We start from the raw sequence: 72,089 nt of genomic DNA on the forward strand, positions 1-72,089 counted from the left end.
GAACTCATTCTATTCCTGGTTACAAATATAAAAAAAGTATAAAATGTCCAGTTTTCAGGTTGGAATATCACAAATTTTAAGCTTGCGGTTCGCGCTCTCATTATTTAGTTCGTGAGATATAATATACTCTATTCATGAGTCACTAAATGCAGTCCTTAAAAGATTACTTTCTGAAGCCTGTTGCATAAAACTTTTTACCTTAGAAAACTGGTAAAAACTGAAAACTAAGGTTAGTCTGATTTCCGCCATTGACTTTAGCACAGGGCAAAAACTCCTGTAAAAACAATTTATGCAACGGGCCCCAGGTCAGTATACAGCTCGCCATCAGAGTCGGTCGCATTAATTCTTTAGAAAGATACACATCTTTCTCACGATTACAAAAAATGCTCCGAATGCTCAATTCACGTCTTGAAATGTCTACTAGTTTGAGCTTGCGATTCGCGCTTTCAACATCTCACAAGGATCATTATTAGTATTATTTTTATTACCAGCAGAAGCTGTTATTAAAAATGACATCCCCTCCAATACAAATCCTATTATCTAGAGGTTACTCGCACGCGACCAACACACTTGATCCCTGCATCTTTAAACCATTTGCTTAGGCAGCAATTGCTCAGATAAAATCGAAATCGGCCTATGCTTGATCAGGGCGCCTATATTTTTAATGATATACATGCTTTTGGCCACAACACACGCATGTATCATCGATCGTTATTACTATCATTGCATAATATCGTGTAATCTTGTAACGACAACATCGTTTTTGTTACCAAAATGAATTATTCTCATTTTCGGAAATACGAACCTTATTTAATTTTCGGATTAACGAACCTTATTTCGTTTTCGGATTGACGAACCTTATTTCGTTTTCGGATTAACGAATCTTATTTCGTTTTCGGATTAACGAACCTTATTTCGTTTTCGGATTAACGAACCTTCGGAATTACGAACCTTATTTCGTTTTCGGATTGACGAACCTTCGGAATTACGAACCTCATTTCTTTTTCGGATTAACGAACCTTCGGAATTACGAACCTTATTTCGTTTTCGGATTGACGAACCTTCGGAATTACGAACCTTCGGATTGACGAACCTTCGGAATAACCGAACGTTCGGAATTACGAATGTATGCGGATTTATTCAACAGTGAAAAGACAGTCTATTGTGTTAGAGATAAACCAGTGGTCAATTAAGGATAATAAGTCGCTCGCATTCTATTCAATAAAGCGGCAACATGAAGACACGACTAACCCAACAAAACGTTGATTTGAATAAAAAGAGCAAAATCCAACAAGCCTAACATTGAAATGTTCATCGAAATCGGATGAGAAATAAGAAATTCTGACAAATTCACTTAATTTCTCAAAACAGTGGTATACACATCCTGGTCGGTGTATAAATGCAGATACTGATGACGTAATACACTTACTATTTCTTGTTTATAGGCCTATATATGAAATAAAAAATATTCTATTTTCTATTCTATATTCTATTCATTTTTTTTTCATTAAAACTAGTTTGTTTCTCAAAGTGGGAAGGGGGGGGGGGGAGCACAGGCCGGCCGGATTATGAAAGTGAAATGAATATAATCGAAATTAGCTGTAACAGCTATTCAATACTGGAGAGAGAAATTTGTGATTTCCACTTTTAATACATACTTAATTCGTTTAGCATGTTTGGGGCGCTACTCACCGATCAATGAGTAGTTAAGAACAAGTTGTTCACAAGTAAAAATGAATGAAAGTGTATTTAAGAGCGTTGTTTTTTTTTGCAAATGAAAGGGGTCGTAAGACAGGCAAAGTATCCGAAATTAAGTTCAAATTGGAACCCATTTGTTTCTTATTTGGAACCCTCAAGAAAAAGCTCAGAAATTTAGTTTTTTTAGGACTCGAGAACCTTTTAAGAACATTAAAGGGTTTTGAATTGGCTGCTTAGGGCAATTTAGAACCCCTATAGGGAGCGTTTAAACATTTCAAATACTGACAAGCATACCCCCCCCCTCCTTAAGAGAGTTATTCTACGACTTCCCTCCATTAAAAAAACAGCAATAAAACATCATAAGATTTAAAGTCTGATTCAAGCCTCCAAAATAGCTATGTCCACGAGTATAGACGGAGATAATTGCTTGGCAACTGCTGGCGAAGCGTGAGGGGGAGGGGGACTCAAGGGTAATTGCGTAGACTGCAATGTACTTACGTCACCCCCCCCCCACGTTCATATGGCCCACTGAAACTTTTGGAACATGTTGCTTGTATTAAAAAGCGATGAGGTCGTCATCACAGCCTAAGTCCTCTTACAAACGAGCATTGGTGTTTTGCGTTTTTAAGTTTTTGTAAAGGACTCGGAGTGTCCATTATTGGCAGTACTGCCGCTTTGAAGTATTGATTTTTTTAGAAGTTCCAGGATTTTCGACAGGACACAACCATGATAACAGCGTCTCAAACAACCCCCAAAACAATGAAAATTCTTACTAAAGTCTTACAAATTGCATAAGAGGGTGCCGTGAGCTGCACTAAAGACCATCTTTCGACTACAAAAACTATTGTTAGATGGTAACGTTGGACGAAAAAAAAATCAGGGCAAAAATCCCGAGAATTCTTGGGCCTTTCCATATCTGAAAATCATTTTGTTTCTCTCGAACGTCTTTAGTTTTTATGAACCTTTGTGACCATGACATTTACACTGAAAAGATAACTTTGTCACAAGGCCAGATTAATTCGTCAATCGGGGTAAAACAATTTGTTTTGCGATATAACTGTGAAATGACGAACTCATGGTAGTAACATAACAAATTGATCGAGCACTATTACTAAGTTTCAACTGGTGTTGATAAAAGTGGGGCATAGAGATGTATATATTGACACTAGAGTAATCGCTCGCATTGACGCGCGCGTAATGCGGCTGTGATTCCATGTATTGCGCAGCCGCCATCTTAAAGAGGGCAAGAGCGCGGATTTATAACACACGGCTCTATGGGAGAATATCACATATTTCACTTTTTTACATACATATTTTCAATTTAATGCTGTATGCAACGTTAAAATCACAAGGCAAAACATTTTTATGTTAAAATATATGATAACCATGCATATTTTATAAAGGAGATGGACTGAACATCCAGAAAACGGGGGAAATAGGTTGCTGTACGTGCATTACCTATGTAGATCAGGGCTTGGTCTGAAGTTTCCCCTCCTTTCAGTTAATTTTGAGGAAATCAAAGTGGAAATCATATGGTGAATCACTGATAATCCCATTAAATATAATATTGGAGACTATGCGACGTTATAGCTATATTTAACACCACGGGTGTTAAATCTAGCAGCCCAATCAATAAAGGACCTCACCATCTGGTGTTGGAGTTACACTGCCACTGGTGTTAAGATTACCAACATTAAGGATGTTAAAATATATCAACACAAGTCTTGGTGTTCGATTTGAACACGAGTCGGAGAATGTTATGAAGTTGACAACATTTGATATTTCTATCCAACACCTGTCACGGTGTTGTTTCAACACTTCTGAGTATTTGGTGTTTATTTTACACTCTAAGTGTTGTTTCAATATAGTATATTGCTTGAACACTGAGTGTCAAATGAGCACCAAATCAAGAGAACATATGAACACTCTAAAGTGTTAAGTTGACCTTACCTGACACCCTTGTCACGGTATATGCTATGTGATGGCTAATATTATTGAATCAGTCGACCTCGTCGTTTTCCCCCGTTTTCTGGATGTTCAGTCCATCTCCTTTATAAAATATGCATGGTTATCATATATTTTAACATAAAAATGTTTTGCCTTGTGATTTTAACGTTGCATACAACATTAAATTGAAAATATAATGTAAAAAAGTGAAATATGTGATATTCTCCCATAGAGCCGTGTGTTATAAATCCGCGCTCTTGCCCTCTTTAAGATGGCGGCAGCCCCGAACATGAAATCACAGCAATTTGATGAAGTCCGCCCTCTAGTGTCAATAATATACATCTCTATGTGACAAAAACAAACTTGCGCATGACTGATTTATTTGCGTGACGACTCTTTTCAACCGTAATTGACAAATCCTCTTCGCGGTCAATGTAGAAATGACGATTTTAAGTCGGCCATAACGAATTATATTACAAATTATTTGCTGAAAAACAAATCAATTGGCCCGGTCAATTTGTTGACGCAAAATGCATGACAAATTTAGCTCCTGAAGACAGTTCGGGACATCCCGCAATTAATCAGCGTCTTCGAATCACTCGCCGGTCGCGGTGATTTTGCTGCGAAGCAAGTCTTGGGTAGATCGTAAAAGGTAAACTTTTATACTAAAAAAACAAATTAAATGATTAATTAATTAAGTTGATTGTAGTATATTACTGTGGAGATAACTATTGTATGAAATTCTATAATAGTGAAGTCTTTTTCACCGAAATATTAGTAAATTGAGTATGCATACCTGCATGCTCACGGCTACCTCAGCGAAGTTCGTGCAGGTCCACTCCACTTCACTACCGGTACACTACACGCCCGTCTCCACCTACCCGAAAGTACCGGTACGTACGTGGAGTGTTCCGGTAGTGAAGTGGAGTGAAGCCTGCACGAAATTCGCCTGCACGGCGGGACGGGCATCCCATGCACAATGACAATACAATGTAGGCCTAAACTCCAACAATGTCGAATGCGTGTATAACGTACTGTACAGTACTGTGAGTGTCATGTGTGTCTTGCCTGGTCTTGACCGAGTGTCCTGTACTCATGTACGTGTAGACTGTGTAGGCTAGTTTCACCAGTCTAGTATGAGGTAGGCCTAGGCCTAAATCTAGGGCTAACTTACGTGTTTTATGTTAAACTTAAACAATCGTTAAGTTTCGAAAAAAGTAGGCCTATTTTAGGACTAGGCCTAAGTATATGTAATATCATAGGCCTACTTGTTATCAGTCAATATTTGTACTCAAATTCAATAAGTACCGTAAGCGCACTAGTATTCAACCCATTTGGAGAGTTTCCTCAAATATGTAGAAATATAGAATTTACCTGAATTTCAGACCCGTCTTATTTCGAAGAGCAAATGCTGATTATTCTTTTTTCTGTTAATTTTTTCTTCAACCAGTCGACTGTGTGCGCGGGCAATCGAATTATACGGCGATGGTTTTTGGCACTAGTATTCAACCTAGCGATTTGAGATGTATCTCAATCTGTCCCATCCGACTATGGACAAAACCATTTGAGATGAGACCAAACAGGGAATTAATCAAAGCCAGATACTTACATAGATCTAGATCTAATTTAGCAATCTAAGCCCTTTTGAGATTTGCTGTCTATCCTCAATAGGTTGAATACTAGTGCCTTTCAAAAGGCCATCGCCGCATAATTCGATCCTACGCGCATACAGTTGACAGATTGATAAAGAAAATACCGACAGCAGATTACCATGAAAAGCAACAAAGGTATGAAATTAAGATAAATTCCCAATTTCTAAATATTTTCGGGAATATGTCAAAATCTTTGAATTCTGCCGGGTTGAATACTAGTGCTCGTACGGTAGCAATAAGGAGAGACCTGTCTGGACTGTTGCTACACTCATGTCTCATGTCAGTCAATAGTGTTTGCCCAGGCCTAATTTACTTAGCTGACTGCCATATTATTGCCAAGCCTTTTGACTGGGTGATTCACTATCATCATTTTCATGGCCTTGGCATACATGTATCTACACTCTAAATTTCAGGGACTTAAAATTTAAGTCTCAGTCGGGATTGAAATGAAATTAAATCTAAAAGATTAAATTTAAGTCCTGAAAGATTGCTAAACGTAGTTCTTTATCCGAGATTCCAATATTTTTATTTAAGTCCCGAAAGACTAAAAAAGTTTCGAAGATAAATAGAAAAGTGGCCAATAGGAAGATGGATATTTTGTCACGTGACTTGCAAGCGGGAACTGCAGCGGGAAAAAAATTATCTCTCGCCGATCGAAATCATCGCAGTAATCCATGGATTGAAAATGGCCAATCTGGATTTATTTTTGGAAAAAGTACAGGGCACGAAGGCCGAAGATACTAAACGAATATTGGAGGGTAAGTTCATTTGGTGTTAAGTATGCTAACTTTATTAGAATAACTAATTATATGGCAGCAAAACGGGTGTTTTATCAAGTTGGGAATAGTCAACCTCAGAAAAATCGCACGCGCAATTTTGCCATTCACGTGAATGGCAAAATTGCGTGTGCGATTTTTCTGAGTCGCAATTTCGCCATAGTCATAGACAATTGACTTGTAGAAAACATCAAATAATACATTCTTAAAACATTTTTCACAGATATTTGTTTCCAGAATTGTGACGCATGATTATCAAGCTCTCATTTAAGCCAAGTCTTGTTACCAATTGGACAATTTTGTTTTTTTTGTGAGCGTTCCTAACGTGCCTAACGGCCGTCGTTACATACTGCAGCCCATACACACGAAGTGCGGGCTCGACAGTCGTTAAGTTTTTTGTAGGGCCTACCGCCCGGTGCAGCGGTGGCGGTTTACCTGGCTGTATGCAGTGGTGACGGTTACCTGTAGAAACCGCCATCGGCACCGCTGCACCGGGCGGTAGGCCCTACAAAAACATCATCTTTTGCTCTGGATTTTCTCAAAATCTGTGCAGTAAATACCAAAAATATTTGCTAATAAAAGTAATATGTGTGCTTTGTTATATTGTCTGTTAAATTAGAATCTACTTTCAATCGATTAGGCCTAGAAATCTAACGTTAGGCCTAACGTTGGCGAAGGGGCCTAATGAAATCACAAAGTTCCTAAAAATTTCTGTCTTGTCCGGACAAACAACCCGTCCGGACACAACAACCGGGTATAGATTCTAGGCCCTAACGTTAGGTCTAACGTTAAGTTAAAGCCTGTAACTTAGACCAAGGGTCTAGATCTATAGCCTATCTACCCGGTTGTTGTGTTTCCGGACGGGTTGTTTGTCGATCCGGACGACATTTTATGAAGTTTGTGATCAATATTCTAGACTAATCGATTGAAAGTAATACAGACAATAGAATCTAGATCTAGGACAAAGCACAAATATTAGCAAATATTTTTGGTATTTACTGCACAGATTTTGAGAAAATCCAGAGCAAAAGATGAAGTTTTTATCTGCTTAACAGTGAGTTAGACCTAACGTTAGAGTCTAGGGTCTATATCATACGTAGGCTGTATTGCCTAGATCTAGATCTAAGTCTGCGCAACTGAAATTTTATCTCAATTTCAATAAAAAGTAAAATATTTTTTTTACGATTCATCAATGTTAGATTTATTCCATTCTTTATATTCTAATGATCAATGAAGCAAAATATCTCAAGAAATCATTTAGAAAGAAAGTCTACAAGAACAGTGTTATTTTACAATTTTTAGACAGGCTTGTCGTTTCGTAAAATAACACTGTTCTTGACTAGGGTCTAGACCTATCCTAGATTAGGTCTGTTGGAATAGGATGTGGTTGGTAATGGATAATGACATCAGTACAGATCACAAATAGAGGCTAGATGGACATTATTGTTTATGTCTAGACTAGAGCACATTTAATAATGCGTCTTGCTGTGACTTCAGTTGAGATGTTATAACAAGTGAGGTATTACTGTATCCTCGCACAGTACATTCTTATTCCCATGAGTGGCCTGTTTCAAATCTATCATCAACAGGTCACTACAGTTCATGGCACTAGACTGTTTGTAAACATTACATTAACATGACCTAAATATGTAGTCTTTGCTCAAGTCTTCTCATCGCAAAGACTATGACATAGACTCTATTAATTAATTAAACATTAGATATACCACCAATCACCACAAGGTCTAAATGATTTCTTGAGATAGAGGTCTAACTTGGTCTAGGCCTAGTGGTTTTTTATTATTATTTTTTAGACAGGCTTGTCATTTTGTGTAAGATAGATCTAGAGATTCTAGATCTAGACCTAGCGAAATTGGATAGACTCGAGACTCTAACAGTCAAAGCTCATGTCTGCACATGTACACTAGAACTAGATCTAGGCTTACTGTGACAGCCCTAAACCGTGACCAGTCCCAGTCGCAAAGCGACTTTGCAACGGGAACTGACAAGCCAGTAGATTCCTCTAGACATTATTTGGTGAAGGTTTGAAAATATCTAAAGTTAGATTCGTGGTTAAAAATACCTTATTTGAATTCATACATTGAATCAAATCTTTTAAGTTTTCCTAGAATTTGTGACATCTGCAAATGTTTCACATGAAATAATCAACTAATAATGAAGAAAAATACAGGCACTATGGGAAGAGACAAGGCCAACGGAAAATTCATTTTGGGAAGTCAAAAAGCTCTTATATAATTCAGTTTTATAAGAATTACATTTTAACATTAGTAACATATTAACCAGTATAATCACCTGATAGCTCATCATCGCTGGTTGTTTCACTGTAAATGGGGGTGGTGGAAGTACAGCCCCATCGCCCTCGGCAACGGGGCTGTGTATAGTTACGGCAGCCCGTAATTGATAATGATTAAAACCCATATTAAAATGTATCAAGGTTCAAAGTTGTGTTTTATACAGAACATTTAAACTGAACACAATCTTTTACTTTACCTTGCATTCTGGTGGTAGGCCTATTCAGTGGTTCTGTGGACCCAGGCATGACATCACCATGACGAATTATGTATCAACTTGAGGAATAAATGAACCTGATACTGGTATAAAATCCAATAAAAAATATAAGATACCCAAAAAGTTATCAGCGTCTGAACTGTAGTTGCGGAATTTAAATGTTATCAATAATAGTGCATTGAATTTTTAATTTCTAGTTTTCTCCATGTATTCTGATTATCTGTGTATTGAAGCATGACACAGTCATTACAAATATGATATCAATAAAAAGGGGAATTAATTATCTTTCCATTGGTATGAATATCAGAAATAACTAAAGCGTACCTAAAAAGTTATCATGGTCCAAAGTCGATTTGCTGAACTTTTTGGTAGGGGTTTATATTCCGTCATGTGTTTAATATCCATGTTCTATGATGTAATAAAATAAAAAATAGTCTATTCCCAATTATTTATTTTCAATACAAATTACTTTTCAGTTTTCCTATGAAATTGGCGGCATCACAGGTCTAGGAACAGTCCAGCCTGAGGCTAGATGACTATTATAGGTACAGGGCACTCCAGCAGTACATGTGTACATCAAAGTCAAAACAGTATTATTGACCTCATAGAAAACTAGTGCATACACTCATCCATGTATCACAGAAATTTGGCACCGGCGGTAACACACAAATGCAAACAAGAAATATTGCCTATGCCAAGGCTCATTCCCGTAAGGAGGCACAGAATCGTGTCAGAATCGCGGCACTTTGATTCTCATTAGGATCATTATACTAGAGTGTGGACCCATATTCATAGAGGATTCCGGTTTTCAGGCTATTGCAGGATTCTAGGTCTTATCGCCTTTCCTTTTCTGGCATTTACTATTTTTATTAGCATCTCTCTTCTATATTAGCATTTCTTCTTTTCTTCGAATTACACTGCATTTCAGTTTTCAGGAAGTCATGGATTTGAAATGCTTTAAATGTGAACGACTCATTCATGCTGATACAGTCAGAGAGTACGCTCGCCATTTACGTATGACCCATGCAATCTTTGGGAATGGAGAGACACTTGTTTGTGGTCAAAATGGTTGTATGCGAACGTTCACTCTCATGAACTCCCTGTTGCGCCATATTCGTTTGCAACATGCCGACATGTATATGCCAGCCCGTGTGCCAGTTGCCAATAATCCCCCTGTACATGTAGGCGCACGTGGTGGCTTAGCTCATGATAATGACGGGGATGATGAAGGAGAGAATGAGCAAGCAAATGATGATGAGGACATAGAAGATGCTGAACAAGTTTATGAACAGGAAGATTTCAATGTAGGTTCATTGAAGAAGCTTGCCATGAATTTGGTCATAAGATTAAAGGCTTCGACATCTATCACATATTCTACCATTCAAAGTGTCATTAGTTGTACAAAAAACATGTTTCAAGAAACACTTTCATCTCTCCGGCAAAAGATGATAACTGTAATGCAACACCATGGAATTGATACAGATTCACAAGATGTGCAGCAGCTTAGTCTCCAATTTCAAGAGCTTGAAAACCCTTATGTAGGCATTGAAACGCCAAGTCAGCAAATGCAATACATGAATGACAACTTAATGTTGGTTCCTCCAGTTGAGCTGGCATTGGGAACAAGAATTGATCACAGGTTGGACAGAAAAACTGGCCAAACAAAGCAAATAGTGGTCACAGAGACATTCCAGTATGTCCCTATACTAGAAGTTCTAAAACTTGTACTGAAACCAGATGTAATAGCCCTCATTGACTCTGAAATTAAATCACCAAAGGGCATTCTCAGAGGATATATGGATGGCACACAATATCATCAGAATGAAGTATTGCAAAATCACCCACATGCTCTTAGAATTGTACTCTACTATGATGATGTGGAAGTCGTTAATCCCCTGGGAAGCAAAAAGGGCCTCCACAAATTAGGCTTGTTTTATTACAGTATTCAAAATTTTCCACCATGTTATAGCTCTACTATGAACAGTACCTTTTTGCTAGCAGTATGTTATAGCTCAGACTTGAAGAAATATGGTTTCAATGCTATTTTGCGACCATTCCTTGAGGAATTGAAAATGCTTGAAAGTGAAAATGGTGTAGAGATCATCATCAATGATAACATGATAAAAGTTCATGGTACATTGATCTCATTTGTTGGTGACTCATTAGCAGTACATGATATTTTGGGTTTTCTAAGCCCATCTGCAAGAAAGCTATGTAGGTTGTGCCTTGTAACTCGAGAAGAAATCCAGACTAACTTTTCAGATGAGGATTTTCAGCTTCGTGAAATGGAAGAACATGATGAATTATCTCAGATTGCTGCTGATAGAGGACGTGGTGATTCAGACAGTGGCATAAGAGGTGTATGCCCATTGAATGTGTTGAGTTCTTTCCACTGTGTGAATAATTTCAACTTTGATGTTATGCACGATCTTCTTGAGGGAGTGTGTCAGTATGAGATTAAACTCATACTTAACCAGCTTCTCTTTGTGGATCAATTCATGACATTGTCTGAATTTAATCAGCGCATATCATCTTTTCATTACTCGTTCAATGACAAGAAGAACAAGCCAACTTGCTTGTCAATGGAACGAATAAGGAATATACAAGACCACAAACTAGGTGAAAAGGCTTCCCAAATGTGGTGTTTGACACGGATGTTGCCTCTGTTGATAGGGGATCGTATCCCTCAAGATAACCTCCACTACGAAATACTACTTTTGTTGTTACAATGCTTGGAAATAATTTATTCACCCGTAGTTTCTATACCTCAGACTGTAATTCTGAAACACATGATTATTGATCATCATAGTCATTTCAAGCTTGTGTTTCCCGAAAGCCGTATGATAAATAAGCACCATCACATGGTGCACTATCCAATGTGCATGAGAATGTGTGGACCTCTGGTTCTTTCGCAATGTCTTCGGTTTGAAATTAAGCATAATTTTGGCAAGAGATTAGCAGCAATTAATTGTAATTTTAGAAACATTTGCAAAAGTGTTGCTGTAAAACACCAGGTGATGCAATGTGCAGGTTGGATGGGAAAAGGTCTAAGAGAAGATTTGGAGTGCATTAGTGGTAGTGTTGTTACAGTTTCTTCATTAGAAGGAAGCCAATCTATCATTGAAAGCCTTCACCTTCATGAGGACTCTGAAATCTTTGCAGCCAGTAAAGTGACAGTATATGGCATTGAGTATATTCCAAATATGTACTTGGTAACAGGCATTGATGATGATGATGAACCACAGTTCAGTCGAATAGTAGTCATTTTGGTCCCAGGGACAACAGCAGGAGAGATCAATTTTGTTGTTAGAAGGTGTTACAATAGTGGGTTTTTCCGCCATTACCATGCCTTCTGTGTCCAAGAAATGGAGATGTGTGCATACAGTTTGGTGAGGCTTGATGACCTTATTGACCATGTGCCTTTGACTGCATTATCATCCTATGAGAACAACTCAAGAGTTTACCTGTGCCCTCGACATAGTCTAATACATCATAGGTATATTTATATAAATTCAATAATGTACAACCAGTTACATTACTTATGTTTTGGGGATGGGGTTGTCGCCCAAACGTGCACAAAGGAGGAGATATCATTTATGAAAAATAATCAAACTATATACATACAACAAAATCAATGAAACAGTAATCAGGCCTTATTTTCATTTTCTGAAAATAGGGTTTTGGACATTTTCAAATTGGTGTGTCAGTATTTTTCGTTGTGTCTCTATCAAATAATATCTTATTTCAAAGGTTAAGGCCCGAATTCACAAAGGTGGATTCTGCAAAATCCACGGATTAATCCACGGATTTTGTTGAGTCCACAGTCCACGGATTCGCTTTTGTGATTCACAAAGGTGGACTCGACCGAATCCACGGATTCAACCAAGTCTATTACGTCACGATTTCGAGTCAACTGTTTGGGGTGGTCTGAAACAGTGGACTCCACAGAATCCGTGGATTCTAGGCGTAATTGGCCAATCACAGCGCAGCATTTGGGTATAGACATCACCGCTGGACGATAATTTTGCAGCAAAATTTAAGGTGGAAGACTGGACGTGAAAGTGGTGGAAAAAATACATGCTGGACCGAGCTCCGAGAAAATTGTGAGTAATTTGACATATTTGTTTGATGAGCAATATTTTTTGTCACTTTTTATGTATTGATTTGTGAATTAATGTCCGAATTTATGTCATAAATGCATGTATATTAGGTACGGTCATGAGAGTCGAGATAGTGAAAAAATTCTCGCGGAAATGGTTTTGTGTAGCCCCACAAGTGCATTTCTGTGTTGTTCTTTCGCGAGCTCTGTGACACGGCTAGACGTACTCGTTGACGTTAGACGATTAGACCCTTGACTTGTTCCCCTTTTCACTCGGTTCTTCCGAAATTTATGATTGTCCCTGTCGCTGGATTTTCTTAGATCTACATGGTCTATCTTTACTCTAGCCTGCACGCCTGAAGGCTCCTGGAGAGTAAAAATCAGTTCTACGGTGCACTCGGTCTCAGATTCATCATTCAGAATCAAATTCAGAACTGACAGAAGTTCAGTTGGTACCACTCACACATTGTACGAGGTTAGTATGTACTAACCTCGTACAATAGACCGTGTTTGACCCTGGATTTCGAAGTAGTCGGCAAACATCGCTTCATTGCTGAAGTAATATTTGCCGAAGCTCCTTCTCGCTACGCACCGGGGCTCTTGCCGGTAAGTAGCAAGAGTTTGTTGAATGTAAAAGAATAATAAAATAATAATCCGATAAAAAAAGCACATTTTGCTTACCTCGGCCTCGAAAGTGACTTCGCTTGTCTCTTCCACGGAAATACAAGGAAGCCCGTTGGTGGCGCTAATAATTTCACAACCTTGATTCAGCTCCTCGGTAATTTTATAACTGTATCTAAATTCTTTGAATGCGCAATCCTCATGATTAATTTACTAATTATGGGCACCAATTAATGAAATGCCTTCAAAAAACATAATTAATGATTATTATTGGTGATGATAACACTCATTTGCATTAATTTAAAAAGATGACTGATAAAAAAAAAATGAAAATAATATACGTGCCTGGAAAGAAACCAGCAGTACAAGCTTTGATTTGATTTGATTTGATTTGATTCATTTATTTATTGACGGTAAAAGCCCTGTTCAGCTACTAGGCTGGTTTACAAAGGGGCCGTGCAAAATAACAAATACATAAAACATGCATGACAATAGAGATACATATTATACAGAACCCAATGAAAATAGGAATTACCGATGACACAATGATAAAGGAAAAATGAAAAGTAAGATCAAATTATGTATATGTAAAATGAAAACATACAATTATAAATTTCGTTAAGCTACAAAATTGCAACGTATTTAAGATTATCTAAGGAAATATGAATAAATAAAAAGCATAGAACTATAATTTATGTCATCAAGAAAATAAATATATAAGGCTTACTTAAATATGCCTAATACCATGATAACATGTAAGTTATAAAAACAAATTACTGCAGTAAAGTGAGATGCACAAACTTATTAAATTATTAAAATAGAGGAGGTATAATACGGATTAAAATGTATGAAAAACTCAAAAATAATATAATAAGACAAAATTGCAAGTAATATAAAAAAAGAATGAAATAATTCTTATAAAAAATAACAAAAACAGACGGTTTGACTGATGAACGTATATATGAGATGAATAATATAATACGAATAAATAGAAAGTAATGTAAAACAGAATAAAATAAATCTTTATGAAATAACAAAAACAAACGATTTGACTGGTGAAAATATATATGAGAGGAATAATATAATATTATAAGGATATTAAATATTTTTAATGAATAGTAAAAAGTTAGTGCACATATTCCATCCCGTTCTACAATACACAGAGTTGCTGTTTTCATCTTAATTACAATCAATAGAATGTTCAATGTTATCTGAAAGGCCATTCAAATGATTTTACTGCAACAAAATGCCACCATATCATTTTTATTTAAAAAGTTTCATAAACTTTCTTTGACATGATTCAGTTCGAAACATATTCTATATTACTAATTAGCTAATTTAGACTTGAAAATACCAATACTTGAAGACTTCTGAGTATCCTCAGTAAGTGAATTCCATATCTGAGCACCTCTATACAAAAACCTACGTTTACCAGATTCAGTTTTGGGGCGAGGCACATCAACACACATGTTACTTTGTCTCGTGTTGTAAATAGTTGTTCGAAATTTAAACTTTTCACTTATGTACGGAGGCACTTGTTTTGTCATAACTTTATACATAATTATTGCAGTATCATTTTCTAACTTTTTAACAATAGGTTCCCAGTTAAGTAGGTCAAGGTTCTCCTTTCCTGATGAAAACCAAGGAGCGTTGTTTATTAAGCGGGCACCTCGGTTTTGAATTCTTTGTAAGATGTTTAACAGCGTTTTTCCACAATTTGCCCATATTACGTTACAGTAGTTTAGGTGAGAAAATACCAATGCATTGTAAACCATTTTTAGTGACTCTTTGTCTACTATATTTCTTATACTTCGTAACATATGTAATCCTGAATTAGTTTTTTTCTGCAATAGTTCAATATGACCTCGCCATGTGAGATTTTCGTCAATTATAACTCCGAGATGTTTACATGATTGCACTCGTTTCAAAGAATTTCCACTTATATTGATATCAATATTCTCATCTCCAATTTTTTGTAATCTTTGTCTTGTACCGAGTACAATATATTCGGTTTTGTTTACATTTAAACTTAATTTATTAAGGACGAGCCATTGCCTTACATATTCCAGATCTTTATTAATTTGATTTATCATGACAGAAACATTACTACCAGACAGATACAAGACGGTATCGTCAGCATACATGCTCACCTTACAATATCTGAGTCCTTCGGGTAGGCTGTTAATATAAAGTACAAACATTAGGGGGCCTAGTATTGACCCTTGAGGGATACCGCATTTTAAAGCTGAAAACTCAGATACTTTGCCATTTATACACGTTGCTTGTGATCTATTTTCCAGATAACTGGCAAACCATCGTAGAGGGCGATCTTGAATGCCATAGTTTTTCAGTTTTTGAAGGAGGAGATCGTGATCTACTGTGTCGAAAGCTTTTCTAAAATCCAGCATTACAGCAATCACGATATGTCCATCTTCGATGCTTTTAAGCCAGTCATCAGTTACATTTAAAAGTGCCGTGGTTGTAGAGTGAAGAGGCCTAAATCCTGATTGATACTTGTGAATTATTCCATTACTATTTAGATATTCATAAAGTTGATTAAATACTATTTTTTCTAAAACCTTTGATAGAATTGGAAGGATTGAGATTGGCCTATAATTACATGCTTCCTTCGTTCCACCTTTATGCAATGCCACCACCCGAGCAACTTTCCAATTCTCTGGAACGATCCCAGAAGTTGTGGACAAGTTTATTATATGCGTAAGTGGTTCTTTTATGTATGGCATTGCTAGTTTTATCAATCTAATCGGTAGAAAGTCGTTTCCCATAGCCTTGTCGTATATCGACAACTTACCTATCTGCTTTGAAATAGTATTAGTTGCGACAGGAGTAAAATCAAAGGAGCAACTGAACACGGGTTTGTCTATGTACAAGCATGAGTGAATATCAAAATCCCGTATAATCTGATTCGCTAAGTTTGGTCCTATACTGACGAAATATTCGTTTAGTTCATGAGCGATTAGTTGAGCATCATTGATTTCTCCCGAGTCTGTCATTAAAGATGTAATCTTATTACCCTTCTTTTTACGAGGGATTAAAAGATTAAGATTTTTCCACGTTTGGCCTACATTGCCACATGAAGTTTTTATTTTTTCTTGAAACTTTTGTCTTTTTTTAGATCTTATTCTTGTATTTACATAATTTTTCATTTTCTTGAAAGTTTCCCAGTCTTCTTTCTTTTTCGTTTTTATGGCACGTTTTTTAAGATAATCTCGCTCATGGATTAAATTCAATATTTCGACATCAATCCAGGGTGACTTGTTATTTCGTACTCTATTTGTTCTGACAGGCGCATGCACATTGCACACAAAAGAAAACAAACATTCAAATGCAAGTAGTGACAGGTTTACATCTTGTGGGTAATAAACTGTATTCCAGTCAATCTCACTCAATGCATAGCAGAAATCATTTTCATCAAAATTCTTATAACTTCTGTAGGTTCTGTAAACGTGTTTGGCTATCGAATGTCTGGTTTTCCCCCAGACGATATAAACTAATGAATGGTCACTTGTACCAATATGCATAACATCACTTTCAACAATTTTTGATTCATTACTCGTGAAAATTAGGTCGATCATCGTAGATGTATCAGAAGTGATTCTTGTAGGTTTTTCAACGACCTGTGTTAAAGGAAAATAGTCACATATTACTCTTAATCTATTCGTGTAACAATTATTAGAGTCTGTTGCAAGGTAATCGCAGTTGAAATCTCCTAAGAATATTATATCTTTATTTTCGTCATCAGCTTTCATTAAGATCACTTCAATAGAGTCAAATAACCTAATATTAGAACCAGGCGGTCTGTACCAGGCAATTACTATTATTGGTGATGAATTACGTTGCATAATTTCAACGGCAACAAGTTCAACTTCATCCATCATCAAGTCTTGCCTCAATTTATGGTTCAATCTATTCTCATTCACATAAATAAGTACTCCTCCTCCGCGAGTATTACGATCTTTCCTGTAGACAACATAGTTATCTATGGCAATTCTGGCATCATTAATATATTCGCAAAGACGAGTTTCATTTAATGCTAACACATCGAAGCGGTGTTCCTGGGTCGTAACTTTCACTTCATCAAAATTCGGGAGAAGTGATCTTATATTATGATGCGCTATTCTCAGACCATTTTTATTGTTAATTGCTATATTGTTATTTGGATATCGTTTGTTTGTTAATACATGCTCTTCTTCATCGCCATGTTGTACAGGTTGGTGAGCAAATTGATCATCATGATTTCCATTAATTATTGACAATAGGTCGTCATCCGTAGGAGGATTTTGTTGTACAGGGTGTTGAACAAATTGATCATCATTATTTCCATTATTTGATAATAGGTCATCAGTAAAAACATGTTGTTGTACAGGTTGGTGAACAAATTGATCATCATGAATTTCTTTATTTGATATCAGGTCGTCATCAGTAGAAAGATGGTAATCGTTGGTATGAGCCTCTGGATTTATGAATTGATCACTTCGCTCAACATGCCCTTTGTCTTTTAAGAAATGGTGGTGTTCAGGGCCAAGTTCATCAGTGTCTGAACCGGCACTCTCTTCCTGGCCAAGTTGTTAGTATTGGTAGACGGATGGGCAGGCTTTAGCTTTATGCCCCCAGAGGAAACATTGTCGACATTGAATCATAGTGTTATGTCTACAGTTGGCTCTGTTATGATTCATCTCACCACAATTGTAGCAGCCTGAGTAATCTACATATTGTGTATTTTTTGACGAACGTCAATAAGACGTATACGGTATACCAAAGTCTACAATGAAAAGATTGGACACTTCACGGACTTTGCGTAATGCCTTGCGTCGATATGCGTGTAAAATAGTGTAGGTGCCTATTCTTTCCCTTGTCGTGTCTTTGATATGAATATAAATCGCGCGCCCTCTTCAGGAGAAAATTGATATCAACGCTGACTGATTTCTATCTCCGTAAAACCTTCACTAAAGATCAAGAAAATTTACATATTTTTAGAAAGAAACTTCAAGGAGAAGTCACGGAAGGATCTAAATGATTCGGTAAGTGTCATAGCAGGATGTGGAATATGTATTTAAACATAATCTTTTATGTGGGCAAAAGCCCACTGTATTTTCGAAGTGTAGTGGTGTGTCGCGTGCGTATGACTGATAATCCTTCACTCGCGAGACGATATGAACCCATGGGTGAGTAGGTACTATCCAGGCCAGGGTCATGAGTAAGCCTACGGGCCAGCTATGACTAATTTTTACTCTCCAGGAACCTCCAGGCTAGTCTTTTCAGCAATTTTGAAGATTTCATTTGAGATGATGAATCGTTTCAAAGAAAATAAATTTGGGAGAGCAGTCATGTATGTTATTAATTTTAGCAAAGAAAAAAAATGGGCATTTTCAGAGATAAAATAGGGGATGTCCTTACAGAGATGAGACAATTTTCAGAATACAGATTTTAGAGAATTTTCTCAAACTGTTATCTCAATGACTGATGACTGAATCTCATTCTAGTCTCATGCTCATTTTTCTTATGACTATTTTCTTTGACATTGAAACTTAACCCTATGTCAATTTCATTTTCTATGCAGAACAAAAAATGGCAGAAAATCACCGTGCTCATTTAATGCATCTTGATCATGTCAACAGCCTCAGAGAGGTAAGCTTTGTTTCAATTGAACAATAAACCGATGCAGTGCGTATTGCAAAATATTTCCCTTTTTTATAACTGACAAAATTATGACTTGTTTCTATATGGTGGAGATACTGGTTGAAGCACTAGTGATGAAACCAACATGGCAAATTTTTGTTCCTACTTGCACAAGCAGTGACAATTTTCAAGATTTAAAAATGGATGGAGTCAAAATGAATGAAAGGAGTACAGCAATTAAAGCAGCAGATTATTTGAAACATTTGACTTGATGTATGCAATGCATATTAATGTAAAAACAAAATTAGGAAAAGAAAAACTTAATAGACTGGGCTATTTCCATACTGTACCTAAGAAGACTAGGGGGGGGGGGGGCTGAATGGTTAGCAAACCTTACCTATTGTTCAGGGAATCTTGAATTATCTTTTTTTTTCATGTTTGTCTACTCTAATTCTTTTTCCATGTATACACAGATAGCCAACCGGCCCAGACCCTGATGGGATTACAGAAATGAATGAATCCTTTTGAGTTGTACATGGATGAAGCCTTTCGAATGCGGTATCGCTTCTCAAAAGAGACTGCACTCCATCTCATCAACATGTGTGAGGGTGATCTGAGCTGAGGAGGAATACAGAATGTAGTGAACCTCTACCTGTTGTCATAGGTGTCATCGATGGGACTCATGTCTACATTAGGAGTCCTGGTGGGGAACAAGCCCTGTACTTCCTTAATCGGAAGAACAGGTATTCCGTCAGTGTGCAGATTGCATTTTTAATATAAATGTAGACTCTGTTATGCCAGTCTGAACTTTTGGGGAAGGGTCGATAATGTGACTTGTACTCCTATCATCATTCCAATGTCACTAAAGTATAATAGCGGTCATTGACTATTTTTAAGCATTGAAATTTAGATTGTTTTATTTAGCACCCTCTCTTTGTAATGTACTGTACAGTACTTATTTGTCCTTTAACCCTTTATAACCCGGGGGGGGGGCCTAAAAGGCCCCTCCTCGACATATTTCGCGATAATTTCTAAATGCAAAAAAATAATACGCTGAAATTTCATGACTTTTTTCTTTCACATCTCCAGCACATTTTGAGACCGTTTGTGAAAATCGGGGGTACACTTGCGGAGATATAGCTCATATTCGTAACCAATGTCACCGAAAATGGCAATTTCCATTGACTTTTGTGTGTACAATGTATGGGTTTTACAATAAGCGTTGTCAGATGAATGTTTTTTTTTTCTGTTTTTCCTCACATAAGTTTCTTTTGGGCTATCACCAACTATTCTAGATTAAAAAAAACAATAAAAAGTAGAGATTTCAAAACAAAGCAATACATAATAAATTAAAAACAAAGAAATACATAAGAATTTGGAAACACGGAAGGAAACAAGAATATTATCGAGAAAAATTAGCATATGTGCATAATTAATTACTATTATAATCTAATAATTATACAATTTCAATACAGTTGAGTGAGCTGTCTTTTAGATTACATGACTGGCTACTAACATGCTTGATTCCATTGCATTTTCTCAAAAAATGGGGGAAAACTACAAAAAAATGAAAATTCCTTGAAAAAATTTGAATATTTGCATAATTAATTAGATAAATAAAAAAATGATAATAAATATCACAAATTTGACAACGCATTCTTGTAAAATACATAATGAGACACCCACCCACCAAATTTTGTTGCAATTGGTCGATAAACGGCCGAGATCTGAGGGCCCCTCCCCCCCCCCCGGGCTATGCAATTTCAAAATAGCCCGGGCTATATAGGGTTAAATATGCTCTTGAGCATTTATCTTGATATTAGACGCTACAGACTAAGAATTTAAGTGAGTCTTTCGATAATTGCGTTTGATATATCAACATATATACAAAATCTTATAATTCCATTGTATTTCTTTAAGTAAGAGAAGTGTGAAAATCATTCAGACAAAGACCAGATCCTTCTAACTAGGTTTACTTTAAAAATAAATACTAACTTTCTTACTGTCATGCTCTTCGTGTATTTTTCAATTGATAATACCGAAGTCATATATCAATATTCAATAAATACTTAATCATCATACAGAGTGATGAATATAAGTACATTAATAACATAAATATAATATAGTATTACCCCTATCTGACGTCTGAGCTGGACATTTAAAATGTATGGCCCTAGTTTTCATGAATATTGATAATGAGTCAGGTACTGTATTATCTGTATACTATATTTGCTTTTCTTGGTCTTTATAGTACAATGTCATCCATTGCAACATAATTCCAAATTTATTAATAGATATGCCTATATACAGTTTTTATGGTATCAATATTCAAATGAATTCTCCCAACCACATCAACAAATCAAGAACTTCTGTTATTTCTTTATCTATGAGTATTTAATATAATCTGCAGTACTGATGATACAATATGAACCCCTCAAAAAAATTTTTGTAAATCTGTGTTTGGCAATTAATTTCTCCCAACTCCCAATTTCACGTAATGCATATTTGATATCATTGTTTTTTCAATGAAATTTGTTGGGGACTCTTCTGATAATAAACAGCATAAAATGAATACATTTAAACCAGCAAAGCTAAAAATAATCATACATTTATGATTTTTGGTTGAAAACATAATTTGCATTGATTTTGTACACGAAATCACGCTTTTGAGCAATTTTTGGTCTGACAATGTTACGTAATTTCGGGACCGCGTACCCGGGTGACGCAAAACTGGTCTCATAAGTTGCGCAAGACTTGAAGGTAAAAGTCAGCGAGCACGTTAAAAAAATATCGCGCTGCGAAAATATTGCGTAAATCATTGAGGGGCGGGGGGGGGGGGGGGGCTCCGAGGCCTGTATAGCGGGGTTGATGGTATTCCATGATAGTATGATGTATATAAATTTAAAAAAAAATTACATGCATATCACTTGACTTGCAGAAAAATTAATTTTAACAGTCATAATCTATGTAATCATAGTTAAATAATCATGTAAAGTGTGGTTATTCATGTGTGGAAAATGTGACAAAATAATATATTAAATTGTTGTCTGTTATCAAATTGAATTGATTGTGCTTTGAATTATTCCAGATGTTATTCCCATTCATAAGAGTGATCATGGTGATGATATGTTTTGTGTGTGTGTCAAAATCAAATATAATGCTGTGATATTTTAGATTAGGTGATGATGTTTAAGTATAAAGGATTGGAATGTGTGAAAACGTTATTCATGATTAGTTTCCTGATTGCATCATGATCATGGCGTGATTCAAAGTGAATTGGCAATCAGTGATTACCTTGTTCTTAAAGATGGATCCAGTGGTGCTTTAGTGATGTGGAATTGGTTGCTGTAAAAAGGATTGTGATTAGTTTCTCAGTTACATATCTTATCCTGTCTATCTGAGATTAACTCGATTAAATAATGGATTTCTGCTTTTTGCCACTTCAGGGCCATGGTTGATCAGGTGCAGCTAGCTGATGATGTGCTTTTTTTTGTGTGTAAAGATATACAACGATCAATGCCAGCAAACATAATTCTTGGGGAAGGGGGGGGGGGGGTACCAGCAAACATTTATTTTAGAATAATATTTGTTTGTATATTGTGTATATGCTGCAGATGTTGGTTTTCATGACACTGAGCAATCGCAGTGCAGTCTCAAAAAGGGGAAGTCCCTAAATTTGATTGAAAATCCACGGTTGAATCCGTGAATTCGGTTGAGTCCACGGTTGAATCCATGGACTCAACCGTGGGTCTGGTAGAATCCGTGGATTTTTGAGTCCACTGTTTGTGAATCACAAACTGCAGAATCCGTGGATTTTCCAGAATCCATGGACTCAAAAATCCCCGGATTCTAAAATCCGTGGATTTTGCAGAGTCCACCTTTGTGAATTCGGGCCTAAGTGTCCAAAGAAAGTAGAGACATGAAAGGAAAGGGTAAAGTCGCACTGGTAGAAATGTGGCGGATTTAGGAAAACTTGCTTTTGGTCCTCTCTTCTGTGCAATATCTCTAAATATATGCTTTGTTATGCATCTTTCTTCCCCCCCCCCCTCCTTCATAGAGAATGATGTTGACCTAGAAGTTCTACTTACAATGTCAGGAGATCTTGACAAACTTGGCATATCATTTGGTTTGAGGCGGAAATTGTCCGTGGCAATTGGAAAGTCACAACAGCAGCCAGAGAGTACCTCAGACGAAATCATTGTACATGCACATGTAAGATTCTTTTTTTTTTCAGTCCAGTTATACTTTAAATAAATGTATGTCAGAATATAAAATTGCTGTAAATGAAGGATGTTTTGATAAGCACCTCAGGAGTCACCTTTAATTCTGCCATGTATTGGCATTGCAGTTGTGAAAGATTGAAGAGCTTGAAGATGGGTGCATTTTATTGTTTTATTGCATTATACTAGGTGTGTCGTTAAAGTAATTGATGTTTTGATTGTTAATTAAAAGAGTAAACTGCTATATCACGTTCGTATATCGGATAATTGAGATTCCATTGAAATATTAAGTGTCAAGACATTCCTTTAGCTACACAATGCTTTTAATTATTTTATCTCTTTAAGCCATTGTCTGGAAATTCAGCTGCAATTCACAAAGATATTGTTTATGGAATTGATTATAATGTACTTTGATATTTTTGGTCTTGAATTGTCAACAAGTAAAAAACTAAAAAAAATCAGACATCAGTTGATTCAGTCCATTTTTAAAGTTTATTTTAAGGAATGCTATTAATGAATTTTAATCTTTCTTTTTCTAACACACAAAAAAAGGATAATTCAGCGAAGGATAATTCAGCGAAGAATGATTCATCAGTATCTGATGGCCCAGTGCCCAAGAAGTTGAAAACTGTGATGGTAAGTTGTAATACCTAACATTTGGTATTACAATTTGAAATAAAAATGAAATTAATTTCAACTCTGTATCAGATGGGAAAATGTCCTTTGATTAGATTAATTGCCACCCATTTCAGGTCACTCATTCAAACTTAAAAATATAAACTTATTGGGTAAATAGATGGAGAAAGCAAAGGAGGTCATTCTTTATAAGTCAACCTTCCATAATGGCCGTACTAGTCAAAGCTATAGTCTGTGTCAAATAAAATGGTACTTTTTAAAGTATGAAAATGAATAACGTTCTAAAAGTGTTTGATACCTCCATAAATTTGCATTTGCCTTCGTGCATGCAGAGGTGGTTGCTCAAATTTAGGTGCCAATTGTGTACTTATCCATGAATTAATTCTTGGTTTATACTTTTACAGAATCTCAAAGAAGTGCTAACAAATTCATCCGAAGGTCTAGATCTTTTGAAGCATCTTGAGAGTGGTTCTGTACTCAATACTAAGCAGACGAAGACGTTAGTAAAGATAGCGGTGGGACATCTTATTGACCTACATGGATTGTAAGTAGTGAATAATATATTGCAGATCTGTGTAAATTACCATTGCTCCACATGAAATTTCAGCATGCTGCGTTAAAAAAAAATCTACCGTGGATGCTGCCATTTTGAATCACAAATTGAGCAAATTTATGCCACTCCTAGGCTGGCCACACACTTTTGTAGTATCTGGATATGCAAAAAAAATGTGCTCTATGAAATGGTGACCATAAGGTATCCTTTTTGGTGATATTAAATTGAAATGCTCTGGCACATTTCTAAACATGTCACCAATTTTAGCATGTCACATTTACATAGTAAAACCTCTCATGGATCATCCTGAAATAAACATGATAGCGGATTTTTTTTTTTTTGGGGGGGGGGGGGGAGGAAAGTGATGTTGAAAAAGCAAGTGAAGCATAAAATAATGAAGAAAAATAGTAAGGTTTATACCATCATCTCAAAATGGCTTTTGAATTTCAAGTTATTGACTTGTTTTGTTGCATTGCATATGGTACCAGTCTGCTTGATGGTCAAGACTATAAATGACAATCTTGAAAATGAGATAGAGGATTGATGTTTGTAAAAGTTTTTATGCAAATTTTCAAAATTCCAAGCCATAAAATAAATGCATGTCAAACTCCTCTTTCTATGTAAAAGAAAAAGTCTGTAGCTACTGTATACTGGCATGATTTTCCCTTTTTCTATTTCAAACATTCCTGAAGGTGGCCAACAGCTAAACAGAAGACGTTATTAGCTAAGGAAATAGTGCAGACATGGCCTGTAACCAAAGATACCACACCGGGAATTGAAGGGCATGTAAGTAAACATTAAAGATAAACTCTGTTAAAAAAAATTCACATAATTGAATAACATATAAATTTAATTGCATAATTAGAAAATCAGCAACAGTTTGAAAGTGCATATCAGACCCAAAATTGCTCAAAAACATGATTTTGTGTACAAAGTCGATGCAAATTGTGTTTTCAATTGTGGTATTATATCCTTAAGTTGGAATTAATTTTTTCTTGTCTTTCTTTTTTTTTCTTTCTTAAATGAAGGAACATTTCTTCTTGCCTGATGGCTCTGGCTTTATCCAGTTTAGGTTAAAAAATGTAAGGGCATCGCAAAGTGAGAGAATTAAGCTACCGAGAAAAATGGAACCTGAGAAAGAAACTAATGAAGCTGTAGCAGATAAAGCAGATGAAGTAGCCACTGGCCAACAGCTGCAGAATATTCAGGAAAAGGTAATGAATGTGATGTTTCATGAGAAATTGTATCAGAGATACTTTTGGATAATGTTTATCAAGAGATTAGTATTAAATTGAAGTTATATTTGAGAATCGTCATGTATGCATGCTGTTTGGAACCTGATGGAATAATGGGAATATATTTAAACAGCATACCCTCTCTCCTTTATCTCTTTTCTTATTCTATCACATTGATCTCATTTATAATGGTTATCCATGATGCTTTGCAACTTGGATTCTGCCTTGATTTTGACGCCTATAACTGAAAATGTCTGATCAGCTCAAAGTTTTGAGTATGAAGATTTCACATATAACTAGGCAACATGTCAAAGAAAAATCACTCATTTATTACAAATCATGTTCATATTTACTTTGAATGTATTTAAATGACATAAAAATATGTGTACTAAAAAGGTGCGATATTGGCCCCCAAAAAATATGCAAAGAAGTGCTCGCTTGCTTTCCTCAATAACTCGGTTTAAATCCTCTCTTTGCTCATTTAACACTAATCTACTGAATTACAAAGAACATTTTGTGAGCTCAGTAACATTTTCACTTCCAATATCTTATTCCTGTTTCAGATTGACTGGATGAAGTTTTCTCCTCCCCACCGTTCCAACATGGCCATGCATACGCAATACTTTCAAGATACACACAAGTACCGGCGACAGCTGGTGATGGATTGTAATAATCCTGTCTCCATAACAGACATGGTGACTACATTTCCCAGATACCAGGACATTCCACATTTGGTAAGCTATTCTTGTTATGAGGAATAATCATGTTAATACTCCCATGGCATTGTTACTTATTAATTTCATTTGTGTTCTATAGGTGGTCAGGAACAAAATTTTGTTTTAGTTGCATTTAAATACAATTCTTTCTGGAATGGGCCCCAGATTTATATCACATTCCATATGCACATGTGGGAGGACAGGTCAGGTTGTGACAGTTAACCAATAGCGGGTATTTAGATACTGTAGTTTACAACTACTGAGTTTGGTCATGAAGTGTTAGTGATCAGGGGCAGCAACCAGACCTTAGGGAATAAATAGCTAGATATTCTTGCTGCTGCATTCCATCTAGGTGCATACACTAGCTGTGGTGCATGTTGGTTGGGCAGCACCACCATGCATACTAGCTTTCCCTACACTAGAATTTACTATCATGATCAGTAGCAATGGCAGTTTCATACTACAAAATTCTTTTGTATTTCAAAGCCAGCATACCACATGCGTGTAGTACACATAAGATTGGAGCAGCTAGCTAGATAGCCTCTCTGGCTTAGCTCTACCGAGCCAGCCAGCCAGACCTAGTTTTGGTAGTATTCCTGTATTTATATATTTTTTTAATGTGTATGGATTAAATCTATGTCTGCATAATATTGTAGTTCTCAAGTCCATCAAACTTAAAGCTATTTTATCTTATTTATTTGTTTTAATATTTTGTTTGCTATTTGCCTAATTTTCTTAGATTGGCATCGATTTTGCGTTACTACATGAAGATGCAGCCGACAAACTGCTGTCAAAGTGGTCAACCTTGAGGGAGAAGATCATATTGCAGGGCCATCAGGAATCTGAAAGCATCAAGGAAGTAGTGAAACGCTACGAAGATACAAACAGTAGGTTAATGATTTTACCGCATCCTGTGAACCTGATTCAACTTATAGGGTCCTAAGATGTCTTAGGACCCTGAAAGGTCATGGAAATATTTTCCCAGATTACTGTGTTTAGAAATAAATAGTTATTCAGGTTGAGTAATGTTACATAATTTCAGCAAATTTATCCTTCATATATTTATTGATGTCATGAAAACATTGTTGTATCTAATGTTCTTAAATCAGTGGACTTTTAGTGTTTGGTGACTGGTTGGGCTGGAACTTCCTTGAGTTTAAACCCTAAAAAGGCAGGCAGGGAGAGAGGGAAGGGTGCTTTCATATTTAGTCATTAATGTATTAGAATGCAAATTGCAGAGGAGCCGGCAACACTTGTTGTTCTACTTCTCCATCTGAAGGGTAACACATGATCCAGAAATTACCTTGTTCTAAAATGTAAAGATTTCATTTATGAATTTTCATTCATCTTTCAGGAGATCTTTGTGCACTACTAACTGTGCTCTACACACTGCATCGGCCGGTGCCAAAGTCGAAGGGCGTAAACTGTAGCAGATCTGCAGCAGTACACTACCTTGTACAGCAAGTGCCAGTGAGTAATTTGATTCTGAAATATTGCACTTTTTTGGGGGGGTTCTTTTATAATTCATCAGGGGGTGAACAGCAAATATCAATCCTAACTATAAAGTGAAAATTGTTCTTTGGCCCAATATCCCTACTAAGAGCAATATCCCTTTTTGTATCTGATTGACTAAAGTACTTGGGATTGATATTAGCAGTAAAATCCCTATTAATTAGGCTTAGAGTGATTTGGATTGCTTGCAACTCCTATTGCAAACGACCAATGCTCTTCATTCCCTTCAGACCCACCCTGTGCGCCTTGAGTATGTGCCTCCATGTGTGTCTCCTGCCTGTTTTATTGTAGGCCTAAGCAGTGAAAGTGTGGTCAAACGTGAATAAATGCTTGAAAAGGGCCAAATTTTAAAACAAACTTAAGGTTGAATAAAGTTAACTGATACCTACACAATTTGATGCAATACCTGCACTACTACAAATGGTCTTGAAATTTTTTCAAGCTTGTCCAACGTCTTAATAAACGTATGCTCTCTTTAGTTTCAAGGGGGAAGTTGACGAAAAGTTGAGTCATGACCAGACAAGCTATTGATTATTAGATTGGGTGTCCATGGTGGTGACTGAAATTTGAGGAATTTGCATGCTTTGATTGGATGGATTAGATGCGCTCATGAATATTGATATGCGCTTAGCCTTATAAAAATTATTGCAGCCCAACAACATTTTAGCGAACCAGTGAATCAGGATTAATATTTGCTGGGAATAATACTTGTCCTGAGAATCATTATTAAAATTGTTCCCAGTTAGTGAATCACCCCAGTGGGGTATTTACAACTAATGGCTTATACATGTAGGGTGATTATAACGTAAACGTTACAGCCTCTTCATAGTTTTAGGCAAACTACATGAGCTCAAAGGATATTGGAGTTGTGATGAGGTAAATTGATCTTTTAGGGGGTCTATGGTAACCGTTTGTGCTATGCATTTTTATTATTGACTTTTTGTGGTCTGATATGCCACCAACACTTAAAAAAAACCCTGATGAAGAAAACATCCTCTTTAAATAGGGTGATGTTGTTAAATTGAGCAGGATGAAGGATAATGTTATTTATTTGAAACATGTTTTCAAATTCTAATTACAGGAAGGAACAAGCATCAAAGAAGCCATCAATCATATCAAGCAGACATACAGGCAGCCCCTCATAGTGGCCATCGGGAAGGAGACAGGACAGCAGCAATACTTCCTGTGCCTCGACAGTCTGCCTTTCAGTGCTGGACAGACGATCGTAGAAGCGTTCGACAAGCTATTCAAGAGTTTCTTCGTCTTTAATGTACATTATCCGGACATCCTCTCACATTTCTATGATTTCTTTGCGGCTTTTGTCTACGAAATTTGGCCCACCCATAAGGTGAAGCCTATGGTGCGTTCCTTCGCATGTTCTATCAAATCTACATAACTTATACTTTGTCAACCATTTCTCTTTCCCATGCTCCCAACTTAATTCCTGATAGAAGGAGTGGGCTATAAATGGGTGATTTTTTGTTTTACCCTGGTAACAGTTTTTTTCTGTTCCATATATCCTACCTCAACATAAAATGACAAAATTTTTGACCACAAAAAAGTGTGCAGGGCAAAAATCCAAGATGGCCGCCGTTTTCCTGAAAAATCACATTTTCAGCCATAATTTTGCCATTTTGGGATCTTTTTAGCTGGTTTTGGTGTCTAATCCTATATATTGGAGGGAGAGCAATCTGTTTATGCTACAAGAAGTAGTATCAACCCTTCACCTGTATAAATAACCCTCTATATCCCTGCTTTGGGGGCTAAATTAGCCCCGCCCCTCTTGACATTTTTCTTGATAATCTGTCAATGCAAAAATATTTCGGACAAAAATATTCTGGACTTTTTCAATTGACATTTCACACCCATTTTAAGACCCTATTTGCGAAAATTGGGGGTAACGGTTGCAGAAAAAAAAACACTTTTCATAACCAATCTTTAAAAAAAAAGCGATTCCAATGCTTTTGTGTGTAAAATGTATTGGTGCAAGTGCATGTACATTGATCTAATTTACTAATTTTCCTCCGTTCCATCCTGAGATCTCATCTATTTATGAACTGACTGTGACCAAACTTGGTGTGTCCAAATCTCATCATGTATTTTACAAGAATACATAGTCAAATTTATGATATCTCTTGTTATTCTGCAATAAAAAAACATTCTTCTGACAACATTTATGGTAAAACCATGTACATTGTACACATATAAGCATTGGAAACCGGCCTATTTTTTGTGATATTGGTCACAAAAACGTGCTATATCTCTTCAACCCTACCCCTGATTTTGGTGAATAGGGTCTTAAAATGTGTGTGAGATGAAAAATAAAAAAGTTATGAAATTTCAGCCCAAAATATTTTTGCACTGAAAAGTTATAGCGAAAAAAGTTAAGAGGGGCGGGGCTAATTTAGCCCCCAGAGCAGGGATATTGAGGGCTATTTATACAGGTGAAGGGTTGATACTACTTCTTGTTGCATAAACAGATAGCCTGCCCTCTAATACATAGGAGTAGACACCAAAACCAGCTAAAAAGACCCTAAAATGGCAAAATTATGGCTAAAAATGTGATTTTTCAGGAAAACGGCAGCCATCTTGGAATTTTGCCCTGCACAGTTTTTTGTTGGACGCAAGGTCAAAAATTTTGTCATTTCATGTTGAGGTAGGATATATGGAACAGAAAAAAACTGTTACCAGGGAAAAATAACAAAAAACACATTTTGTACCTACTTATAGCCCACTTCTTCTGATAGTTTTGATCCTTTGATTATGTGGAAAGTAATGGAAAATACGTAGTTCCTGGTATTTCCAGGTTTTTCAGCGTCATGTTATTTGAACTTTGACCTTATCTTGTAGTTATAACATTACCTACAATTTGATACCAAATTTGACACAATTTGAAGAAAATTATGTTTATGTTAATGTAGCCTGACCTTTGACCTCCATTTCAGGTCACAAAAGGTCAATTAAAAAATTGGCAACATATATTTTCTGATTCGTGTGATCAAGTAGAACATATTTTTAGATGTTGCCAAACTTTAAAGACCGTTGACGGAGTAAATACAACCTTAGATCGATTGATAGCTAAGTAGGCGTATAACATAAATACCCCCAAAATAAATTATATTTTCATAACAGTACCGGTATTCATAAAAAGATGATTGAACCTCAACCAGGCCATCCCTCCCAAATACTTGAAAAGTTACCCCTATTTTGATGGCGCGGTTGATGAAGTCAAAGAAGTTTAAGGGAATGTGCTACTGCCAGGCATGATTGGGTTTCGCCTTTAGAAAACACGTTTGTATTGCTATGTCAGAACAATAGAATTCTAGCACACATGGGGTCTATTGTTCTGACATAGCAATACAAACATGTTTTCTAAAGGCGAAACCCAATCATGCCTGGCAGTAGCATTCCCTTAAACTTCTTTGACATCATCAGCCGCGCCACTATAATAGGGGTACTTTTTCTAGTATTTGGGAGGGATGGCCTTTTTAATGAAATACTTTCTAGATGGAAGATAAAAATGCTTAAATTGGGAATTGTTGTACTATGAAGAAATATTAGCTTTCATTTTATATGTCATTTTGGTTTTCATTTCTTGGTCCGGTCTGGCACTACAACATGACTTGCAAACGAACCTACATTTGGATGAATGAGAGTTAAAGGAAAATTAATGTAAGAGAACTTTACAGACTGTTAGAAAAACAAATTGCTCCTGGAAATCTTCAAGGGCATTAAAATTTTGCCTAGGGTTGTTTAAATTGTTACCATGGACCCTTGGAGCTAGTATATGATAGTGGAACTTGGTCCCAAAAAAGGGTAAAAGTATACTCGTAATTTGAACAGGATATGAAAACTATCTTTTCTTGCCACAGATGAGTGCAAGGTCTGTGGGCCTCTTGTTATTCTATTGTACAGTGTATAGATTGATTCTAAAATTGTGTTAATGTAGTTTCAAAGTTGTGGTTCATTAAAATTAACTTTGATGTAATGCAAAATGCAGTGTTCTAATATTTAGTCCAGACAGGTTGAGAGCTCAACATATTGTGTGAAATATATTTTCCTCTGACATATTTTAAGCTCAGAGGTAAATAAGACATATTTTGAAAGAAATATTATCTTAAAATTTGCGTACAAAACAAATGAAGAGTTGTCCATAAAATCAGCCATTTTGAAGCCGATGTTGCCAATTTGAGGATCCCCGTAGAAGGTACAACGAGACTTTTCAAACTTCCATAAATCTCTTATTTTATAACCGATTTTGATGAAACTTTTTTAAAACTGTTCCTCTCATTGTGCTATTTCATTAAAAAAAGTGATTATTTCCATGGGTATTGGTCCCCTTTAATATGAACAGCAGTACCAGTTTTGCCTTTGTATACTTGGCAATATTTCTGCCATTTAATATTAAATCTGAAATGCATCTTGTCGTGTTTGAATAGGGGTAATATTTGACAAAGTTTGAAATGTGAAACTATCATTGAACTTTCCATGAAAAACATTATTGCTTTAATTTGCATTGTTATGTAGACATAGTACCTTTTTTTAGGACTGTATATAACTAGTCTCTTTACCATGATGTGTGATATATATAAGGGCACATCCACACGGACATTCCTTTTTTTGTGTGTCCATAATGGAGATAAATTACCTGATATTCAAGTAGGCAGTACTGTACAGATTAAGCGAAGGGATATTCTTGCTTCTTAGATATCAGGCTGCTTATCTCTTTTAACTTTAATAACAGGAAAGAATGTTGGGCGTGGAATTTCCCATATACTGAAACGTTCCCATAATTCCATCAGGTTCTAAACAGCATGTGCACAATCAAAATTGCTTGCGCCGCCATAGGAAGATTTAACCGTAACTTGGCGGGATTTTGGGAGATCATATGGTGGGGGGGGGGGGGGGTGAAGCCTGCAAGGCCCCTTCACTTCCAAACGTGCCAAAATACCCTGGCCTAGTTATAGGGTTGAACCAGTAAAATTCTGAAAATGTCATAAAAATAAGATGAAATATAACATATTTATTGAATTTTTAAATTTTTCATCATTTTAGGGAAACAGTTATAAAATATGCATATCGAATATGCACTGATGACGTCATTTCCCTACTTTTTCTTCTGTGTATTATATGAAATTACAATTATCAGGATTCAATAATCATTTAATGTGTAAGATCATCATTGTTTTAACATGTTTTCTTGCGAGGAAGATAATTTTATGAATGAACTAATGAATTGTGTATTTTGGATTTTATTTAAATGAATTTTTAATGACATTATTAAATTAAACTTACCAGAATTTAATTTTTGAGTGTTTTGTGTTCAATTACATTGCTTCAGTATACCTAAAATACAGACACTTTAATTTAAATCTATTAGGATTAAAAAAATATAAGTCCCATACAGGATTGCTTTTAAATCTCTATCAGACTAAATTTTAATCCAATAAGACTTATAATTTAAATCTATTCAACTTATTTTTAAGTCCTTTACAGATTAAACATTTTTAATCCCTGCAAAGACTTATTTTAAGTCCACATCGATTGGTCCCTACCTACACTCCATGAAAGACTTAAAAATAAATCCTTTAGATTTAAATTTAAGTCCCTGAAATTTAGAGTGTACAAATCCGACTTGGCACATTCCTATGCCCCACCAACGCCATTACGGGGGGGGGGAGGGCAATTTAAACATAAACTAGCATACTTTGCTTAGATTTCGACTTGAGACATTCACTGTCGCGAGCCACATGAACCCTACCAAAGATGGTAGGGTTTACACTCTAAAAAATGAAGTGCTAATTCAGCTCTTAAAGAGCGTGTATAGTGACTGCACTTCGAAGTGCTGATTTTCCTCGTTCAAATTTGAACTAGACAAAACAGCACTCCGAAGTGCAGTCACTATACACGCTCTTTAAGAGCTGAATTAGCACTTTATTTTTTAGAGTGTATGATTAAAATTTCTTCAAATTAATGCCTGAAACAAGATCTTTACAGGAGTGTGTTTGTGGTTATGATAAACTAGCTGATTTACAGGCTGAAGCTGTATCTTTTTTGTCAGTAAAATTATAAATCCAATCAGCCTGTCACTATAAACACCAATAAGTTAACATGTTCAACAACACCAGCATTAATCTAGTGAACAGGGGTCATGATGTTTTTCATATTTTCAGTTTCTTGCAGAGTTTCGCAGGATTCATGGTGAGGACCTAATCACACTGTTCAACCAAGGACTACAAGAACCCCTTTCTGGACTTCACAAAGATAGATGCAAATGAGCCAAGAAAGATGTGACAGTTCCTGGAAGCTAAGAAGGTATTCTGTTATTCGGACATTTTAAATTTGTTTGTAACATCACACATTAAAAACCCATAATGTTATACAATGGAAAAATAATTTTTAACATTATTCCCTTATTACAATGGACAATTATCTCTTCATTCCAGGGTGCCACACATGACAAAAGGAAACTGTAAATACACTTTAAGAATTGAAGTTCGAACCCCTTCAGGCAACCAACTTTATGCTGACAAAGGCATGCAACCATTTTACACTCGCACTTGGCCTAGTCACTTGATGTAAAATGGATGTGTATTAATGTCCAACAATTCATGAGTTTGTCTCTAATGCCTGCCTAACAGTGTTTAACTCCTGTCCATTTGTGGTCATTTTTGAAGCCGACATTCTGAGATAATTCTTCATTGAATTTGGGTTTTCTCTTTTCTTTCTTCCAATAATTTGAGCGCGAAGAGACAGCTGTTAGTTATGAAGCATGTTGGTATTTAAATTTTAAATCTTTGACAGGGCCAGAAATTTGGTGCGAATTGATTCGCTGATAGGTTCTTGTAGACAACTTTATGTGTGAATCAAACTTGATTCTTGCAAAATGGTATCATGAGAATCAAGGCTGAAGGCAGGAAGCTATTCATTAGTTTTGAGCAAAATTACAGCTCAGAACTTCAGTCCCTTCAATCCATACATGATCTAAAGATTGCGGTGGTAACGTGGTGGTATAATCAATGTTGGATTCCAACTTGCAGAATACAAACTTCTGTTTTTAAGTAAAAACATGGTGCATTTTTTAAATTATTGACATTTCTTAATCTGATTCCAGAAATTGCCATACAGATCCTACCAACCTTCTTCAAGGAAGACCTAGGTGGTATATTCATCTCATGTGACAAGGTATGGTACCGTATAACCAGTTACAAATAATTTTACAACATTGGCATGGACTAGATTAAAAGTTTCATACAGCCAAAACCTAAGAATCATATTTTAGCATTCTTTTGCACTCTGCTATACAACTTTAGACTGCTGAGCCAACTGGTTGATTGTGTTTATTACAAAGTACACTGGTATTATGTGATCAGGTACTTAAGATTTACATGCATGCTATGTATGATAACACAACATTCCAGTCAGCCCACTAGCATGCAGTTACAAATTACAGCACCAAACAAAGCTGAATATATTCTGAGTGGTGGATTTTTTTTTAAGTACACTGGTATTATGTGATCAGGTACTTAAGATTTACATGCATGCTATGTGTGATAACACAACATTCCAGTCAGCCCACTAGCATGCAGTTACAAATTACAGCACCAAACAAAGCTGAATATATTCTGAGTGGTGGATTTTTTTTAGTTTTGCATTTTATCAGAGTGATTTATTTGCCAAAAATATTGTTACATCTTATTAATGTTTTTTGAATAATTATTGAAAGAGAAATGTTTCAATCCAAGTAGGGTGAAAAATATTGTTTGTTGCTTGCTAAGAAATCTTATCGTTTTTTACTCCGCCTGCCCATCCATTGTCCCATAATGGTGGGCCAAGTTTCTTAAAAAAAACAAACATATTTCTTGTTGAGAAGCTAAACCACATGCATTGAATAAGAAACCTTTGTTATTGTTTTGCATTGACAAGTTGATACAAAGCCTATGTACATACGTGTATCCTGCAATCAAGAGGAATCATATGAGCTTGATCTGGAGGATCAAAGAGTCTATCAAGTCCAAGATAAAGTGCATGCATTGGCTTGTTAAAGGAAACCAAAACCCATGAAGAGAAGTAATCTTATTGGAAAGAGTAAAATAAGAGGAACAATTAAGAAAAACGTTTCATCAAAATTGGTTATGAAATAAGCGAGTTATGGACGATTAAAAAGTCTTGTTGTACTTACTATGTGGATCCTCAAATTGGCAAACGTGCTTCAAAATGGCTGATCTTGTAGACAACTCTCCATTTGTTTTGTACACATATTTTCAGATTTTCCCCTTTATCTTACATATTTCATATTATCTCCTGACCTTGACATATATGGTGTGGATTATATTTTCCCATGACATATGTTGTACTCAGAAGGAGGCAAGATGCAATTTGAAACATAATGAGGAAAATCTGAAAAATTGTGTACAAAACAAATATAGCTAAAAGTATAGCTAAAATGTTTTGCTCTCTGAATGTGAAATGGTAAGTGGCAAGTGGGCTCTCACTTTCTTGAGTAAATCATGGAAAAAAGTGCGAACCCTCTTTCAAGGAAGGAAGAAGAAAAACAGTAAATACAGTTCCAAAAAGACTGAAACACTAAAGAGGAATTTTCATTCTTTAATGGCTTTGGATCAGGGAAATTTCTTTTTTTTTAAGTTGTCCAACATTTTATTGTTCTTCTGGAATGATTTTCAACTCTGAATGGACAGTATTTTGATTCGTCAGGTTTGTAATAAATCATTAAATTTGATGCAATTGTTTGACAAAAATCAAATGGTTTTGTCAAACAAAAACAACAAATTTGATGCAATTGTTGCATGGTACTGATAGCTGCATTTGATGTCAGGAAGTTAATGCCAGGGGCATATGCAGGATTTTTTTTGGGGGGGTGGGGAAGTTTTAGAAAGTGGACTTTTTGCTAAATTTTCCTGAAATATACATTTATTTTTAATCATCGACCAAATAAAGCTAAGGGGGGGGGGCGACAATTTGACAACCCAATTTTCTTTTTCAAACGTAAAAAAAAATGGCGATTGATTAACGAAGACGCGCAAAAGTAGACCTTTCGCATTTTGCGAATGCAAACCTGCACCCCCTGCAATGCATATGTCCCAGGTTAATGCAAAGTATTTTGACATTTTTAGTGATTTTATTGTGGGCCCTAATTGTTCTAACTGAATTTGTTGCAATTGTTATACAGTAGTGGTAACTGAAAAGAATTTGTTGTCAGGACGAAGATTGCTTCTTGCTCTTAAGAATATATCGAGGAGTTCTAGCTTTTCTCCTTCGCAGCCTGCTTAAAGGTATAGTGTATGATTGGTTGTTCTCAGAAAAGGGCAATGAATCAATTTCAAAATTATAACATTAATTAAATACCTATATCATTGCTCTATTTTATCACGGAAATGAAACTTGCACAACTTTTCTATTTTCATGATATTGAGGGGTGAAACATATATCATGGCCGTCTCGGTTAAACGAGCTTATTTGTTGACGCCCTCTCGGGTTAAAAAATAAATTGATATTAGAACACTGTTCGAATAATGCATATTCATTACGACGTTATGCATATTGATGAATACGTCATCGCGCATGCGCAGTATCAAGAAATACCCGTATGTGTGTAGCTGAGTAGAAAGCAAACATCGAACGGTGCGTGCAAGCTCAAAGCGCCGAAGCCAGCCGGCTAGCGACTTGTTTGTGCTTCTAACACGAGCTACCGGTTCACTCGTGGTCCGAGTTGTCCCTGATTCGTTGATTTGTGCAAAGTACGTGAGTATGGTCTACACATATAGACCGAATAGTGCGAGTATTGATGCACGTTTGGGATTTTTTGAAGCAGATGATATCATGATGAGCAGAGAAAATGGGATGGGGCAGTCATGTCGTACTCGGCAAGATTTCAAAAAAGGGGGAAAAACAGTGACAAAATAGCTATAAATTTTGCAGCCCTGCAAGGAAACTTGCATCTCGATTTTTAATGAGAAGTTCAGTATTGCTCAGCAGTAAAAAGTCAGATTTTTATCTGGGGATATACAAGACCGAACTCTATGCTATAGACCCAGAGTTATTAATTCTTTTTTATTCGCTTCTTTAAAAAGCACAGTTACTTGCAATCATGAAAATATACACAAAGTTCAAATAATAACATGAGTACAGGCAAGATACAATGTGTATTTGGGTCTCATTCCTAAGACGGTATTTACAATCAACACGTGGGGAATCGGGGAAGCAAGGTACGTGAAGAAGACTACGCAAACTTGGAGAAGCAACAGTCCGAGAATTAGAAGAGAACAGACCAATGTAATGTGTAAGCATGAAGCTATTTATCAATATATCAACTCGCTCACACACACTCATGCGAGCCCGGGCCCATGAGCCGGAAAGTTGGGGGCGGCAGAAGAGTGTTGTGGCCTTATTGCCAATGGACAGATCATAAAACTGTCGTATGGACGGATAGAGCAATCTCCTTGGCTGGAAAAATGACTCAAGATCGAGTGAAGAGAATGAATGATGGATTGATAGCTGGGTATGGGTGTATGGTATCATCCGCCCAATCATCCGATGGACACTGATAACCCCCCCCCCCCCACTCCCCAGGATGGACGGATTGAATGGATGAACTAATGGATACAAATGATAAAATGATGATAAAAAATGGGATGGTGGCCGGACAGATCAACTAGTCATGTAGACAAAATAGCAGAAAAGACGCATTTGCTCTATGTTTGAGAACAAACATGTAAATGACTGCTGGTACGTGCTTATTGGCGGTTAAAGTGACAAATAGGCCAACACGGCTCACATTTTGTTTTGGGGCATTTCATTTATTAAAAAGGAGAGGAACCACTTGCTACGGTCATCGCAAAATGGATTATCTGCCTCTTTACAAAGTGAAATTACTAGTAGGAGTTTCAGCACGGTTAGGTATAGGCCCCTAAATGGGTTTTGGGATGGGTTTACACCGCGTCTGCGTACATGATATGATCTTGGTAGGCAGCTGCATGCATTGGCCTTCATTTTTTTTTCATAGTCTTACGACCAGACGTAGGCCTATAGCTACCGTTTCGTGTTGTACCAGTGGTATGGGCAATAGGTACGGCAATATGGGTCGCGGAACGGTTTTCAAAGTGGGGGGGGGGGGGGCTGGCTGACCATCCAAATATCACAATCCTAAGGTCATTTTCACGTTTTTTGTACACTGTTTTGGAAATAAGTGAGGGGGCCGGGGGCTGAATTGCCCGCGCTTCCGCGGCCCCTGAGAATGGGTTTTAGGGGACTGAATTAGTTGCACCACACAAAGTGGTCGCTAAAGCTACTTCCACATGATGCTCGTCCCAGCCTCTGCCAAGATTGAAACTTCACGACCAGTGGCGAAACGGGCGGGGGGGGGCAAGCTGCCCCTATAAACCGATTTCACTGGAAAAATAAAAAAATAAAAAATAAAAACGGGGAAAAGGGGGATATAAGAAGGAACGAAATAAAGGAGGAAAAGGGAAGGACAAGCCGAGAAAAAGTGAAAAGAAAACGAAGTTTTCTTTCGTTTCGGAAAAGGAATGAAAGACGAACATTTGAGAAAGAACAATTCATTCCGAAATAGGACTAGGCCTATATTTAATGCAATAGCAAACATAGCGGGAAATGAAGGTCTGAATGGAAGTAGTCAAAAGCTACATTGGAAATCAAAGAAAAACTTAAAGGACAAGAAAAAAAATAATGACACAACTGGGCTGCCGAGGATTGAAAATAAAGAGTGGGAAAAAGCCGATGATGGACTGCTTACAACATAGTGCTAAAAATCTTGCTAAATTTTATTCAAATAAGCTACCGGGGTTTGTCCCAGACCCCACGCGATAGGAGCTCTTCATCTATAACCTTCAAATGGCTACGCTCCTTGAAGGGACCCTTCAATCACTGGCCTACAAGCGGGGGTGGTCCTGGTTCTTCACCCAAGAAGGAATAAAATAAGTTATAGGAGACAACTTATAATGAAATGAATGGAAACAATGAAATGTCAATTTCGATTGGCAATTTCTTCTAGCTCGCTCTGCTCGCGTACTGGCGACTTTTTACCAATTTTCCCCACATTGCTATGTTTAGCCACCTCTTTGGTTCAACTGGGTTGAATAAATGTAATGTGTAAAAGCTATAAGCTGTATATACCTGCGATTTCATGAAAAAACACGGCAATCTGCGAGGCTTAGCTTTGATATCAAGAAGTGGAAAGGGGCATCACATATGCCTTGGAACGGAAATTTGAGTGTAAAAATGGGGGTCCGCTCCGCGGCACATACCCACTATGCTATATATACTGAGTTTCCCCCCCCCGGGGGGGGGGGGCTGGATGTAAGTAAACAAAATAAAATACCAAAGAAAGAACTTCAAGTTACACAAAAACAACAACAAAAAACAATCAAAATGGTAGAATACATGACAAAGTGGGTGTTATCATTAGAGGGCATATTATCCTATAACACATTTTTAGAGTACTAGACAAATTAGATGTTGCTCCGATGCCTTTAGTTCCACGGCGTCATCAACATTTCACAACTCAGGCGGAAAATAATGTTAAATCATTATTGCTGATAGAGAAAATTTACTCGTCTATGGCTTGTAAGAATAGTTTGGGGCGGGAAAATCCTACATTTGGAAGTAAAGATGGCATTCTTGTTTGAAAATGATGGGCAGGTCCCCGGGGGCAGGTCCCGAGGTTTAACGGATATGAGAGGCACATTTTTCATGTTGCCGATGAAAATATTCTTGCCTATTATGTTTTCCTAAACTCTAGGGAAAATTACAGGGAAAAAAATTACTGCTGAATCCTCACTGAGAGGTAATTCGATATGTAGAAGTATGCACAAGGGGCAATAACTTACAAGTGATATTTCTTTGAATCTAGGCATATACCAAAATAAAGCTCACATTTCTCTTTTGGATTCTTCCTTTTTTTTCCTTTCTCAAGGGCTGCGAAACGATTTGGAAAGTGTGTGGGGTGGGGGCTGCCCATGCAAATAATCATAATAATGGTAACTATTACAATTTTTTGCAGTGCGTGGACCAAAGCCCCTCCCCCCTTTCCGTGGCTCCTGTAATACTTAAATTATTTGAAACATTACATTTTTCTTACGCCTTTAATTTATAAGTTTCATTGTAGCCCTTCTCCCCTTTTTGGCTGATATATGTTTCAAGCATTTGTTTGCTTTTAGAGTTTTACTTTGCATTATCTGCATTGCTCATGTTAGATATATGCTATTACAATCTTTATGTCTTAGTCCTATCTTTATACAGTTAAAACATTGTCACTTGTATTTCAGGCCGTATTATGATTATGCTACATGCATTGTAAATTTATTTTGTTTATCCAATCAATAAATCGAAAAAAACTTCCCGGCAAAAAAGAGTTAGAGAACAATATTGAAATAAAAGAAAGTCCCTTTGAAAATGTAAACATGAGGACTATAATTTATACACACAACCGGATATAGGAATTGTGTAGCAACGAAAATACAAAAAGGTAAAAACAATACTGAATTAATAATGAACTCATTAATTACAAATTGACAATGATGTGAATGGAGTTTCAATTTCAACCAACATGACCAAAGGCGTAAAATGGGCAAAAATTGAGTTGGACAGAATGGCGTATCGGTCAAATGTTTTGACGTTCCTCATAAAAAACACTGATTGTGATAGATTTTGACCTATTATTGACATGATATTGTATTTCCTCTTGTCTCTCAGTTCTTTCCTATTCTCTTCTGTTTTCTTAACGGTGATTTTTTTTTGATGGGCCGGGGGAGGTGTCAATGCCCCCAAATTTCCTCACCCCATCTGTAATTCAGCAATTTCAACAGAATATACTTGAAACAAAATATCTACATGGTAGACAAAATGATAGTCATGATAGTTCATATCATTGATAAAATAATGACGAAATACCATGTGTGTCGAGCGGAAACAATGATGGAACGTTTTGTTATTTGACTCAGACATGTCAGATGTAGGCTTCGATCCCGGGAATGGGTTGGATACCCCCCAATATAATAATAATTATAACGATGGTGATATTAATAACAATAATAATGTACGTAATTACCATGATGATGGAAGTGATGGATATCGGATTACGCATAATGACCATTTAAATTGTTTTTCTCATTATTTTTCTCGAAAAAAATGTTTCTTCCAATGTATTGCTATTGAATGAAAACATTACTTTGGGGAAGTGATACTAACTTTGAAAAAAAATCCAAGATGAAATGAAAGGATGTCCTCATGTTTATATTTTTATACATGATATTATCATTTTGAGATTTACACCTCCACCCAACTAAGCACATTGCATGGCCTGCTTTTTGTGTTCCGTTTATTTACCACCCTTTTAAATTTTCTCGAAGTTTCCTTTATTCAGGTTCATTTTGTAAAAGGGTGGAGAATGTAAAAAAGAAATGAGAAGTGAAATCTAAAAGAGTGCATGAAAGGTTTTTTTTTCATCCATGAAAACCGATGACAGTTCATGAAGGGCCGTCGCGCTCGACGTATCATCCATTACATGTCCGTGAAAATGAAATGCTCGGGTTTGTATAAAAAATATGCGCTGTCATTGATTACTCATCAACATATATCATGTACATAGATTGCTATTTATTTACATGAACGTATCTACAATTTTCATGTGAGACTGAATAGCGCTTCAAGCTCGCATTAGTTGAAGAGTTTAGTTGCAAAAGGGATTAGGTCCACTTTTTACCATTCCGAGAAAAACCATGGTTTTTATTCTCACTTACTGCAATACTCTTGTGAGGATGTACTACCCTATCATGTGAACATAAAATTCGGTATATGAAATAAATCTACCTGTCTTCAATTTTTTTCTACATATACTTTTAAAAATTGTCATTGTTGACCTAACCCTTTTGCAACTAAACTGGAATGAATCCAATCTATTATGATAAAAATGGTGATTTATTTCTGCCACTTTTATTCACGTTTTCATGTGATTCGAATTTCAAATTTTCGTTGTTTTCACCAGAACGACTAAAATTTTAGAGGATTTGAGACAGAAAAAAAAATAATGGACAATGGACCTAACCGCTTTTGGCTCTTCAGAATACTTTGTTTGCAAAGGGGTTAGGTTCACTCCAAGAAAATATTTTTTTATTCTCCCATACTGCAGTATTTTTATGTCACGGTGAAATTTAATGTTTGTGATACCCTACCATGAGAACATAAAATTGGATACAAAAGAAATCCACCTGTCTTCATATCTTTTTAAAAATTCTGTGTGGACCTAACCCCTTTGGAACTAAATTGAAATGGACCTAACCCCTTTAAAAAAGAGCGATTTTTCGTTGCCATCACTTTTTAATGGGAATTTCAACTATTCTTTGGAATCGGAGCTACTAAAAATCTATACATTGATACCAATAATTCAAATTTGATGAAAAATGGACCTAACCCCTTTGGTGGGTTCTTCATTGATTGAGCATGATACTCTTCCTAATACTATGGTTATAAACAGTTGCTAGAATGTCCCTGTTATGTCTAAATCTTTAACAAATGTCAGTTTGGTGTTCGGAACAATATTCGAAATGTTTTGTTCTTGGTCTGCCCGGATATTGACGATAGAAGTGTGAGCAAAGATGAGGGACACTGAAGCCTAATGACTCATATCTGTCGGCAACCAATTACCTCGCCCCCCCCCCCCTCCCCCTCCGCCACACCCTGTCCCCTCCCGGAGAGGCGCGGCGAGAATAAGCATGCACCTACAAAGAAATTTGACTATTGTCAGTTTTTTTTTCACGCGCCCGTAGCCCTAAATTTAGTTTGCTTGAGTATACTCGCCCCCCCCCCCCTATACATGGGCACACAGATGGGGCTCAGACTCACGGTCCCCTCTAAAAGCTTAACCTCCAAGAAAGAAGGATGGGGGGCACGCAGTATATAATGCATAGTGAGTGTATGTGCCGCGGATTTTTACACTCAAATTTCATTTCCATTTAAGGCATAGCATTTTTATGTTATTGAGAAAAAGAACAAAGAAAGTCGCTCCAAAGCATAGCATTTCTTCTTATTAAGAAAAAAAGAAAGAAATCCGCTCGAAAGCTTCGCATATTTTTCGTCACGCCGTTCCGGTTGCATTGATCTGCTACGTATATAAGATGCAATTTGGGTGACCTTTTTTGTTTCATTTTCCTTGTCAAAAAACTTGTTAGGTTGATAACTTTTTCTCTTTTTTTTTTGGGGGGGGGGGGGGGGGGCTTGTCAAATCTTAACTGTGTCCATCCCAAACTTTCAGGTGGACCTTCCCTATATTTTTTTGCTTCCGCCGCCAATGATACGCACTCACACGCTGGCGATCAAGGACCCCCATTTTCACAAACATGTGTAGTTCCAAAAGCCCGTTCCGAGGACTCTCTTTACAATAAGCCCCCTCCAAGCCCCCCCCCCCCCCCCGTTTTTAGTCTCGCCCGCGGCACAAGTACCCCTACCACTGTTTTGGTCGAGTGCCCCCCCCCCCCGGGGAGAAAATAAAGACAGGGGAAGAAAAAAGGTGAGGTATAATAATAATCATGAATATACTTTTTTAAAATACATTTGTGCTCGCCCGCGAGCAGATTTTTCAAGTATTTAAATCAAAGCCATACACCACATTGGAACGAAATAAAATTCCCAAGAGATAACAATATTCGCGAAGTTCTTCGACCCAAGCACGTAAACAGCTTGACATTTCATTGATTGACCTATATTTATAGCTGGCCTCAAAATATTTATATTATGGCAAAAATTTTGCCGTTTAAAATACTCAATTAATTTTCTACCAATTCTCATGAAAGTTGGCTCACACATTGGATTTGAGGAAAAGATGTCCAAGACACATTTATGCATGTGTCGGAAATTGTGTTGCCATGGTAACGATATATATTGGCAAAAATTATGTATAAATCTTGCTGTTCCAATTACTTCCTCAGTTTTTAACCAATTTTCATTAAATGTGGCACAAACATTAGTCTTGATGTGAAGATGTGCAAAACATATTTTATGCCTATATAAAAAATTGTGTTGCCATGGTAACAAAAAATACCAAAAATAAATGAAAATCTTGTGATTGAATTACTTCATCAGTTTTCAACTGGTCTATTCTCCTAAAATTTGGCATACACATTAGTCTTGAAGATGTCTAAGACATATTTTTGACTGTATCAAAAGTCGTGTTGCCATGGTAACAACATATAATAGAATGAAATTAGGTGAAAAACTTGTGGTTTGAACGGCTTTTTAGTTTTCAACCAGTTCTTATAAAAGTTGGCTCACACATTGATTTGAGGTATAGATCTGTAAGACATAGTTTATATTGAAAAATGTGTTTCCATGGTAACAGCATATCAAATCAATAAATGTTTAAACAGCATGATGTGGATTAAACTAGTTAGGCCTATTATTTTATGACATTGGCCTGTATACTCATGGAATGCAGGTTTTGCGCTAAAATAATCTGCAAGACACATTTTCTCATTCATCAAAACATGTGTTTGTATTGGTACATGTAACTGCAAACATCGGTTTATTGCCATTTCGTCCACTGCCATTTTGTCCACTACCCACATGGTCTAATATCATTTCGTCTACCATCAGTTGATCCACTATCCACATGGTCCAATTACCATTTCGTCCAATCACCATTTCGTCTAATAGCCATTTCGTCTAATAGCCATTTCGTCTATTATCATTTGGTCTAATAGCCATTTGGTCTAATGGTATTTTTTTGCCAAATGGTCCAATAGCCACTTTGTCCACTATCATTACGTCTATTCCCATTTGGTCTAATAGCCAAATGGTCTAAAGGCAAATGGTCTAATAACCACTTGGTCTACTTTCATTTCGTCCATGTTCCATTTGGTCTAACTGCATTTGGTCTACTATCACTTGGTCTAAACTCATTTCGGCTAACAATCATTTGGTCTAATTGCCATTTGGTCTAATAACCAATATGTCCAATTGCCATTTTGGCTAATCACCATTTCGTCTAATATTCATTTCGTCTAATACGCATACTGGTCTACTATGCTGCACTAGCGCCCTCTACGACCCGAGTCGACTCTATTCGCGATTGTGGGCCTAATTAATTACCAATTCTCTTCAACTTCTTGATTTATTTTATCACTGTTGACTAGTGTTGTTCGTCATTGATTACTTTGCATTATGGAAGTGTTTTCCACCCAAAGGGGGAAGCAATGTGTGTCTTATCGAGGTTATACATACACGATACGGGTGAGGAAAAACGGAATGGTATACTGGCGATGTCGCCAGCGGACAACGTGCTCTGGCACGTTGGTAAAAATATAAGAACGTATCGTTTTTAAATCTGAATTAAAAAAAATCAGATCAGGCTGCACGCTGGTTGATGAGTGAGGTCCGTCTCATATTCATGCGCGTATTCTGGGGGGGGGGATTTTGGGGCCCGGGCCCCGGGGTAGGCGAAAGGGGGCGCCAAAAAGGGGAAGGAAAGAGAGGAAAAGAAAAGGGAGAGAAAAAAAAGAGGGAAAGAAGAAGAGAAAGAGAAAAAATGGGGAAGAAAGAGAGAAGGAAAAAAAGGAAGAGGGAAGAGGGAGAAAGAAAAGGAAAAAAAAAGAAAGGGAAACATCTCATGCTTCGCGCTCGCATTAATAATTTATTGAGATATGTATCCTGTACATAATAACAAAAGAAAAATGATTAAAATCTCCCATTTTTGAGATCTGAAAATAGGGAAACAGCTTCAGCTCTTGCTGCGCGCTCACATTCTTATTTATGATACATCCATCTCTTCTTGAATTCCTTCAAAAAATCCTTAATCTGTTACGTCTTTATGTCAATTAACCAACATTTTCGGCAATAATTGCAGTAATTGTTCATTTTAAGATAATTATGTATCCTGTATTACAGGGAGAGTTCAAAGTGTCCTGAAATATCAATTTTTTTTAACTCGCCATGCACATGTTTGTTTATTCATTTCTAAACTGGATATATAGTGACGTGGATTGTCAATGTCTAATTCCTTCCTTCAGCTTTTTCTCGTCTCATTCCCCGTTTTCTTTTCCCTCCTTCCCTTTTTCTCTTTTTTTTCTCCCCCACCCTTTTCTCTTTTTTGGGGCCGTCAATAAGGAGGGGCTGACGCTTTGCCCTCCTCGAAATGCCTATGTATCCACTGAATGCTTACAAACAGTCCTTAAAACGTAATTTTTCATGTCAGAATATCACAAATTTCGACCCGCGCTCGCATTGTCTATTTAGATGTGTATTATGTACAAATTTACAAAAAGTGATTAAAGTGCCCCGTTTTGAGGTCTGAATATAGGAAAATTTCAGCTCGCACTGTGATGTTGCATTTACAAAAGTAAAATATGTATCTTCAAGAATTCCTAAACGCAGTCCTTAAAACGCCCCTGTTTCATGTCAGTATATGGAAATTTCTCAGCTCGCGCTGCGCGATTGCAATCCTCGCATTAGTTATTAATCTAGAGAAATGTTCAGTATTTCAAACAGTGTCAAGACTTACGATTTTATGTGTAAAATAATAGTGGGCCTACATATAAAATGTTTATTAAAAAAAAGATCAGCTCGCGCAAGCAAAAAAAAAAAACACGGAAAAAACCCTCTTCGATCCGCAGACAGGGGAATATATAAATGAATGAACATTTTTCGAGCAACAGCCCCCCCCCTGCCCCTATTAGCAAAAGCTAGATCCACAAAAGGGATGTGTTATAATTATACCCGGCAGGCCTATATACTCGCGACCAAAAATCTACTCTAGTGATTTCAATACCCCCCCCCCTTCCTGTAAACTCCTGGATCCGCGCCTACGTAGTAGTAATTATTTTAATTATGTATATTATTTCTATTATGATTATCCTTATTATCATTTTTTAATATTAGTAATATGATCATCATAATTATTATTATTAGTAGTATTATTGTGAATTTTATCATTATTATTATTATTTATTAGTATCATTATGATGATTATCATTCTTATTATCATATCCATTAATTGCTACAGCATGAGTATATCACAAACATTATACTCATCGTTATTGTCAATACTACTAGGCCTACATTTATTTTAGGCGCAGGCGGGCTTCTAGCGACGGGAAACGAACAAAAAGGGAGAGGATAGTACAGGGAAAGAAGATAGGACAGATCGGGAAGAGCTCTTTTTTGGGGTGGGGGTATATTGATCAATAATATTTCTTTAAAAGGCTATATTGTCTTCCATCTGTTTATCGTATTTTGATATCGGAATACAATATTCTCCTTTCTTTTTTTTAAATAAAAATTGAGCGACAAATTAAAATAAAAGGACCCTTTTCCATTTTCCCCATCTTAGTTCCACCTTTTATATATGTGTGTGTTTGGGTAATATTGGGGTGGGGGTACCTGAATTGCTGTACCCACTGAATCGACCCTTGCGATAGTAGTTATCATCATAGTTTTTAGGTTCTTTTTAAAACTAATATCATCAATAATTTCCAGGTATTAAAGTCATTTCGCTCCCCTACACGGATAACGCAAATTATTTGTATTAGACGAAATGGCTATTGGACCGAATGGCTATTAGACTAAATGGCTATTGGACGATTTGGGAATTGGACGAAATGGTTAGTAGACGATTTATCGGTAGACGAACTGATTATTGGACCTAATGGTTGATGGACGAAATGACTATTAGACGAAATGGCAATTGGACGAGTTGATAAGTAGACGATGTGGATATTGGACCAACTGAAATTAGCCGACATGGCTATTGGACCAAATGAACGGTGGACGAACTGGTTAATGGACGATTTGGCATTAGACCAAATGGATTTAGACGAAATGGTTGGTAGACGAAATGGTTGTAGACGAATTGGCTATAGACTAACTGGCTATTAGACTAAATGGCTATTAGACGAAATGGTGATTGGACGAAATGGGTGGGAGACGAAATGTTGATGGACGAAATGGCATTAGACGAAATGAATGTAGACCATGTGGTGAGTGGACGGGATGGGAGTAGACGAATTGGCAATTTACCCAAACATCTACGTCAAAATAAGATTAAGACAATGGTCAATGCTAAATTTTGTCTGGCTACATGGAGAACTACATGTAGCTGTGGGCTTAGTTCTAGCTTTTATTATTTAGACAAGCTACAGACCCTAGCTTTAGATGTAGGCCAAAGCCTAAATCAAGATCCTTAAGTCCTAGAAATAATCCAATACTAGATCCCTAGCTCACTTTCCTTTTCAGGCCTAATGTTAGATGAATATATCTAGACTAGCCTACGTTTACTTTTTTTAGAACTAGAATCTATATTTTGATAGAGTCTACAAGTCTCCACTCTAGATCTCGACCTAATACTATGTAGGCCTACACCTAGATTGATATAGTTAGTTGTACTTCTAGATCTAGATAGGGTGTAACTTTTAGTCTTAGTCATTTAGTCTAGATCTAGGCCTAGATCTACGTTAGAGATTCTAGATCAAACAGTAGACTAGATCAGCCAGTCCTAGCGTTAGGGCTACCGGCTAGGCTAGAAATAGAATCTAGAATGAATAGAAGAAAGCATAGCTATACTAGGCCTAGTAATACTAGGCTAGGCCACCTAGATCTAGTAAATTTATATAAATCTAGGCCCCAGTCTAGTCTGAGCTGTTGGTCTAGGTTTTATTTCAGGCCTGTTTTCTAGAAACCTTAGATCTAAACAAACTCCCCAAAATGTATGAAATAGAAACTCCTCCAAACAAACAGATGGACCAAAAACAGAAGTAGATCTAACTTAGATCTAGGCCTACATATAGATATATAGGCCTAGGTCAGGACTAGATCTAAGTTTTGGCAAGCAATGTATAGCGATGGGTACTCTAGCACTGTAGACATGAATAACCGTCGTTTCTGGGAGTTATTTAAACGTTTCTGACATATACTGTCACATTAGTGAGATTAAGGTCTAGGCCAAAGTAATGTTGCAATTAGACTGTCGAGTGTCGTATTCGTAGACGTAGTCGTAACGTTAGTTTAGCAAAAAAAAAAAAACCGGAGACTGAAATGAAGCTTTTTTTCTAACTTTACCTAGGCCTAGTCAGATCTATTCTAGTCCTGCGTGTAAATCTATCCCTGTCCTAAGTAAGGCTAAGCCAGGCTAAGTCCTGAATGTTGTTCTAGGCCTAGACCAATACTGATAGGCCTACTAGGCCTATAGGCCTAGGTTTTTATGTACTTTATGTAGCTTCAGTGTCGGTTGCTCCACTATGTCTATGGCACTAGACTAGAGTCTAACAAAGTTACATTTTGCAGCCTTCATGTCTCATGAAAATAAAAAAGTCAAAATAATTTTCAATTCTCCTCCAAACAGAGGGATATTATAGACTTTGGGCCTAGGCTAGATCTAGGCCTAATGTTAGACCCAAGACCGTAGTCTCAAAATGTTTTCCCGAAGGGGGCCTAGGTCTACTTAAACTGAAGTTAGAGTAGAGATGTCGAGAGGAATATTTCAATTTATATTTTGACAAACAATACATGAAAAGTAATAAATGGGACTGATACACAAAAAAACTGTGCAAGTCACTCGGTTTGGGATTGAAATGTTTTGGTAATTAAAAAAAATATAGATAATTTGAATTAAAAATTCTTACCATATATGGGTCATGAATTCTCTTCTCTTACTACAATAGTTGTAATTAGTTTCAATAAAATCGAAATTTTTAAGAAAAAACAACTTATGTGACATTTTTGCAAGTTTGTTGCAGTCACATCTGCAGCAATTTATTATTAAGAAGGTCACTGAAGGTCATAGAATTTGAGACTTTGGCTTAGCCATATCGCCTGACTTGAGACAAATGTCTTAAAGTTTATAGAATATCGTTAAGGAAAATTTCTTAGACAAGCAAAATGCGAAGACAAATTGCTAAGACTTAAGCAAAAAGCTTATCTTGTTTATGGAATACGGCCCAGGTACTTAAGATTTACATGCATGCTATGTGTGATAACACAACATTCCAGTCAGCCCACTAGCATGCAGTTGCAAATTACAGCACCAAAAAAAGCTGAATATATTCTGAGTGGTGGAATTTTGTTAGTTTTGCATTTCATCAGAGTGCTTTATTTGCCAAAAATATTGTTACATCTTATTAATGTTAATTGAATAATTATTGAAAGAGAAATATTTCAATTAAAGTAGGGTGAAAAATATTGTGTGTTGCTTGCTAAGAAATCTTATCGTTTTTTACTCCGCCTGCCCATCTATTGTCCCGTAATGGTGGGCCAAGTTTCTTAAAAAAACAACCATATTTCTTATTGAAAAGCTAAACCACATGCATTGACTAGTAAACCTTTGTTATTGTTTTTCATTGACAGGTTGATACGAAGCCCATGTGCATATATATGTGTATCCTGCAATCAAGAGGAATCATATGAGCTTGATCTGGAGGAGCAAAGAGTCTATCAAGTCCAGGATAAAGTGCATGCATTGGCTTGTTAAAAGAAACCAAAACCCAAGAAGAGAAGTAATCTTATTGGAAAGAGTAAAATAAAAGGAACAATTTAAAAACAGTTTCATCAAAATTGGTTATGAAATAAGCGAGTTATGGACGATTAAAAAGTCTTGTTGTACTTACTATGCGGATCCTCAAATTGGCAAACGTGCTTCAAAATGGCTGATCTTGTAGACAACTCTCCATTTGTTTAGTACACATATTTTCAGATTTTCCCCTTTATTTTACATATTTGATATTATCTCCTCCTGACCTTGACATATATGGTGTGGATTATATTTTCCCGTGACATATGTTGTACTCAGAAGGAGGCAAGATGCAATTTGAAAGATAATGAGGAAAATCTGAAAAATTGTATACAAAATAAATATAGCTAAAATGTTTTGCTCTCTGAATGCGAAATGGAAAGTGGCAAGTGGGCTCTCACTTTCTTGAGTAAATCATGGAAAGTGAGAACCCTCTTTCAAGGAAGGAAGAAGAAAAAGAGTAAATACAGTTCCAAGAAGACTGAAACACTAAAGAGGAATTTTCATTTTTTAATGGCTTTGGATCAGGGAAATTTCTTTTTTTTTCTTAAAATTTTCCAACATTTTATTGCTCTTTTTGGAATGATTGTCAACTCTTAGAGGACAGTATTTTGATTCGTCAGGTTTGTAATATATCATCAAATTTGATGCAATTGTTTGACAAATATCAAATGGTTTTTGCAAACAAAAACAACAAATTTGATGCAATTGTTGCATGGTACTGGTAACTGCATTTGATGTCAGGAAGTTAATGCCAAGGCCATACGCAGGATTTTTTTTTTTTTTGGGGGGGGGTGGAGAAGTTTTAGAAAGTGGAGTTTTTGATAAATTTTCCTGAAATATACATTTATTTTCAATCATCGACCAAATAAAGCTAAGGGGGGGGGGGCAGCAATTCGACAACCCAATTTTCTTTTTCAAACGTAAAAAAGGCGATTTATTAACGCAGACGCGCAAAAGTAGACCTTTTGCATTTTGCGAATGCAAACCTGCACACCCTGCAATGCATATGCCCCAGATTAATGCAAAGTATTTTCACTATTTTAGTGAGTTTAATGTAGGCCCTAATTGTTCTAACTGAATTTGTTGCAATTGTTATACAGTAGTGGTAACTGAAAAGAATTTGTTGTCAGGACGAAGATTGCTTGTTGCTCTTAAGAATATATCAAGGAGTTCCAGCTAATCTCCTTCGCAGCCTGCTTAACACTCATACTGTGACAGCAAGAGTCTTAATCAGACTGCGAAGGAGATTAGCTAAAACTCCTCTATCCCTAATGCAGAGTATATTGACATTGTAATGAATTTGATGTAGGCTAGGTTTGTAACCGAATTTGTTGCAATGGTTATAAAGAATTTTTTGTCAGGATGAAGATTGTTGCTCTTATAGGAGTTATAGCTAATCTCCTTCGCAGTCTGCTTGACACTCATACTGTGATGGCAGAATTATCAATCAGACTGCAAAGGAGATTAACATCCTTAATGCAGAGTATTTTGACTTTGCAGTGAATTTTAGTAAATATTTAATAAAATGTTACTTGCTGGCAAGTGTTGACTGGATTTGATGTATTTTGAATTTGTTTCCTCAGGAATTTCGAGGTTCTATTAAAACTTACAAAAATATTAACTATTTCTATTTGTTTGTTTATCACAGGTGTGCTTTCTGACTATTACATGGCAAATTAACGTCAAAATGCATTACAAATTGATGAATAAAAAAACAAATTAAAAAATGAGAATGAGGAATTAAAATGTTACAATGACAAGCTTTGAAAAAGGTTTGTCAAATTAGACCACTTTTCATGACAAATTAAAATTCGTCATGTTATGGTGCATGACCAATCTATAATGACAAATCTTTGGCATGACAAATTTATTAATTTGTTAAATTAAATCACATTAATGACAAATTTATATTTGTCAATTGACAAAGTTATCTTTTCAGTGTGTTTATCTCCGATATTGACCAAGGCGTTCCGAGCTCAAATTCAAACAAATATAGCAGCAATTTTTATGATACAAATCGTAATATGTCATTATGGAGTCTATATTCTATGCATGGTTTTAACTTTACAATAAAATCATCTATCAGTACATCATGAAAACGTCTATTAAAAATATATATGAATAATATTTTTAAAAATCGAACATTTCTGAAAGGACGAGGGGAATCCGAACCCGGTGGGCTAGCAGGATTTACGATGGCCGGTGCGAACCTGCGCACTTCATGCAGTGTGGTAAAAAGACAAATTCTATTTACACCGTCATGTTTAGTGTAACAATTCTTTTAAAGGTCATTTTTCACCGTCACCATCGTATCTCTTTAGATTGAATTTCCACTGTATATGTGACTCGGCATACCGAAATGAGAGACAAGTCGGAATTTTTCAAATCCAACTTTTTTAGTGATTATTATTCCCCGTTTCTTTACCTTTAATTTGATATATCACTCGACTCTTAGGAGTAAATATTAGTGGAGATATTAGCTTTAGAATGGAGGAAGAATTGCGCTCTTGAAAATAAAAATCAAGAGAAAAACGCCTTCGAAGTTTGACTTCCGTTTTGACCCTGCTCCATGAAAAAAAATATATTTTGCCACCGCCGAGCTAACCGAAAGGCCCTAGTAACCGCGTGCCAAAAAAGGCGAAACGATTAACCAATGAGGAGGCTGCATTGAGAACAATATTCAACTTGTTAGTCACGCGCGACTGCAAGACGAAACAACGTTCCACGTCAATCAATTATCGTCTACGTACACATCATTGGTTAAACCGGGGTTTTATAATAATCTTCGTGAAAGAAAAAAAGAATGCCATGATCTCCCTTCTTAATGAAATAAAAGGCGGGGTTAAAAAGTTGGACCTAAAACCATGGAGGAGGGATTGTGCCATCGGCTTGTTTGAATGTCGATGGCGTTTACTCTTACCCGGACTCGTGACATGTAGTCTATCAAGCGTGTCATTATGACCTGAACTTTAACCGCGTGTTCTAAAAAAAATATCCCTTGTAAAATGGTAAGATGGCCTTCAAAATAATTCATACCTCACCTTTACTTATGTGTTCATGTTTTATTAATATTTAAGTTAGATTGAGACAGTGTGAGTAAAAACACGAATAATTTGTTCAATAAATGGGTTCAATATCGTACCCATCATGGGGGGGGGGGATATACAGCATTGAAATGATTCAAAATTAGAACAAAATACGGAAAGGTATAATGAAAAAAAGGTTAAAGTGATTCTAAAAGTGATGCAGAGAAAAAAATAACCTTGACATAAACGTCTTAATTCTACAACAAAAAGAGCCAGGAGGTACCATGAGCAATTAAGTCCCATCATAATTTCCAACAGAGGATGGATTAGGGAAGATACGCTTTCACTTTTTAAACAAACAAGTGCACACCAAGTTACAAATAATGCGTAAAGGATTTCCATGAATCTGAATGCAGGATATAAGAGCAAAAATGTCGTAGCCGCGGGGATCGGCGCCTGACCGCGCTCTCCATGTATAGCCAGACACAGCTCGGCCATGGCACCTCCAACATGAATGCTGATTCGGATCAAATCAAGCACAACCAATATTTTATTCTAACACAGTAACAGATAAAGAATGAGACCATGCAAAAGCCTTTGTAAGATTGAATTATTTATTTTGGAGGAGAGAGATCCACTAAAAGAGAGAGAGAAAAACGTAATGATAATAATAAATAGATTTAAAATAAATAATAAAATCACCAAGTCTCATTTTAAACCTTAAAACTAGCCACCATTTTAAATCTAATTGCAAGTATGATTCAAACATTTAAACAAGACAACCCGGTTGTGTTTATAGTTCTCTGTTTTCTTTGTCCGTTTTGTTAATTTTCCAATCGAACTTTTGACTCATTCCATTCTACCTCAGTATGATTTCCCGCCGTTAATTGTTTGCTATTTTGTGCATCTTTGTCATTTATTTCCCTTTCTGACTAATCACTCTAGCAAATTGGAATGATTTGTTCTTTCTCACATGTTCTTTCCTTCCTTTCCCGCTTTGTATGTTTTTCTTACTTTTTCATAGGCGGATCCAGCTTTTGGCGAAGGGGGGTGGGGGGGGGGCGTAATGCCGAGCGGCATACATATTTTTGTACTTCACCGGCGCCATAAAAGTACAAAGTGAAAAAGGGGTAAAGTCTGACCCTGTCATAATGTTCTTTTCTTTCCTTCATTTTTTAAGCGGCGCCTTTTCGTTCTTTTATTTTTTCAAATATTAGGCCCCCCCCCCTCCCTGGATCCTCCATTGTTTTTTTTTTCACTTTCACTTTTCCTTTTCCATTTCTCCCCCCTATCCTCGCTTTCTTTCCCTTTCCTCTTTTTGTTCCCTTTCTTAATTCCGCCCCCACTGTTTTTAATTATATCATGGCGATGAAATCAGCAAGGGCAGCCTGCCCCCCTGCCTGTTACACCACTGATATTATTTTACAAGAAGAAAATTGAAATTTTAGAGAAAGGACAACAGAATCAATAAAAGCTGTGTCATATTTTTTCTCCTGTTATCACTGTATAATACCGATCCCCTTGCTCTTGTCTTTGTTTTCGCTAATTCCTTCCTATCCCTCTCTCCCTTGTTTTCGCTAATTCCTTCCCATCCCTCTCTCCCTTGTTTAGGTTAATTCCTTCCCACCCCCCCCTGTTTTCGCTAATTCCTTCCCATACCTCTCTCTTTCTGCCCTGTTTTTGCCTATTCTTTCCCATCCCCCCTGTTTTCGCTTATTCCTTCCCATCCCTCTCTTCCTCCCCCTGTTTTCGCTAATTCCTATCATCCCTCTCTCTTTCTGCCGTTTTTGCTTAGAGAAAGGGGTTGAGGAAGAATAAGGGGGGGGGGGAGATTTAGAAAGAAGAGACCGACTGATCTAAAAGAAAATTGCGAACGAAAAGGGGGAGCAGTAGAAAGGAAAAAATAAAACACAAGAAAGACGAAAGAAGAAGGTAAGAGAATAACAGAGAGGGAAAGAGAGAATAGATCTGGGCAAAGTCGAATGGGACAACGTGACAATGACTTTTAGGAAATGATAATTTCAATAGGTGTATTTTAAATGACTAATATTTTCAATCAATATCGTAAGACCCGTATACCATTATCCAAAAATTAAAAATACAGGCCTACTGCATGGTCCCATATTTCATTTGTCAAAGTCAGGGGCAGATCCAGGATTTACCAAAAAAGGATTTTTTTTTAGATACTTCGTACCCGCCAAAAAACTGACAAGCAAAAAAAAAAGAATAGAAGTCTTCGATTTCAAAAAGGGGTACATCCCGGGGTACATCTCGGCTTCAACGGCATTTTTACATTACAATTTTTTTTTTCTTCGGGGGGGGGGGGACGTGCCATCCCCTGGATCCGTGCCTCAGTTGTCGAAGTTCTGACATTTATTTCTTTCTCTATCGTTCAATCAAACATGATAAAATAAAATTGAAGGCAAAAATAGTTAATAAATAATAAAGCCCACAAAGCTTTCATGATGAACTTTTTTTCTATTGTTAATGATATACTGCATATCAATTAACCCACATTCGCGAACATACAACACTTTTATATTAAATGTATTTTAAACCCTTTATTTTGAAATTAGAGTTTTCTCATCGAAACATCCCGATCACTTGCAAATAATAAAGAGAATCTTCAACATGTCCATGTTATGTTTTATGAAATTAATCCTCGCCAACAAACCGTGTTATATAAACACTTTGCGTTTACGCATGACCTTTTTCGCGAGACAAGCTAGCTATACACTCTAAATCAGGTAGGCCTATCAATCTATCGCTAACGCCCCCGCCTAGTACCAACTACCATTATTACAAAAAATAGCCCTTTAGAAGTTGAATCCCGTTTGTTAACTTTCAGAAGCCCCCTTTTCAATTTCAGAATACCTATTGAAAGCGATGCTTTTGATCTTTCTTTTGAGGCTCATTGAACCGATCGATCGAGCGGACGGTCGGCGGACGCCGCCAACTGTACTTGAGTTTAAATGAATAGCCAATCAACAATGGCGTTACGTTGCTAGGGGCGGAGCTTAGTATGAAGCGAAATTCGATGAAATCGAGCGTGCCAAGTATCAAGAAATTTCGAACTGACCGAAAAAAAAACACTCGCAGAAAAACTGTTTTTTTATCACTTTCCCGTCATCAAATTCACTCATTTTTTTCACACAGTAATTATGAAACATGGACAAATCTAAAAATGAAAACAAAAAAAATCTTCAAAATTTTGACTTTTTTATTAGTTTGTCGAATTTCTAGGAATTTTCATTTGCGACTTGTCTCTCATTTCGGTATGCCGAGTCACATATTTTGAACAACCATGCATTTGAAACACAAGTTTCATGGGTCATAATATTCAGAAATTTAAAAATGCTCTTGTTTGTGTCATACACAAAGTCAGGATTAAAAGCAATGCAACCCGACATTTAAGAGGTTTGATGGCGTGACACTAACATTTTTTTATTATGAATATGAATTTTCTAAATGTTTGAGATCGGACTAAATAGACACAAGTTTCATGGGTCATATCAGGCTGTTATTACTGCCTGAAATTCTACATTATCACAAGCATGTGCAAAGTCTACGAATGCCACACACAAGGGTTGTCTGTATTCGCAAGTCTTCTCTAATAATTGGTTTAGTGTGTGGAGATGATCTGTAGTAGAGAAACCGCTTCTGAATCGACCTTGTTCCCTCGGTTGATTAAACCGGCTTTTTTCCAGAGCCGGTTAATTAAAAAATTACAATATACGTCTAAACTAAGATACAATAACGATATTCCAGTGGAACAAAAATGAGAATCGAGCTTAGTCTTTTCTCCAGACCCAGTTAATTAAGGCTGGTGGAATTACTGTCTTTGTTGTTGTTTCAACTTACACGGCTAATATAATGTGGATATATGCGCTAAGAGTAAATTGAGAATCAAGCATAGTCTTTTCTCCAGACCCGGTTACTTAAAACTAAAAACTAAACCCTATAGTAATGCGTTCATATAGCAAAAAAGTGCAAAGTCTTTTTTCAAGACCCGGTTAATAAAAAAAAGAAATATAAGTCCAAAGTCTTTTTTCCACACCCGGGTATTTCAAAAAATATAATATAAGTCCAAACTAAGATATGATAATGATATTCCAGTGGAATAAAAATGAGAGTCGAGCTTAGTCTTTTCTCAAGACCCAGTAAATGAAGACTGGTGAAATTAATGTTTGTAGTTGTTTCAACTTATTTGGTGTATTATTGTGAATATATGCGCTAAGAGTAAATTGAGAATCAAGCGTAATCTTGACCTGGTTACTTAAAACTAAAAACTAAACCCTATAGTAAGCGTTCATGTAGCACAAAAATGCAAAGTCTTTTCTCTCGACCCGGTTACTTAAAACTAAAAACTAAACCCTATATTAATGCATTCATATAGCGCAAAGACATTTCTCCGGGTCATTTAAAACATTCATCAAATCTTTTTAAAAAGACCACACAATCTATTGATGTTATAGACATTCATCCAGACCAGATTATTTCAAAATAAGAAATGATTGAAAAAAAAAGGATGTAAATTTTCAGAACAGTATAAAGACCCCATAATCTTATTAATGCTGGATAACATGGACATATACATGTAGCGTAGTCTTTCAGCCCGACCCAGTTTTATTTTTCAAAATTACGCTAATAGTAATAATAAAAAATCAAGATCTAAGACCAAACAATCCTTCAACCTAAGAAATATTAAAAAAAAAGTTTAGAGCGTTGTCTTTAGTCCAGACCTAATCATTAAAACAAATACGCAAAAAATCTTCTAACATAAGACCCTATCATATTCTTATTCTTGTGGAATAACGCAAGTTTTAAAACGTACTCTTTTCTCCAGACCCGGCTATTTAAAAAATGAATTTACAAAACTTCAAATCTAAGACCAATCTTCCAAAGTTACACCCAGTAAAGAAATATGTCTTTACCCCACACCCAGTTTATTTAATAATAGTAAGACCCCAACAGAACATTGCAAAGCATGGTAAAGCAAACTTCCTTCCTCCAGACTTGGTTATTATTTGAAAAAAATGAAATAGTTTTTACAAATATTCTAAAACGAAGACCCAATAATCTGATTACTGTGGAATAACACGAAGACCAATTGTCGAAGATCGACTTTCCTCCAGACACAATTATTTCAAGAATAAAAAATCAATAAAACCCAACCCCCAACAACGAATCTAAGAACCAACAATCCTCCAAATTAAGACCATGCATGTAGAAAAGCACATGTTTAGAGCGTTGTCTTTATTCCAGACCCAGTCATTTAAAAATGATTTAAACAATCTTAAAAACATAAGACTTTGTCATATTCTTATTCTTGTGGAATAAGACGAGTATTATGCTTAGTCTTTCTTCAAGACCCGGTTATTTAAAAGATAAACAAATATTGAAAAAAAAAATCACAGCTAAGACCAATCTTCAAAATTAAACCCAGTATAAATGCTTGGGCTTAGAGTAATGTCTTTACCCCTCACCCAGTTTTCTTAAAAAACAGAACAACAAAACAAACATTTAAAATTAAAACCCTCTTCCAGCCTTAGATCCTGTAATATATAAAACATTCACTTTTTTCTTCCAGGCAAAGAAATTTATAATTATTAAAAACCATCAAAACTTAGAGCCCGAAGAGAATTTCATGAAAGTAGTTGTCTGACGTTTAATCCGACAAGTCCCATTTTATCCAACACTAACTATTGGAGCACTGCATCTTAGCCAATCAACATCAAGGTCGGACATAAATGTTGATGAAATACTCCCACAATCATCTTATTCATGTTGAACAGGCACGAGAATAAGATTGAGTCTTAGTTATGAAGATTACATTTATCTTATATTTGAAAATGACAAGGTCTGGAATAAAGAAAACTCTCTAAACTTTTATTTATTGAAGGTTATTAGTTTGAAGGATAAATGGGTTTTAGATTCTGTTGTTCTTTTTTAAAATATTTTTTGTTATTTTGAAATAATTGGGTCTGGCGAAAGACTACACCATATTTCCATGCTATTCAATTTTGATAAGATTACAGAGTCTTTGTTTTGTTGTTGGTTGTTGTTGTGTTTTTTATGATTTTTATAACTGCGTCTGGAGAGAAGACCACGCTATATTTCCACGTTACTCAACTTAAACAGGATCGTGGGTCTTTGTTTACTTTTCTTTTTTTTATTATTATTACTAATTTATTGTTATTATTCATCATGTGTTATTTGAAAGATCTGGGTCTGGATGAAAGACTATGCTATATTTCCATGTTATTAAACAATAATAATAGGGTTGGGTTACTTTTTGCCTGATTCCACCAGTTTTAAATAACTTGGTCTGGAGAAAAGACCAAGCTCGATTCTCATTCTTATTCCACTAGAATATCATTATCGTATGTTAGTTTGGACGTATATAATAATTTTTGAATCAACTGGGTCTGGAAAAAAAGACTTTAGACTTATATACTACTTTTTTAAACATCCGGGTCTGGAAAAAAGACTGGACTTATATAATATTTTTTTAATTAATCGGGTCTGGAAAAAAATTTTGACTTATCCCCAAGAAAGCCTTTGCACTTTTGTGCTATATGAATGCATTCCTATAGGATTTTAGTTTAGAACGGATTCGTCAAAAATCCCTTCAAATTTATTACATTTGTGGGTAAAGTCATTATTACATTTGTGGGTAAAGTGTTATTACATTTGTGGGCGTTATTTCATTTGTGGGTAAAGTGTTATTACATTTGTGGGCGTTATTACATTTGTGAGCGATTATTACATTTGTGGGTGTAACACCCCTCCTATGATACTTTCCTCCTTTCCCCTTGTGTACAGCAAATGTCCACGTTTTAGTTGTTGTAGATGTTCCCCGCGGCGTCTAACCACACTCAATCCGACTATGTCCCATGTGATGTTGCCTAGTTCTTTTGTCAGCTCATATAGCCTATCCTCTCCTAAAAGGGAACGTACATTATATGTACAGATGGTCACATCCTTTAAGGAGCCTGTCCTAGCCCAGAGATCTTTAGCACCCTCCTTCCTTACCACAGCCGCTCCCGTAGCTGGGCAATCCAGAGCTGCTGGGGACTGAGGGCCGTTTCTTTCTTTGTGCTGCCATAGTCTTGAGGGGGTGTGGCCTTGACTCACCATGCTGGCCACAGTTGCATGTTGGTGAATTGTGGATGCCGTTGATCAATTATGATTCCTCTGCCTTTCAATGGCATTTCCTCCTTCAGGGTCCCACTACCCTCATCAGGTTACCTGAGTTTGCCAGGTTATTTTCCGCCGCCTGGGGCTCTGTTTTACCTTTACTTATAGATAAATATCATATACTGTACATGCCTCAATTCATTTTGTCTCTACAAGTTCACTATTAGTATTTTGACCACATTACTTTGCTCTGTTGGAAATGAAAATAAATAGAATTGAGAAAAGATAAGAATAAACACCGTCCTGCCCATTTTTCCCCCGCTACGCCCCCCCCAAAAAAAAAAATTACATATACATATCTCTATATACATATTTATATATATATATATATATATAATATATATATATATATATATATATATATATATATATATATATATATATATATAATCCGAGGTAGGATGGTTTAAATTAACACGGCTACTGCCAGTTTCATGCTTAAGAAGCAATCATCAGGCCGTCGATGAAGAAGCAGAAAATAACGTTGAATTTAATTATTTTAGAAGCTTACAATTACAACAGTTACTACTAGGGGTACTACGAGTCAGCTTGGGATCGATTAAACATATGCATATACGTCGATTATCATTTTTTCTTTTTTTTCTTTTTTTAACAAGTGCACACCTAATAGCAATAATGCATATAGCATTTCCATTTATTTGAAAGCAGGATAAAAGAGCATTCCAGATTAAATGCCTTGCTCATGGGCATAGGTGCCACGGCCGAGGATTGAACCTCGGACTTTCCATGTATAGCCAGGCGCCTTAGACAACTCGGCCACGGCACCTCCATTATACATTGGAAATCGATTATAAAACATTTCAAATACAGCCATTTTAATCAAATCGATTACAAGACATTTTAATCAGAGTAACAGAGCAAGTGTTCAAATTTATTAACGGTGACAGAACCAGAAAAATGAAGACTGGACATAGCATGAGCAGACCTGGGAACAAGCAGAATCTATCTTTTAGGGCGGTTGTTGTAGTATTTTAACTTGTATTTGTTTTTATGTCTGCAAGTGGAGACCAACTCGGATCTCTTGTTGAGTGACTTGGCAGGGTCTGCACATGCAATGTACAGCTTCTCAGTGAGACAAAGATGACATTTCTTGGATTGATTGTTGTATGGATGTGCCTGCTTGATAATGCTCCAGTTGATGGCGTAGTTGGTGTTACTGTCCTTAAGGTCCCAGATGTATTTGGATAGTTGTGTGGCATTGGCGTTGTGTCTATGGCTGAAAGAGTGTTTGTGGTTGGCGTATCTGGCTTTGAAAGTTCCTTCTGTAAGGCCGATGTATTCCATTTGTTTTTCTGCTGTAGTGACGGTTGCTTTGTAGATAAAAGACTGTGAGAGAGGGGGCATTCTTGTTTTCGGCGGCAGTTGCATTCTCTGTCGGGTTTAGCGGGGGCGGGTGCAAGGATTTTCTTGATGTGTTGCAAGATTATGTGTCCAATGTTAGGCATGCATGAGTAGCTCAGCTTGATGGTGTTTCTGTTGAATATCTTGTGAAGAGGTGAGCGCCTGTGGAAGTGGGTGTTGAGTAGGTGGAGAAAGGTGTGGCCAATGTTGGTGGTGATATTTTTACTGAAGGGTGGGTTGAACCAGATGATATTCCTGTGTCTGCTGCGTTTGGGGTTTTCCTGTGTTTCTATGTATGATAATTGAGGTGTGTGTCCACTAGCGGTGAGGGCGTCTTCGTATTCTGGGTAGGCTGATTTGAAGGTTGTTCATTTAAAAACGCATTTTAAAACGGGGCCCTGGTACTTTTGAACCCCCTCGCTTTCTCTCGTTCTCTCATCTTATTGCTCTTATTTTTGCCTTCTATTTCAAAGGATATAAACAGAAATAAAGCAATTTATAACACCGTTTATCCCGTGCTCTTTTGAAAAAAAAAAATTCCACCATTTCTTGATCTCGGCACTCCCCCCAAAAAAGAAAGTTATGGCAGGCTCTCAAACAAATTCCTTATTAAAAGAGCAGGAAATAAATAGCCAACACCCTGAATAAAATGACGATTAGTGTATTCCGTCAGGATGACCCACTGAATGCTTTTCGTATTTAGCAATACAAAAAATGCTCTAAGGAATGCTGCTTTTCATATTACGACAGTAAAATTTTAAAATAGTAAATGTTACCCACTTATTGACAAAATACGCAGGTACTTAAGACATGGCAAGAACATTTGCTTCTTGAGCATGACAGTGCTTTCTTTATATTAAAAATACAATTCCCCGGGCGATGATACACATAGGGATGGAAGAAGATGCAAGTGAGATTAAGAAAAAAATAGAAAATGCAAATCGAGATACATGTATAGAAGAATGATGAAACGACAGAAGGATGAGAGTAGGAAAGGGTAAATAGATCACAAAAGGTGTAATGTAAACCATAATGTGTGCTTTTGCTATTGCATGAATATTTACTCACAAGGAATTGTAGATTAGCTGAATGTGGGAGGGAGTGATCCAGCCAAAACAAAATCACAAGTTTTTGGACTTCGCGTTTCATTTTCAGGAACAAAATAAAATATTTTTATTACAAACAATAATTCATGAAAAGAAGAAACCAAAGGGGCAATTTTTAGTGAACCATTGATTTAGGCCACTGTCTTGAAACCCAGAAGCCCAAATCACAAACTAGTTTCGGACTTTCGTTACGCAGCATCATGATTGTACTTGCAAGGGAATATTTACCTTTTTTTAATATATTCTGGAAAATTACAAACAATAATTCATGAAAAGAAGAAACCAAAGGGGCGGTTTTTAGTGAACCATTGATTGAGGCCACTGTCTTGAAACCCGGAAGCCCAAATCACAAACTAGTTTCGTACTTTCGTTACGCACCGTCATGATTGTACTTGCAAGGGAATAATTACCCTTTTTATTTATTCTGGAAAATAAAGGTATTTGGTATGCTGTAATTTCACCCAAAACAGATTATTGTCGTAATTATACACTTTGCAAATTATCTCTCTCTATATATTGAAGGTGCTATAGTACGTAATTTTACGGACAAAATTTAACAGAAATTGTCCGTAAACGATAAAATACGGAATAAAATTGTAAATTTACAGATTTCTACAGAAAACCCGTATAAATTACATAATAATCAGGTAAATGATCAACTTTACAGACGTTTTCTGTAATTGTACAGAAGATCATTATTGAAAGGAAACGTTTACGATACATCTTGTAAATTTACTGTAAAGTAGATGTAATTTTACGGATATGATTTAACAGATTAATTTGTAATACGTGTAAAGTTCAATTTCTATGGATTTTTTTGGGTAAAATTTACGGAAATATCAGGCTAATGATACATTTTATAACGTCCGTAATTGTAGTGAAGATCATTCATGAAAGGAGATGTTTAGTGGTTTTCGGTACAAATCTTTGTAAATTTACTAAAAAGTAGCTGTAAGTTTACGAACAAGATTTAACAGATTAATTTGTAATACGTGTAAAGTGCTATTTCTACGGAAAATTAGTAAAAATTGCATAAAAATCAGGTAAATGATCAATTTTACAAATATTCTGATCTGCAATTGTACAGAAGATCATTATTGAAAGGGGACGTGTAAGGTACATCTTGTAAATTTACTGTAAAGTAGACAGCGTCAGAAAATGTATCATTAACCTGATTTTTCAGTAAATTTTACAAATTTTCCACTTTACACATATTACAAATTAATCTATTAATCTTATCCCTAAACTGGAAAGGAGACGTTTAGTGGTTTACGGCACAAATCTTTGTAAATTTATTAGAAAGTAGCTGAAAATTTACGTCCAAGATCTAACAGAAAAAGTGCAATTTCTACTAAAACTTTGTAGAATTCAAAGAAAAATCAGGTTAATGATAAATTTACTGACGTAAAGACATTCAGACTTTAAAGCTGATTTAAACCAAAAAAGGCGAGATTTTGAAGACCAATACCTGAGCGCATTATTTTTTAACAATTCCATGACCTTTATTCTAAAAGACAATTGAAATTTGTAGCACAAATGGATTTCAAGTTATTGCTAATCAAAGCTTCCCTTGGAAATGAGGAAATCATATAAACACTAATTATGACGTTTATTAAAAGCTTTCTTCCAACTCATAGTACAGTGGTTAGTCCTCTGACAAACCTGCTGAAGGCAAAAGTGAAGTATGTTTGGTCTGACGAATGTCAAAGATCATTTGGGAAATTAAAGGCCATTTTGGTGAATGAGCCTGTTTTGGCAGCTCCAAACTTCACAAAGCCGTTCAAAGTCGCTATTGATGCATGTGATGTTGGAGTACGAGCAGTATCGCTCCAAGTAGATGAAGAAGGCATCGGAAAACCAGTGTGCTACTGCTCTAAGAAACTCAATCGGTTTCAAAAGAAGTAACCCGACACACGCTCCGGCGAAGATTGCTCTGGTGACAAATGCTCCCCAAAATGCGATATTTGCTCCGCGACATTAGCTCCTCGACATTTGCTCCACATTGAGCAACAAATGCTCCGGCGACAAATGCTACCCAAACGACACATGCTCCGGTGGCAATTGCTCCGCCAATATTTGCTCCGCATGTATGGATAAATGCTCGGCCAATAATTGCTCCGTCCACAATTGCTCGTCGACAGTTTATCGGCATGTTGCTTAAAAGAATAAATATAAGACCTAAATAAAATACCTGCGACAAATGCTTCTCGAATAACAATTGCCCTGCTCACAATTGCTCTACCAAATATCGGTGGACCAGCTGTCCCTACATGCGGAGCAAATATTGGCGGAGCAATTGCCGCTGGAGCATGTGTCGTTCGGGTAGCATTAGTTGCTAAATGTGAAGCAATTGTCGGTGGATCAACTGTTGGCGGAGCAACTGTCTGCGGAGCAAATGTCGGCGGAGCAACAGTCGGCGGAGCAAAAGTCGGTGGAGCAAATTTTGGCGGAACAAATGCCGGCGGAGCAAATGTCGATGAGCAAATGTCGCATTTTGGGGAACATTTGTCACCGGAGCAATCGTCGTCGGAGCATATGTCATGGATTCTCAAAAGAAGTACTCAACTATTGAAAAAGAGGCCCTGAGTGTCGTACTTGCCCTTCAGCAGTTTGAGGTGTATCTAACCTATGGAGAGATTACAGTCTACACAGACTACAATCCTCTTGTGTTTTTGGAGAAATTCAAAACAAAGAACCAAATACTGTATGGATGGAGCCTAATGCTCCAACCATTCACATTGAAAATTGTACACATAAATGGAGAGAGTAATGTAATTGCTGATGCTCTTTCAAGAGTATAAAAAGTGAAATTATGTATGCTTTTGACCAAGTGTGTTATTTATTTACACATGTTCGTTAAGTACTATACCTTTGTACACGATAACTGTAAATGATTAACCAAGATGACTTAGAAAAGTTAAAAGAAAAAAAAAGGAATCTTAAAGAAACCTTTACTACGGTAAAGCTTTCTTTTCCCTGGTGTGAGGGGGGGGGGTTGTTACACCCACAAATGTAATAATCACCCACAAATGTAATAACGCCCACAAAAGTAATAACACTTTACCCACAAATGCAATAACACTTTACCAACAAATGTAATAATTTCGCCCACAAATGTAATAATGACTGTACCCACAAATGTAATAAATTTGAAGGGATTTTTGACGAATCCGTTTTAAACTAAAATCCTATAGGAATGCATTCATATAGCACAAAAGTGCAAAGTCTTTCTTGGGATAAGTCCATTTTTTTCCAGACCCGATTAATGAAAAAATTATTATATAAGTCCAAAGTCTTCTTTCCAGACCCAGTTATTTCAAAATTATAATATCAGTCCAAAGTCTTTTTTCCAGACCCAGTTAAAGGGGAATGAAACCTTCGGAAGAAATAGGCCTGTGTAGAAACAGAAAAATCAAAGAATAGGAATAAAGAAAGTTTGAGAAAAATGGGACACATAGTGAGAAAGTTATGAGCATTTGAATATTGCAATCACTAATGCTATGGAGATCCTCACATTGGCAATGCGACAAGGATGTGTGATGTCACTGATGAACAACTTTCCCTTTGGTGGACTATAAAATACCCTTAAAATGTCCCTTTTTGCTTTTTCTTATGATATAAACTCTTTATCCATGATGTATTCTTAAAAGATATGTATTACATGCCCTCATGTAGACAGAACACATGATTTATGGATAGATGTGATAAAAGAGGCAATTCTAGTGAAATATATACTAAAGTAATGTGGAGAGTTGTTCACAAGTGACATCACACATCTTTGTCGCATTGCCAATTTGCTATCTCCATAACATTGGTGATCTCAATATTCAAATGCTCATAACTTTCTCATTATTTGTCCGATTTTTCTCAAACTTTCGTTTAACTGTTTCTCTGATTTTTCTGTTTTCACACAAGCTATCTTGCTCCAATGGTTTCATTCTCCTTTAATTAAAAAATTATAAGTCCAAAGTCTTTTTTCCAGACCAGGTTAATTAAAAAATTATAATATCAGTCCAAAGTCTTTTTCCATACTTGGTTGTTTAAAAAATTATTATAAAAGTGTAAAGTCTTTTTTTCCAGACCCAGTTAATTAAAAAATGTTATATAAGTCCAAAGTCTTTTTTTTCAGACCCAGTTAATGAAAAATTTACTATATAAGTCCAAAGTCTTTTTTCCACACCCGGTTAATTAAAAAATTATAACTTCAGTCCAAGGTTTTTTTTTCCAGACCCAGTTAAATAAAAAAATATAATATCAGTCCAATTTTTTTCCATACCTGTTTGCTTAAAAAGCTATTATATAAGTCCAAAACCTTTTTTTCCAGACGCAGTTAATGAAAAAATTATTATATAAGTCCAAGGTCTTTTTTCCAGACCCGGTTAATTCAAAATTATAATATCAGTCCAAAGTCTTTTTTCCAGACCAAGTTAATTCCAAAATTATAATATCAGTCCAAAGATTTTTTTCCAGACCCAGTTTATCAAAAAATATTATATAAGTCCAAAGTCTTTTTTTCCAGACCCAGTTAATCAAAACATTATTATATAATTCCATTTTTTTTTCCAGACCCGGTTAATTCAAAAATTATAATATCAGTCCTAAGTCTTTTTTCCATACCTGGTTGTTTAAAAAAAATATTATATAAGTCCAAATTCTTTTTTTCCAGACCCAGTTAAATGAAAAAAATATATATAAGTCCAAAGTCTTTTTTTCCAGACCCAGTTAATTACAAATTTATTGAATAAGTCCAAAGTTTTTTCCAGACCCGGTTAATTCAAAAATTATAATATTAGTCCAAAGTCTTTTTCCATACCTGGTTGTTTAAAAAATTATTATATAAGTCCAAAGTCTCTTTTTCCAGACGCAGTTGATGAAAAATTTATTATATAAGTCCAAAGTCTTTTTTCCAGACCCAGTTAATCAACAATTATTATATAAATCCAAAGTCTTTTTCCAGACCCAGTTAATTCAAAAATTATAATATCAGTCCATTTTTTTCCAGACCCAGTTAATTACAAATTTATTGAATAAGTCCAAAGTTTTTTTCCAGACCCGGTTAATTCAAAAATTATAATATTAGTCCAAAGTCTTTTTCCATACCTGGTTGTTTAAAAAATTATTATATAAGTCCAAAGTCTCTTTTTCCAGACGCAGTTGATGAAAAATTTATTATATAAGTCCAAAGTCTTTTTTCCAGACCCAGTTAATCAACAATTATTATATAAATCCAAAGTCTTTTTCCAGACCCAGTTAATTCAAAAATTATAATATCAGTCCATTTTTTTCCAGACCCAGTTAATTACAAATTTATTGAATAAGTCCAAAGTTTTTTTCCAGACCCGGTTAATTCAAAAATTATAATATTAGTCCAAAGTCTTTTTCCATACCTGGTTGTTTAAAAAATTATTATATAAGTCCAAAGTCTCTTTTTCCAGACGCAGTTGATGAAAAATTTATTATATAAGTCCAAAGTCTTTTTTCCAGACCCAGTTAATCAACAATTATTATATAAGTCCAAAGTCTTTTTTCCAGACCAAGTTAATTCCAAAATTATAATATCAGTCCAAAGATTTTTTTCCAGACCCAGTTTATCAAAAAATATTATATAAGTCCAAAGTCTTTTTTTCCAGACCCAGTTAATCAAAACATTATTATATAATTCCAATTTTTTTTTCCAGACCCGGTTAATTCAAAAATTATAATATCAGTCCTAAGTTTTTTTCCATACCTGGTTGTTTAAAAAAAATATTATATAAGTCCAAATTCTTTTTTTCCAGACCCAGTTAAATGAAAAAAATATATATAAGTCCAAAGTCTTTTTTTCCAGACCCAGTTAATTACAAATTTATTGAATAAGTCCAAAGTTTTTTTCCAGACCCGGTTAATTCAAAAATTATAATATTAGTCCAAAGTCTTTTTCCATACCTGGTTGTTTAAAAAATTATTATATAAGTCCAAAGTCTCTTTTTCCAGACGCAGTTGATGAAAAATTTATTATATAAGTCCAAAGTCTTTTTTCCAGACCCAGTTAATCAACAATTATTATATAAGTCCAAGGTCTTTTTTCCAGACCCGGTTAATTCAAAATTATAATATCAGTCCAAAGTCTTTTTTCCAGACCAAGTTAATTCCAAAATTATAATATCAGTCCAAAGATTTTTTTCCAGACCCAGTTTATCAAAAAATATTATATAAGTCCAAAGTCTTTTTTTCCAGACCCAGTTAATCAAAACATTATCATATAATTCCAATTTTTTTTCCAGACCCGGTTAATTCAAAAATTATAATATGAGTCCTAAGTCTTTTTTCCATACCTGGTTGTTTAAAAAGAATATTATATAAGTCCAAATTCTTTTTTTCCAGACCCAGTTAAATGAAAAAAATATATATAAGTCCAAAGTCTTTTTTCCAGACCCAGTTAACCCGTTCGCGACGGCATAGTAGAATAGGTTCTAACACCCCAAACGAGATTAATCAGCCGGCCATGTCAAGTTTGAACAGCTCCATTGTTCCGTGCGTGCGAGCTGGATCGTTGATTACAAAAGCGTGTGTGCGATCCACGATGAGTGAATTGATCGATCGATAGTTTTCGCGCATGCGTAGTTCATTTCCTGTTTTGGCTGCACGGAGTTCAGAGCTCACCTGTCGCTCCAGTGCTATAATTATGTCCGTACAGAGTGACTTCTTTGAGAATGTATTGTTGGTGATGTGGGTTTTGAAGTTCTTCTTGGACTTCTTCTTTTTCGATATTACTATTATCATAATATTCTCATAATGTTACTATTATCATAATATTCTCCCTTCCTTTCTTCTTCCTTTCTTCTTCCTTTTCTTCTTTTTCGATCTTCTTATTATTATCAAAATTATTATTCTCATTTCTTTTCTTCTCATATTCTTCTTTTTCGATATTCTTCTTATCTTATCATCCTCATTTCCTTTCTTCTTTTGTTCGATCTCTGTCTCATCTTTTTGTTCTTATACTTCCTATTTATAGACCCCCCCCCCCCTTCTCCCTTGATATAGTCTTGCTCTGTTTCCTCTTGCAAATGAAATCCTCCTTGTTTTTTTCTTCCTTTTTTATAATGCTCCCTTTTCATTTTCTCCTCCTTCTTCTTCACTGATAATTGTGTAATCCTACACCTCCATCTCCTAAGTTTTCTCTTTCTATTTCCCTTCTATTTATTCTTGTTATGAATTTGCTTGTGCTTCTTTTTTTCGCCTTTTTTCTTCGTCGTCTTATCTTCTCTTTATACCTTTTCTCATTCTTTTACTCCCGTCGTGTCCTATTTTGCTTAATTTTGTTCTCTCTGTTTTTCTCTTCATGCAAAATGAAAAAAAATGAAGAATATGATATTTCCTTTTAAAAGTATGCCCCCCAAAACATGAATCTTCAAAATATCGTTATATGCATACAAGTAATACTTTCTGAACAAGAAATCATAATCTTCTCGATTAAAATTTATTTGCAAGGTGGTATACGACAATTATTATGAAGATTATTTATCATTTATCGTCCAATTATTTAAGTTAGCCCACCCCATCCCCCATGATCACCATTATCTTCTCCCTTCATCTTTTTTTTCTGTTTTGTCTGCTTTTTTATTTTATCTTTTTCTTTGTCTTATCATTATTATATTCATAATCTTAACCATTGTTGTTATTATTATCAATATTATTATTATTTTTTTTATTATCCGATTGTTATATTTTCTTTTATTATTTGTTATTATCATTGTTAGTGTTGATAGTAATGTTTATAATTGTTATCATTGATATTATGTAAACATTTGAATATTTTACATGTAAAGAATAAAAAAATTAGTTTAATTCGATTGAAAAATATTATTGTTATTGTCATGAATGCCATCCCCTCTACTCTCTCTAATCCCCTTACCTCTAGTCAACCTCTACTTATATTCTCTCTCTCCTCTATTTTCCCTTTACTTTTTTCCCTTCTATTCAATCAGTAGCTTACGCAGGGGGGGGGGGAGGGTTCAATTTCATACGAGGCGCTTTTAATCGAAAAAAAAATGT

General features: G+C 36.0%; 1 protein-coding gene across 1 annotated transcript; it reads left to right on the forward strand.

The window, feature by feature from the left end:
- Positions 1-9,732: 9,732 nt before the first annotated feature.
- On the forward strand, positions 9,733-29,732 carry LOC121412428. Its single transcript, XM_041605238.1, has 11 exons — positions 9,733-9,903; positions 18,959-18,968; positions 23,017-23,171; positions 23,732-23,815; positions 24,220-24,359; positions 25,061-25,154; positions 25,397-25,582; positions 26,167-26,337; positions 27,059-27,206; positions 27,674-27,789; positions 28,913-29,732. The coding sequence occupies exons 1-11, from the start codon at positions 9,733-9,735 to the stop codon at positions 29,225-29,227; spliced, it is 1,590 nt and encodes a 529-aa protein (XP_041461172.1). The 3' UTR covers positions 29,228-29,732.
- Positions 29,733-72,089: the final 42,357 nt, after the last annotated feature.

The sequence above is a fragment of the Lytechinus variegatus genome, chromosome 4 (assembly GCF_018143015.1).
Source record: "Lytechinus variegatus isolate NC3 chromosome 4, Lvar_3.0, whole genome shotgun sequence".
In the NCBI taxonomy this organism is placed as follows: domain Eukaryota; kingdom Metazoa; phylum Echinodermata; class Echinoidea; order Temnopleuroida; family Toxopneustidae; genus Lytechinus; species Lytechinus variegatus.

What these genes read in the sequence shown, in the direction of transcription:
- LOC121412428 (XM_041605238.1), top strand. Translation starts at nt 9,733, where the DNA reads ATGTATATGCCAGCCCGTGTGCCAGTTGCCAATAATCCCCCTGTACAT. An exon ending in TGCAGAATATTCAGGAAAAG is followed by an intron (nt 25,583 to 26,166) that starts GTAATGAATGTG and finishes TTCCTGTTTCAG; the next exon opens with ATTGACTGGATGAAGTTTTC. An exon ending in ACCTTGTACAGCAAGTGCCA is followed by an intron (nt 27,790 to 28,912) that starts GTGAGTAATTTG and finishes TTCTAATTACAG; the next exon opens with GAAGGAACAAGCATCAAAGA.